Genomic DNA, 72,089 nt, shown 5'->3' with positions numbered 1-72,089 from the left:
GGACAAAGCAAATCTGGCTGCAAGGCTGGGGACGGTGTTTGGGAGAGGGGAGTTCCTGCTGGGACTTAGCCAACCCTCAAAGGCTGAGTGGGATTTTATTTTATTTTATTTTTTTTTTTGAGTGGGATTTTAATAAGTGGAAAAGATTGGGATTGTTAGGGGGAAGTCATCTTGGAAAGAATATTTCTAGCTAAAGGAACAAAATGGGCCAAAAAGTTTGTGGAAAAATGGTTAAGTACCATTTTAGTGAAGCTGTAAATTAAAAAAAGCCTCCCGTCTTGATTCCAGATTTGGATACAATTGATTTTGTCTTTCCAAAATTATTATTATTTTTTTTAGAAGAGGAGGACAATTGATTACATGTCTGTTTTAAAAGGGGAGGGGAAGCCTTTAGAAAACAGGGGAAATTATGAAACCTTCTATAATCCCTCTACCTACTCCAATATAATCCCAGCTAATGTATTTGTTATATGTTTATCACCTCTTTTAAAATCACCTACACATTTCTATATGTATTGTAACAGCAGACTTTATTCGTAAAGTTTGTCATCTTAGTTTTTTTCACTTCCAATATTTTCTGGAAAGGCTATTCATTTAGTATATACTACATCACAATTTTCCATCTCTGTCCTCTAAATGGCTGCATTGCCTTCTCCGAATGCTTTAAGCAATTCCCTACTAGCAGACTTTTAGGACGCTTCCAACTAGGTGTGAGTGTGTTTGTGTCGATTTGTTTTTATATCAAAACTGTGATAAACAGATCTTTGTGCATTTGTTTGCTAGTTTCTTTAAGGTAAATTCGAAGAAGTGGAATTGTTATGTTAAAGAATACACATTTGCAAGTCTTATAACACCTCTTGTCAAACTCCCTTGACAAATGTGCCGATTTACACACCTATAGACACTGTATGGGATGATCAATTTTCTCTCACTCTTTCCAGACTTTTCAGACTTAATTTTATTCCTTTCTATCTGCCCAGTAGGTAAAAACTAGATATTTATCACTACACAAATTTGTATATGACTATTGATCATCAATATATTTTATTTAAGATTTATCCATTCACGTTCTTTTCACATTTTTATTTGGATGCTATTCATCTTTTCCTTGTTGATCTATAAGGATTTTTGAATATCTAGAATATTAATTATCCTTATTCATGTAAGTTGAAAATCTTTTTAATACTTCTTTTGTGTTTTAACTTGATAATGTAGGAAATTTTGTTATATGCTTCACATTTTTATTTATATTTGTACTTGTTTATGTCATGATTTCTGATGTTGATTGTTAAAAAGAATTTCACTAACCCTAAAGAACTAAAAATATGTACCTAGACTTTCTTCTAATATTTCTATGATTTAGATATTTTACATTTAAATCTCTAATTTATCTGGAGTATATAATTCATGTAAAGTGAGAAGTAAGGCTCTAACTATTTTTTTCAAATTTTTAAAATTTTCACCATTTGTGAAAAACGGAAATGTCATCTTTTTACATACTAATTTTCATGCATTGTTGAATCTAGTTTTAGATGATCTGTTCTATTCTGGGGATCTGCCTGCCTAACCTCTGCCAGTCACATGGTCAAGCATTTTAATCTGGTAGGGCAATTCCCTGCACATAACCTTCCTTTCTCCAAATTTTCTTGGCTATTCTTAAGCATGTATTCTTCCAAAAGCACTTTGGAATCATTTGTTAACTTCCCTCCAAATCTCATTGATATCTTTTTTATGTAATTGTCTTCAATTAATAGATTAAACTGTGGGGCATTGACATCATTACAATACTTCCAGAAGTGTAACATATCTTTCTATTTATTCAGGTCCGCTTTAGTGCTGCTCACTGAAGTTTTGTCATTTTCTCCGTAGAGGTCCCATACATTTCTTGTTAAAGAATAACTTCTGTTTCTCGCCCTGCTGCCATGCTCCCCTCTGACCAAACCCAGCTGGAAGCAAGGGAGGTGGCAAGGGAGCCTGGAGGATGGGTGGGGTCAGCCCTCAGCCTTATAAAACAGCACAGGGGAAGTCATGGATGGATCTGAGACAGACCAGAGCTAGGTACCTAGGACTATCAATTCTAAAAATCACATCTGCTCTCAGATAATGGATATTTGACTCCACCATGATGGATGCAAGAATGTGCATTGGTTTGAGAACAATATTGGAAGAGGAGGAAAACATAGTTTTAATTGAATTATTGAAACAAGCTTATTGCCTGCTGAGGTTACTATTCTGAAAGAGAAAATCTACATTTGGGTGTATTTTTTTTAAGATTTTATTTATTTATTCATGAGAGACACAGAGAGAAGGCAGAGACATAGGCAGAGGGAGAAGCAGGCTCCTCAGAGGGAGCCTGATGTGGGACTTGATCCCAGGACTCTGGGATCACATCCTAAGCCAAAGGCAGGCGCTCAACCACTAAGCCACCCAGGCGTCCCCTACATTTGGATGCATTGAAATTACTTTTAAGTAAGTACATTAATGTAGACTTATTTACTATGTAAACTATGTGTGCTATTCCAACAAGCTCCTAAGGAGTGGAGACCAAAGATGGTTCACTCTCTACAGCAACCCAGTCAAATCTTCTTTTTCTCCCTCTGTCTTAGAGCAGCATGTTCACCTTCCTCAGAGGGAAAAGTGAGGAGACTTCTCAGCAGGTGCATCCCCTCCTGCCTCCAGCACCAGCCAAATAGGCCAAATAGAATCCCAATAGGAACAATACTTTAAAAATAAATAAAGACGTGCTAACTACCAGCATGAACAACGAACCTGCTGTAAAATGTAATTTCAGTTCTGTAACATCCAACTATCTTAAAATCATCCAGATGTTACCTTGTAAAAAAAAAAAAATCCCAAAACCTTTCTAGAAGCTTCTTGAGGGATTTCATGTTCATCTCAGCTTTCCTTAGGACCTAGTAGATATCAAAATAATGAAATGAAATTGAACCTATTTTTTGTTACTGACAAAATGATTTTTGTATTGACACTTGGTTCTTATAATAACATCCAATATGCATTCTGTTCTTCCAGTGCTGCAGCTGGGACTGCATCGGATCAAGAATGTATGTTGCCGGAGTCTCCCTTGAGAAGTATGGGGGAAGCTGGTGGTAAGAGAGACACGTTGAATTCTCTTTGGGACCTATATGCAGCCAGGTGGAGAGTTGCAGCAGGTGCCTTGGCTCTGATAGGGGGTGGAGAGGCAATCTCAGCCCGCCTGCAAAGAATTCCTTGCCCCCCAGCCCAAAAACGTGAACCTATTTAAATAAAAATGATTGGCATGCTAACTCTTGAGGCCTTTCCACACTTTTCACATCCCACCCTGGTGACAATTCCCTGTTGCACAGCGTTATTCCCTTTGCTTAGTCAATAGCATCGTTGATGGCAGTCTGTGCTTTTTCCGTATTTGTGATTCCCAGGCCATCTAACATAGCCTGGCACCAAGTTCAACCAATGTTTGCGAAATAAAGGAGCAGATGGAATAGGGCCTCAATGTCCCCATCTATAAAATGGGAGCCTTGAGCATCTGACTTTTAAACAGTCTGCATGATGGATCCGTTCCTCTCGGTATCTCCTCTCGGTGTCTCTGTCTGTGGGAGGTGAAAGTGGGGGTTTTCCTTCCTTTTGTGCCACCCACATGTGTCTGTTCCCTGCCCAATGAGTCATCTGGGAGCCAGACACCATTGCTTTCGGACAGAACATGTCAGGTACTTGCTCAGGAACGGCAGGGCCATAAATCTGTGCCGCGTCCCCCGTGGTTACCTAGGGAACACTGGGGCACAGCCAGGAAGAAGGATGCTGCAGACAGAGAGGGCTCTGGCCAGTGTCCCAGCCCTCTCAGCGACAGCCCAGCGGGCACTTCCCAGTCTCTAGTCTGGAACCAATGTCCTGTCCCCTGCAGAGGGCAGAGGTGGCTCCCAGCCAAGAGGCCCAGAAAAGCACCAAGATCCCCCTACCTAATGTTCAAAGAAGCAGGAGGGATCAGTTAGCAAAATGACTGACAGGAATCAGGGCAGCTGGAATCTGGTCCCGCATCTCAGTCCTTCACTGTTACGCAAGCAATCACACACAACAGATCCCCCTTCCACTCTCTGTGGGTGTGAAGATTAAGTGAAACAATATATTAAACTGCTTGGCATAAGTCCTGACCACAGCAAACAATTAATAGAGGCAGCTATAAATTTAATCATTATTATTGCTATTGGTAGTACTAGCAGTAGTATATTATCTTCACCGTAGTCTCCCAAGTATTATCCCATTTTACAGAGGCAGAAACTGGGCTCAGAGAGATTAAGTCACTCATTCAAAAGTTCTACTAAGAATTGGATGCACTTGTAACAGTCAACTAGCCACTTTAACGCACAGGAATTATTCTGGTGACTCCTGTGGGAGTGTGTGAGGACAGACGACATCACTCAGTTCCATTCATGTCCACAGCCCACACTGTGGTCACATGATGAATGGAATACCCGGCCATACCTTACTCCAAACCTTCATCCCCACATCTTCTAATCCCTTACCAAAAGGGTCCTTGAGCTCTCTCTGGCTCTGATGGGGTCAGTGTCTCCCCCTCTAGAGCCATAGGGGACCATCAGCCTGGGTCTGGCTGTGGGGAACTCGGGAGACAGTTGTGGGTACAAGGGGAACAGGGGCTAGGCACCCAAACAAGATGCGCTTATATGTGTGTGCATGCATATGTGGGCATACCTGCACATGCATGTGCATATATGAGTGGAAAGTCTAGAAACCATTTGCCAAAATATTTACAGTGATGTTCTCTCTGGTCAGTGGAATAAAGGGCAATTTCTCTTTGGTTCTCTGTACCTTTCCATAGCTTTTACCATAGGAACAATTTACTTCAATAATTTTTTTAAATCTATTTCCTTCGGTTTAGTGATTAAATAATGCAAATAAAAGTTATATTAAGTATATTTATTTTTAAGAGTCTTGGGCTAGACCTTAGAGGACTCAGTCCTGGTTCTGGCTCGGAGTGACCCTAGTCACATCATTTGTCTTGCCTTGGTTTCCCCATCTGTGACATGAGGGAAGGGCCACACAACCTCTCCAAGCCCTTCCAGCTTTGGTTCTGAATGCCTCTCTTCTTCCAGTTACATCGAGCAAGTGGATCAGTTGGGTTCAAGGGGACCAGATTGAACACAAAGAGAATAATTGTTTCTAGATAGATATTCATTCTGAATGAAAATGGGTGCATTTATGGAGTTGAAAAAAATTACTTTGAGAGTAGAATATACTCCCCCAGAGCCCCAAAGAGAGCACCCCTCCTCTGCAGAGACCAGCTAACCTAGTCAGCCGTGGGAAATCTCTTCCTCCCTTAGAAGGGAGAAGAATTGACATTATTGAGTGGACCTACTATGTGTCAGATCCAACACAAAGCACATTACACACACAGTCTAATTCAAACTCATAGCATTTGCGATTGCCATCATTTGTGTGACAAATGATGAGATACTGAAGATTTTAGAAGTGTTATTTAATGCCACACTGTTATTAAATGCTAGTTTATGACCCACCTTCCCATAAAGATCCTTGTGGGGAAGAAATATTCTTTATTCATCCTGGACCTCACTTCAGACCTACTGGATCAAAATCTCTGGGGCTGCATCTTAAGGCTCACTCTAGGTAACTCAGGCCCAGTAAAGCTTGAGCATCACTGGCTCTCTAAGCAAACCTTTGCCGGCTCAGTGGCTCCATATTTCTTCCTTTCTAAATTTCTAGGCTTCCAACAGAGCAGCACCCAGAAGGACTAAAGTGGGCAATACCCCAGACTGAGCAAAAGAACATTCTAATGTTTTAAGGTGACAATGAACGACTGAACTTTTATACCTGGAGCTGGTCCAGCTGTTTTAGGGACAAGTTCTCCAGCTTAACTTGAGAGAAAATAGCTCTAGACTGAATACCTCATTTTCTTTTCACTGCTCTACTCAAACCTCAGAATTTAATTTAAAATGTGTATTCACTGGAGTTTGTTCCCTGCCTTTTCCCACCTTCTCTTCTTCCCCTTCTCAGGGATCTAGTCCTTTCTGCAGTGTCCAGGGCAGGTGGAGGTTCATGAGTCCCCCTTTCTTCCCTATCTAGGGCACAAATGGTTGGCCTCTGATATGATGGTTTATGGTTTGTGACCCTCTTCAGTCTGATACGCGATGAAAATTCCTGTTGACACTAATTATACCAGTGGCCAAGAATTATAGGCCAAGAGCCTGTCGCCCTGCCTGCCAGACCAAGCTGGTTCCCTTTACCTCTGCACACAGCAAGCTTCTGGGGCTAATGGCCTACTACTCCCCACTTCCCGAGCCCAACGGTACCTACCCTGGCTCAGTCTCCATTATCACTAGGAGTTCTCTGCATGAAGAAATATTTCCATCAAGCCCTGGGCTCTGAGCGTAATAGAGTTATTTTCATAAGTTGCATCTCAAAGGTCAGATAGATATTTCCTCCTACCTGATAGGATTCTAGTGTTAAGATGAGATGGGGCGTGCAAAGCCCATAACACAAGCCTAGCATGAAGTAATTTCTCAAAAAAATGATAGCTATTGTTGTTTATATTATTGCTATTTTTCTAGCCACTGTTTTTCAGAGCTATTTGTATCAGAAAAAAAAAAAAAAAAACCAAAGGAATCAGTTGCATGAACTAGCAAGTGAAGGGTTGAAAGTATCACTGAGAAATTAGCTAGGAAAATTTGTGCCTAAATACTCCAGATACTGAGAAACTTAGTCTGTATTTTTAGGATGATAGAAAATATCGATGATAACTAATATTTACTGGGAGCTTTCTAGGTGCCAAAGCCTCATTTAATCCTTATAACAACTTGATACGGGGTAAATATTATTAAAATCCCCATTTTACAGATAAACAACTGGGAGCTTAAATAAATGAAGTAACTTTGCCCAAAGTCACAAAACTAGGAAGTGGCAGGAACTAGAATTTGATCTGATATTTGATAAGCTACTTCCTGAGGTCCAGCTGGCATCTCTCATGCTCTTTGGAGTTTATATATGTGCTTATACTCTCCCTCTCTCTCTCTCTCTCTCTCTCTCTCTCAATCTTTCCCTTCAATAGTTGGTTACCATGATGGGACCAGTAACATAAACTTTGCAGTCCTTAAAGACAATTATTGGATCAGGTCTCCCACCCTTCCACTTGGAAGAATTCAGATTCAAGCCTGAGCTCACAAGGATGAGTTAGCAAGAGAGATGTAGTCCTTAGATCCAACTCCAGAAAAAGATTCATGTTTGTATTGTGTGGTAGCACATGGCCCAAAGTGACTTCTGCCTCTCTAGATCTCTGTGCCCAGCCCACTGAGGTTTGCCCAGAAATTCCTGTAGTTTTGTTTAGCAGTGAGGTCAGCCTGCAGCCAAATTTGGATTATCTGGGAGGTGAAAAGCATCAACTTTGAGTCAAACTGCCTCTGCACTAATCTCATCTCTGAGTAACCTTAAGCAAGTTTATTGATGTCTCTTATCCTCAGTTTTCTCATCAGTAAATTGGAGCCAACAATATCTTCCTCCAAAGTGCTGTTTGGAGAATCAAATAAGATGAAGCCTGTGAATTAGCTTTGCATATGCTTGGTGCAGAACTGTACTTATAGTTAATTAAAATAGGGCCATGGGAAGAAGGCAATACTTACCTTTAAATGGAGAGCACTCCAAAGGGCTGGGAGACATTTGGAAGTCCCTCCAGAAACTTGCAATTCATACCATGTGGCTAATAGCCATTATACTAGGTGCTCTGTCTAGAAGTTTCCACAACATCTTCCCCATACCACCTACCTAAAAGCACTTACCAGGGAAGTCCCACAAAAGGCAAGAAAAATAAATAAATAAACAAACAAGGCTCCTCCTCCTTCTTCCTTCATCTTTTCAGGACTCCTGAGGCAACCTTCCAAATTTGTCGGGTTGGCGTCCAGTAAATAGCTGAGAAACGCTGGACATTTCCTGTCCCAGCATTCTTCAGTCTATGGCAGAGATAGGCAAAGAAAACTGCCTCTTTCTCACACTCCTCCCTCCTTTGCCATGCCCACAGGACCCACAGGGATGGCACACTCTTTTCCCAAACATGCCCATCCTCACCCCAGGGCCCTACGCTGTCATCTCTGTCAGAGAATGGAATAAGAAGACAGAAATCATCCTCTGACATCACTTCCTCGCTTTGCTCCCCAGAGGCCGGGTCTGCCCTCTCCAAAGCTGGTCTCTAATAGCCGATACAATTTTTAGATGCCCCAAGGAAAAAGCTTCCCACCACTTCCTTTAGACCTTTCTGAACTTGGTGGCCAACGCAAGTGAAAATCCCCCAAAAAAGGTTGGATGATTTGGTTCAGACAGTACAAAAGAGGAAGAAGAAGGATGGAGAAATTCAAGACCTATGCCATGTATTTGTTTCTTTATTTAACTCACATACATGTTCAATGTCAGACACAATTCTCTATGCACCCTCAGATGCACATTCCCGTTATTCATCTTAGACCATGAGGTCTGGAAAGACAGAGTAAGTCAGCATCCACTCACTTTATTCAGTTCAAGTGTTGCTCCACGATGAAAGGTAAAACACTGGATTCATTCTGTTGCCCAAGAGTGAAAGATGTCACACCAAGATAGAATTAGAGGGAGAGAAGCCTAGCAAACAAAAATAAGAAGTAACAGAGTGGAGATCAATTGATCAAGGGGACCTGACAGGAACCTGGCACTGAGAAAGCTCCTATAAAAAATTCAGGCAAAGTGTGGAATAAAGCAATGTGTCCACAGCTCTCAGTAGACCCCCAACAAAGTCTAGGACCGAAAAAGTTAAAGAACCAGTGGTAAGGGGTAGCCCTTTCCTTCATGAAATGTGGCAGGGGTAGGGGATAAGATTAATACATATAAAATCACAGAGGACACCAATAATAGTAGCACACTTTTTTTATTGTGCTTTCTTATGAGCCAGTTCCCATCCTAAAGTGTTATATACTATAGCTCCTTTAATTCTCACAACCACCTAGTATGTGCCTTATCTCAAGGATGCATTATCCCCAGGTCTCGGGTGAAAAAAATGGAAGCTGCAAGAGATTACATAGCTTCCCAAGGTCTCACATCTCATCAACTATCACTGGGATTCAAACTCAGAACCCGCACCAGGCTGCAGAAACAGAGGTAAAAAACAAAACAAAAAACCAGTGGCAAAAAACAGTCATGGGGATGGGGTCAAACATCTAGGCTACTAACACTGGCTCTGTTTTAGGCAAATCCCTTCCCCTTTCTGTGCCTTTGTGTTCCCACATGTAAAATAACAGTGTTAAACTAGATCAAGGGTCAACAAACATTTTCTATAAAGGATCAGAGAGTAAATAAATAGTTTAGGTTCTGCAGGACAGATCATTCTACTATAGCTACTCAACTCTGTCTTGGTAGCATGAAAGTACCCACAGACAAAACATATGTGAATGAGTATGGCTGTTTTCCAATAAAACTTTATTTACAAAAACAGGCATGGGCTGGGTCTGTTTCACCATCTATAGTTTGCTGAGCCCTGAACTAGATGATCTCTAGGGTCCTTCTGATTCTGACATCTCAGAAGTTGGTGATCCTGACTATACCAGAAGAGCTCAGAGGGGCCAGTGACTTGAAAGTCAGCTGTAAGGAGCCTATTGCCATAAATTTTGCTTTGTGATGTTTTCCATTAACTTTGATGGTTTTAACAAATCTGGTTGGAAAGTAAATCCTGGCAGTGGCAATACACAGGCATCTTGGGAGGGCTTTGGCCGCAGTAAAACTCCCAACAGCTCCCCGCCCTCGGTCTTTGTTATGGACAAGGGCATCGGGCTTGTGGAGAGCACAGTGCAAACACAGCCGCCACCAGCCTTCCAACCAGATCACAACTTAAAGGCTCTTTCTGGAGAAATTTTGGAACCACCATAGATTCCTGGGCAAAATGATGGGCAAAGCCCACATCCATAAAAGCACAGCCAGAGTCATTTGAGAAAACTGCACACACTCCGCTTTGCCCTCCAGGCTGCAGCACGCGGGTTGGCGTTGGCAACCTGTTTACCTTGTCCTACCAGAGGAGCTGCTGGGGCATAAGGAAGAAGGGACCGGTTCCCTGGTTCCAGAGTACGCAGGTTTTCACACTCTGTGTTCTGGCACCCTGTGCCCTCACACTCCAGCCCCCAGTTCAGGGTTTCCAGACTTTCCCTGAGCACGTGATATGAATTCAGCCCCTGGATGACTTGGCAATTAATCTTCACCAGCCTACTGCACAAAGGACTGCTACAGAGCTCTACCTTAGCGGGCAATGCTGTGCTACCGGAAGTTCAGGGCTGGGGAACCCACACCAAAACTGACAAATTGTAATTACCAGAGAGGACAGGTTTGCCCAGAGGGAGCTGGAATCTCTCAGTTCTGGGATCCTCTGACCTGCTGCCTTTGGAGGCAAAGGAAATGCCTCTGCTGTAGCCAGTGTCCCCTGTCCAGGAGAAGGGGTGCTTCTCATCTCTCCCATCTGTGCTACATCAAAGGCAAAAATTCTCCTTCAAGTCCCTAAGACCTCAATCTACCTCATGAAGCAGATGCCTCACACACCTCCAATTCTTTTTTCATTTTTACCCTCATTCGCTGGGTGCATTGTATTCCAGCTCTGCCACCTGCTAGCCCTGCAGCCTTGGGCAACCACTCTGAGACTCATCTATAAAATGTCATTCATAATAGCAAAAGCACCCACCTCATAATATTATTATCAGGACTAAATCAGGTAATGTATATATGGCATTTGGGGCACAATGCCTAGCACCTAGTAAGCCCTTCATAACTCTTGACTGATACTGTTACTATTACTCTGTCCTAAGCACTTTACACACATTGTCACATTCAATCTTCACCTCAGCCCAATCTGAGTTAGGGACTATCCTGATCTTCATTTCACAGATGAGGAAACTGGGGCTCAGAGTGATTAAGCAACTTGCCCAAGGACACACAGCTAATAAATTAGCAGGACTGGGCTATAACCGAGGTTTGTTTGATGCTAGAGTTCACTTTATTATCTTGCCCAAGGTCACATTGATAGCTATTAAATGAGGGAAGCAGGATTAGAATCCAAGTCGGCAGACCGAGTGCTGTCCTAGGCAAGGAAGACTGACCTCAAGAGTCCCTCTGCAGAGCCCTCTCTTCTGGACAGCTCTGCCTTGCCGTCCCCTCCCTGACCTCTGCTTTGCTCAGGACCCTGATCACATTCTGTTTTCTGCTGTAATTTCCTTCAGGGCTAACAATGAACCTTCCGCCACTTTTTTTTTTTTTTTTTTTTTTTTTTTTTAATCTCAGTCTGGTGCAGAGAGAAGGATGCAAGCTTTGGAGCCAGACAACAATGCTTCGAATACCAATGCTGCTTACTCAGTGAATGAACCTCTCTGGACTTAAGTTTCATCATTTGTAAAATGGGAACAATTCTTACCTTGCACCATTGTGAAGATTTGAGTAAACACACATGGGGTACATAGTACAGTGCCTGGCACATAGCAGGTACTTTCTGAGGGGCGCTTTACCATCATCATCCTCTCCCACAGCACCTAGCTCAGGGATAGGTCATCGCTTGCTTGATTTAACTTATCTTTGATTTGCCCACAGTACCTAACATGATACCTTACACAGAGCAGATGTCGCTGTTTGCAGCTGGTTGAGAGAGTTAGAGAGGAAATGCCATGAAAAACTGCTTGGTCACAGGTGAGAGATCTCCTCCCATCAAGCGTATAAGGTGATCTCGGGACCTCCCATAGCTTTGGTCTTCCCACAGGTCAAACTCAGTGACAGCTTCTCCTAGAGGGCTCACAGAAATGGGAGTCTGCAACATCAGAGGTTTCTAATGTAATCAGATGGATAATGAAAAGGTTCTTCTTCCCCAAGCCTCGAGTGAGTCAGAGCTCTATGCTTGGCTCTGCCCCAGGGAGTACCGAGAAAATGAAATATCGTCTGTATCCTCATGACACCTAAACAAATGGTCAATTCCATGGGTCAGATATCAGCCAGAGGGGTTAAGAGGCATCTCCAGCAAAGGGAGGGGAGGAGCAGCAAAGGTTGCTTAGTGGGGTCCTGGTACCTGACCACTATTAAAGCTAATACCTGTTTGCCTTATGGTAGGATGTTTGTTTTGCTTTCATAAAAGACACGGGTAAATGCTAATATGTCTAAAATCTACACGGATTTTGAACTTTTTGATCTGGCTCAATAATCTCTTCCACATTCTGATACCTGAACCAAGTCGTGAGTGGCTATCATGTGTGACTTCCCTCTGGGGCAGAGGAAGGAGCACTACTCTGTGGTCTAGGGGAAATGGAGTTTGATAACCAATTCTATACTTGACTATCTATGAGAGTTTACCAATTCCCTCTGCCTCCTAGACCACCTCCAAAATGGGAAGATGGGCAAGTGAAAGCTCTGTTAGCTCTTGAAGAGCTAAATCACTATAAACCTGTGAATCTCTTATTTTAGAATCTTCAGATACAATTTAAGCAACTTTAATTGAAATAGGAAAAAAATCTGTTTTCAGGGTTACCACATATTTCTTAATCTTAGGGAACCCCTTGAAACTGTATATTTTGTGCATTTGGGAATCTCTGCATTTTGGTGGAGAAGATTAAAGCCTTAGATTAAAACCTTCTATAGATGTGCAATAACTACCTACTCCCCAAATACATATATAAAGGTGTTTCTATTTTTATTATATGTTTATATAATTTTTAAAAGAGGTTAAGAACCTACCTCTAGGTTGAGGAGTTTAAATGTAAATCACCCTGAGTGACTTTCCTCATTCCTCACCCCTGCATATCAGGTTATAGTGATTATCAAGGGCAGACAGTGGGAAGCCCTAGATGTGGGCTTCTGGACAACAGGAAAAGAAGGCATCAAGCTTTACCTTTCAGTCTGCATCTGTCACTCTGTTGCTCTGCCACATGACCTCAAAAATGTACTAATTCTCTTAGAACCACAGTTTTCTCATCTGTCAATGGGCAATGGTTATGCCCCTCTCAAAGCATTGTCATGAAGAATAAAAGAAAATGAGTAAATGCTTGGCTCTCAGTAGGAGCTCAATAAATGTGAATTCCCTTATAGCACTAGTCACTCAGGTCCCAAAGTTTACTACTTGGAGGACAACTCCCTCTACTCCCCCTCTTCAAATGTAAATTGGTAGAGTCACTTCCGAAAATAGTATAGAGGTCCCCCCAAAATTAAAAATAGAACTATGACCTAGCAATTCCACTTTGGATATATAGCCACAGCTAATGAAAACATGATCTCAGAGAGGTATCCGTACTTCCATGTTCATTGCAGCATTATTCACAAGAGCCAAGATAGGGAAACAACCTAAGTGTCCATCAACTGGTGGGCAGATTGAAAAGATATGGTACACATATGTAACGGAATATTATTCAGCCGAGAAAAAGAAGGCAGTCCTGCCACTTGCGACACCATGGATGAGACTTGAAGGCATTATGCTAAGTGAAGTAAGACAGAGATAAACACTAGATGATATCACTTATATGTGGAATCTAAAAGCCAAACTCATAGCAACAGAATTGAGTGGTGGTTGCCAAGAGCTGGAGACCGTGAAATGGGAAGATGTTGATCAAAGGGTACAAACTTCCAGTTACAAGATAAATAAGTTCTGAGGATCTAATGTCCAGCATAGTAATTATAGTTAATAATACTTATTATATACTTGAAACTTGCTAAAAGAGTAGATCTTAAATATTTTCACCACCGAAGAAATAATATTTATGTGACATGACAAGGATGTTTGCTAACACTATGATGGTAAATATTTTGCAAATATATCAGATCAACACACTGTATACCTTAAACTCACACAACGTTATATGTCAGTTATATCTCAATAGATCTGGGGGTGGGGTGCGGAAATCCAGCCCCTCAGTGGCTTCTAGGGGGGAAATGTGACACCGCTGCTTGGTGCTCAACTCTAGATAGACCTGCAGTTGGGTTCAATTCCTTGTTTCTCTCCATGATGGTTGTGTGGACCTGGGCAAAGACAAACTTCACTATCTTGTCCCATCCACGAAATGGAAATAATGATGAGAAGAGCCCTTCTTTCTTAGGATTGTGAGAAAATGCAAAATGTACCTAGCGTGCTGTTTGGCACATAACAAGTGTTGAATAAATGTTAACTAACCTAAGGCTGTCCCTCAACCCGTATCTTCTCTCCTAAGTACCATACACCCACCTCTGGGAGTGTGTCCCTACAACTGCATGTCCAACATGAATATCAGACAGAAAAGGAAAAATAATCAATAAATAACCCAGATTTCACAAGTCCCTTCCCCACATGCCTGGAGATCTCTTATGCTGTCACCACCACCGCCCCCCTCACCCGCAGATAGTCCACTGGTTTGTTCCTCCCTACTTTCAGGTCTTGACTCAAGCATCACTTCAGTGACATGGGGAGAACCCATTTAAAACTTCCAATACCCTTCCCCGCAACATACATCACCACGCCACTTCTCCTTCCTGGCTTTATTTTCTGTCACACCTGTCAGTGGAGGACGCACCTCGTAATTGGACCACTTATGTGCTCATTGTCTGTCTCCTCCCAGTAGAGTGCAAGCTCCTGGAGGGCAGGGGTCTTTGCCGACTTGGCTCAATTGCTATGTCCCCCAGTGCGGGCAGCGGGTCCTGGGTTAAAAATTCGTTGAATGGATGAATGAGGGAGGGAGAGAGAGAGAGCAAGTAAACGAATGAACGAAGAGAAGCGTCTGGGCTTTATTATGAGACCAGAGAGGCTTCCCAGGGGAGGTAAAGGCGGGGGGTGGGGGGTCTCAGATGCCACTCAAGTCCCTCTCACCTGCCTTGCCTCGCGATCCTTTTCTTTCCAGGCGCCACTCAAGTTGCGCATCCCCCCTAAATCTGGGTGCTGCCTGCAGGCGCGCCCCCATTAGCAGCAAGCGCCCCATTCCACTCTTGGGACTGCAGCAGGGGGACTAGAAGGGGCAAGAATCCCGCCAGGCCACCTCGGGGTGGGGGGACACGGGTCCCCACTCTCGGGTCGCTCCTCCCCCCTCCTCTGCCCGGGGCTCGCGTCGGTTGGGGGTTGGGGCGGGGGCGGGGCGGGGGGCGCGGGGCCGGCGGCCGCCCGGGGTGGCGGCGGCGTCGGGGCTGCGGGCGCCTTGGCTGGGCCCGCATTGCCCCCTAGTGCCGCGCGGAGTCAGGGCGCCGGGCTCCCCCGCCTGATGTCACCGCCGAGCAGTCAGCCCAGAGGCGGCTGGGTGCGAGCAGACCCTCCTCGGCGCAGGCTGGGCCGGGCCGGGCGCCGCCGCCGCCGCCCCCGCCCCCGCCCCCGCCCCCGCCCGCGGGGCGCCCCCCGCCCGCGCCCCCGGCCGGCCCCCGCGCGCCTGACGCGCACCATTAAACTTGGAGCCGGCCGCGGCCCGTGCGTCGGCCGCCTCCCCTGACAGCCGGCGGGCGGCGGGCGGCGGGCGGCGGGCGGCGGGCGGCTCGGTGCGCGCAGGAGCCGCGCCGCCGGGGAGATGCGTCCTGGCCGCGAGGGCGCCGCGGGGAAGCCGAGCGCGGGCCACGCCGAGGCGCGGGGCAGCTGAGCCGCGCGGCCGCAGCCCTTCCAGCCCGCTCGCCCGCGCTATGGAGCGCCGACTCTAAGATGAATCCCGACCTGGACGCCGGCCACAACACATCCGCACCTGCCCACTGGGGAGAGTTGAAGAATGCCAACTTCACTGGCCCCAACCAGACCGCGAGCAACTCCACACTGCCCCAGCTGGACGTCACCAGGGCCATCTCCGTGGGCCTGGTGCTGGGCGCCTTCATCCTCTTCGCCATCGTGGGCAACATCGTCGTCATCCTGTCGGTGGCCTGCAACCGTCACCTGCGGACGCCCACCAACTACTTCATCGTCAACCTGGCCATCGCCGACCTGCTGCTGAGCTTCACGGTGCTGCCCTTCTCGGCGGCCCTGGAGGTGCTCGGCTACTGGGTGCTGGGACGGATCTTCTGTGACATCTGGGCCGCCGTGGACGTCCTGTGCTGCACGGCCTCCATCCTGAGCCTGTGCGCCATCTCCATCGACCGCTACATCGGGGTGCGCTACTCGCTGCAGTACCCCACGCTGGTCACCCGCAGGAAGGCCATCCTGGCGCTCCTCGGCGTCTGGGTCTTGTCTACGGTCATCTCCATCGGGCCTCTCCTTGGGTGGAAGGAGCCCGCGCCCAACGATGACAAGGAATGCGGGGTCACCGAGGAACCCTTCTACGCCCTCTTCTCTTCCCTGGGCTCCTTCTACATCCCGCTGGCGGTCATTCTGGTCATGTACTGTCGCGTGTACATCGTCGCCAAGAGGACCACCAAGAACCTGGAAGCCGGAGTCATGAAAGAGATGTCTAACTCCAAGGAGCTGACTCTGAGGATCCACTCCAAGAACTTCCACGAGGACACCCTCAGCAGTACCAAGGCCAAGGGCCACAACCCCAGGAGTTCCATAGCCGTCAAACTTTTTAAGTTCTCCAGGGAGAAGAAAGCAGCCAAGACCTTGGGCATTGTGGTCGGTATGTTCATCTTGTGCTGGCTACCCTTCTTCATCGCTCTACCGCTTGGTAAGTTGGGGACTGCTGGAGGGGAACCGGGTGTTTTCAGATCTTGGACTCACCGATGAGCTTACCGTAAAGTTTTGTGGGTGTGGGTGTGTGTGGGGGGTTGTTTTTTATGCAGTCTGTGTGTGTTTGGAGATTGAAGAATACTGTTTGTTCTGCAAAGGCTTTGCAGATTGGGCAGCTGGCTAAGAACCGACTCAGGTGTTAGGGGAACACAGTAAGTAAGGTGCTAGTCACTCGAAATAGAACCACAGGAGGAAAATCTGGTACGTAGCATGACTCATTCAACAGCGTCAGTTTAATAATTAAAAAGGACACTGGACTTGAACATCACACCAGCGTTATCTCAGTAGTAATGATGTGCCGGCTAAGGCAGCGTCACTAATGCAGCATACAAAATAGTTTGTAGTTACCGCAGACGCGGCATTTGGGAAGCAGGCAGGCAGCTCGTGTACGCAGAGAGGCAGTTTTCATTCAGCATTTCCAGGGCTCTTGCAGAGACCCACGCTCCCCGTGAGCTTTGCAGAGGCTGCGTTCTCCCCTCCTCCCTTCACTGCCTGCTCTCACCTCAATGCACTTCCCTTCACTATGAGTTAATAAGAACATTTTAACACCCGCACTGCCCCAATCAGCCTTTGAGTTATCCAAAGCTTGAGATTTGAAAGAGAAGGAGGACAGCCAGAGGGCCACATGTTTTCAGTTTTTACCCAAAAATGTTCCTAACTCTGGTGACTCATGGAATACCCGGGTTTAAAGTACGGCGGCCCCTCACCTTAGGCTGCCAGACACCAAACCCTGCTGGGATGAAACGGAGTTCTTCCTCTCCTATACAAATATGTCCATCTTCTTTTGTTTAGTGGTCTTACTAAGTTATTCAAAAAGCTTCCTGATTTTTCCTAAGAAGACAAGGTCTGGTTAGGAGGTAAACCTACAGGAGGGCACCGTGACATGCTGTCCACAAGGCTTGGGAAACACTCGTCCCTTCTCTAAGGCACGGATCTGCTTTCGTTTCCTCTCCCATCCCTGGGGGACACTCCAGAAAATGAATGGAGGGAGGTGATCATTGCAAAGTCATGTGCCATGATATCAGAAGAGGTAACGGCTGCTACATGCCATGCACCATATATGCCTGTGATCACACCCGGGGCTCCATTAGCACTGAACATAACCAAATCCCTCAAATAACTAAAATTCTGGAGACACACTGCTTTCACGAGAAAAAGGGCAAATGGAAAGAAAGCAAACTGACATCACGAGTTTCCATTTTAAAAAGATAAAGGGAAAAAAAGGTGTTTAACCTACTCTCCATGTTGTCATTTCTAAGGCAGGCTTGCAAGTTAAGTTAATGCCTTTGGGAAATATTTTTAGTGTGTTACGTGGAAAGCATTTGAAGCTGTACCCCACCCCCAGGAGTGGTCACATCTCACTGCAGAGAAGCTTTCTTTTTTTTTTTTTCCAAAGTCTTGGGGTCCTCTTGCAGGCTTGTTGGGTTAAAGTGGGTAACAGTTCACACTGGTTTGGGCTATGTAAAGATCATGGTTGTACATGGAAGTGATTTGGTCATATACTAGCTATAGACCTTGGGCAAATGACTGATGGTCTGTGAGCCTCAGTTTCTCCATCTGCAAAATAGGGCTAATTATTGTTTGCTCCATGGGGTTTGCACTAATGCATGGAGAGGACTTAATGCAGTGTCTGGTGCACAGCAAAAGCTTAATGAAAGTTAGCTTTGTACTACAAACCAAATCCCAATCGCCCCTCAGCTATAATTGTGTTTCTCCTTCTCTACTCAGTTGCCAATCCCACACCGCTATTAAAGGCTCAGAAGAGAATTGAGTCTTTCTCCTTTCTTCCTTCTGCCTCTGCCCTCCAGCCTGCAGAGGCTATGACCAGAGCATCCTCAGGAAGGAGAAGGCCACAGCAGGATGCAGGGAATGGATCAAAGGTGCAAGCTTTCACTTTAGGGGGCAATGGAAACAGGTCCAAATAGGCGCAGAGGCTGCCTGCATGCTGAAAGGGAAAGAGCACTGCCCTGGGGGCCAAGCGCAATGGAGTCTTCCTGTGAGGTTTGCCATCAGTCAGCTCTGTTACCCTAGGTTTGTTGCTTAACCTCTCTGGACTTCAGATCTCACTTCCAGGGAACAAGAGAGTTGGACTTAATCAAGGGCTCTCAGATTTTAATAAAGATCAGAGTCATCTGTGGAACTTGATAAACATTCACCGTCTTAGACATAATCCACAGACAATCTGATTCAGTAAATCGGATGGGTCCCAGGAATCCTCATGTTTAACCAGCACACCAGGTGATTCTGAAGAAGTGGTCCACAAATCAAGGCTTTGAGAATCACTAGCCAGAGGACCTCTCAGCAACCTTCAGGCTCCAGCCTCCTGGACACCAAGGTTTTAAATGCTGCAAAGCTTAACCCTTCCCCAGGCACGTGGTGGTACAGGATGATGTGGTTTCTCTGTGGGTCCTGCTCTTCAAACTCAGTTTCTCTCTCAGTTTCTTCTCACCAATGCTAGCTCCTCCACTTTTCCTCCCTTTCTGTTCATGACTTTCTGAGACTTTAAACCCCTGACGTCTCAGGTCCCTGGCCTCTGTGGCATGTTCTCAGAATTTGTTTCTCCTCTCCTTGCCATGAAACCTTTCTGAACACCCCTGACACTGCCTCCTGGAGATCTCTTGGTGTGCTATCCCTAAGCTACTCTACCCACCTCTTCTCCCTTGGCTTCCCAAGTCTTGACAGGTACAAAATATGGACTTCAGGCCTTGGATTTGAGATGGACTCTGAAAGGTACTCAAGAGCTTCAAACAGAGAAGGTGCTTAATTAACGTGTTCTTAATAACTTAGGGAGAGTATCCCAGCAAAAGGGAGATATGGGTTTCTACTTCCCCTGAGTTCAAATAACACCCAAACAAAAGGAGCATGATGTAGAACAATAACTCTTTGGAATCTGAACAAGGTTGCAAATTCAAAATTTTCCATGAAATGCTTCTCACTCACAAGGAGAGAAAGCAGATCTAGGGGGAGCTGGTCATTGGCAAGCAGAGAAGTGCAGGTAGGAGTACCTTCCAATTAGTGACAGACTTCCAGGTGCCTGGATGGCATGAGATTTCCATAGCTGTGTTTGTCTTCTCTGTGGGAGAGAAGGGTTGGGATCCCTCCTGGGAAGGAGAGAAAATATCCGTGCCCTCTATGGGGTACTGGTCAGGGGGCCCCAATTGTTTTCCTTCCTCCCTTATTTTTATTTTTGGGAGCAGGGTTGGGTTGCATGCAGGGCTGGGCTTCTCATCTCCTGTGGTGCTCTCCCCACCTGTAACACCCTCCCTACCTCCTCCCCACCCTTCCCCTGTGGCCTTAGACCAAGTTGGGCCAGGGACCAACTCTCACTCAGGAGCAGGGATGGACTCCACCAAACAAGGACCTCTTTATGCGGCCCCTGGAACTGGGCCATGGAGGGACAGGAAATAATTGGAATATAATACAGCAGCATTTCTACTCAATGGGCCATGTGCAAGATGTCCAAGGAATCTTCAGCTGCCAGGCCTAAGAATGAAGCCTAGCTCCCACCCACCTGGGGAAGACCTGGGCTGGTCAGGGTCTCAAGGAGCAGCTGGGCTACTGAGGGATGTACACTGCATTGTGGGGATAGATTGGCGGGTGGGGGGTGTGGGGGCAGGAAGTGCTGGGCAGCCAACTGGTAGCTGAGTTTAGTGCGTTGTTTAGAAAACACTGGAACCTTGCCTTGCTCCAAATCTTTCTTCCGTCTTTTAAAATGCTGAAAGGCACCAGGAAGCCATTATTGAACTAACTGCTTTCCCCTCCAAGTAAATGAAGGTCAATTTCAAAGAAACAGTTGTGTTCTCATAGTGCTGGGACCAAATAGGAATCCCTCTCTCCGTTGATTTCTCTGCTCCTCTCATTCAAATCGAGGCTGATGAGGCTGACGAATTCCTGCCTCCCACAAGAGCACAAGGGAGGGCAAGGGTCTCAGAGATGACTCAGGACAGGGCCACCGCCACAAATATACACACTAACCCTTTGGCTCTGAGGTTTCAAAACACAGGAATTTGAGTTGCTCACAAAGCAGTCGGTTTGAATGAGGGAGAAATTTTTAGACACAGGGAATCCTTCCTGGAAAAGGAAATCCTTCTGAAGGAAAATACATTCAAGCATTTATGAAATCATTAACAAAGACTTCCTAACACACCTACTAAGTGCTATGTGGCCTCCTCCTGCAGGATGTTTACAGACTCATGAGATCGTATTTTTATGAAGCATGTACTATGTGCCAGACATTCTTCTAGGCTCTCCACAGACATTATCTCATTAATCCTCACAGCTACCCTGACAGGAGAGAGTAATTGCTCCCTCTCTAACGATGAATATGCAGGAGCTCAGAGAGGTTAGTCTTCTTGTCCCAGGTCACACAGTAAGTAAGTGATAGAGCCAAGGGTTGAATCCCAGTCTGTCAGGACAGGCACAGACCTATTCCACTGCAGCTGGGAGATGTCTGGCCTTCTTGGTCCCTAGTCCCAATCTGCTCCCATGGCAAATATGCTCCAAAACTCCAGAGCCACCGTATCGAAAGCTGGGTATTGCGCTTCTCTTACAAGACCCTGCCTTTCTTCCACTCTCTGCTCATCCCTGCAAAAAGACTCACCCAGAATATGTCAGCAAAGTCATCTACATTTGCTCAGGGCTAGATTTGCTCCACACCTCCAGCACTGCATAGGATGTGGGTCTCCCAGTGCTTGGCCTTTCATCACCCCAGCCAGAGGAAACAGTGAGACCTTGCCCTTCATCTAAGAATCTAGATCTACATCTTTAATCATTCATTCATTCATTCATTCATTGAATAAGTATATATTTATTGGATGCCTACCTATTATTGGTCCAGGTGTTATGCTAGAGATACAATGGTGAGCAAAACATCTATGCTCCATGTCCTCATAGAATTTAGTTCTAGTGGGAAACAGATTATTGGAAAAACACATGCACACAATTAAACATGAACACAAATTGTAACAGGCAACCTGAAAGTAAAGGGGTGAGATGCTATTAGAAGTAAATAACAAGGGCAGCCTGGGTGGCTCAGCAGTTTAGTGCCACCTTCAGCCCAGGGCCTGATCCTGGAGACCCAGGATCGACTCCCACATCAGGCTCCCTGCATGGAGCCTGCTTCTCCCTCTGCCTGTGTCTCTGCCTCTCTCTGTGTCTCTCATGAATAAATAAATAAAATCTTAAAAAAAAAAGTAAATAACAAGAGTCAGCATATCACAGGGGTCCCTGAGTGACATGGTGTGGAGGGGCTCAGTGAGTGAAGGCGGCAGGTAGAAGAAGAGGGTCCAAGCAGAAGGAAGGGCATGCCCAAGAGTCCTGAGGCAGAAGCTGGTGGGAAAGTAGCAAGCCTGGACAATATGGGGAGCCAGGGGCAAGTCAGGGCTGCAGGTGTGGGAAGAGGCCAGGCCAGGCAGGGATTTTAGGCCACTTCTAGGACTTAGGATTTTATCTTAAGCTACACTGGCCACGACTGAAGCATTTGAAACAGACAAGAGATACCATCTGAATTATATCTTGAGAAGATGAATCAGGCCTCACTATATGGAACACATGCCAAAGGCACGGCAATTAGATGTCCACCATCCCAGTGAGAGCTGATGGTAACTTAGACTCAGCTGGGGGCAATGAAGGTGGAGAGAAATGGACAGATACAAGGACTTGGAATTAGTTGGTTCTATGATTTAGGAGGGTTAGTGAGAACAAGAAATGTGTCTGGAATAACTCTGAAGTTTCTGAGCAATGCAGGTATCATTCGTTGAAATGCCAGCAAGACACAGCCAAGAGGATTCCTCCCGGGACCTTCCTCAGACCCTATTCATCAGGGTTCATAGGACAGCATGCTAGGAGTGACCTGCCAGACATTCTTCCGAGTAGATAAAATGTCCCAACTCAAAAGCTTGGAGCCGTGACCAATTACTGACCAGCTATTCATCAGAAACATCTAGCTCTTCCCAAAAGCATAGATTCTTGGGCTCCATCACAGACCAACTGTTTCAGAATTTCTCATGAGGGGGTGGAGAACTGCCATTTTTAACAAGTTCCCAGGTGATTCCAATGCAGCCAGAATAGCGCCAGTCCTCCCCATGCCTGGGAAACCCTGGAATGAACACCCCATGGGGAGCCAAGAGAACTTGCTTATGCTTCCCCCAGTGAGGCCAGAAGTACTTCCAATCCTGCCTAGTCCCTTGGGTTAGTCCACATGGAGAAAGGCAGAAGGTTGGCAGGAAGGAAGGTGAATTCTTTAAACTAGAGCTTCCCTGGAGAAGAGAAGAGCAGAAGAATAGAAGCAGCTCTTCAATGTACTGGGTACACTGCTCAACACTGAATGTGATGTATTGCTCATAATTCTCACAACCCCCCTCTGGAGAGCAAGTATCATCATCCCTGTGTTTAAAGGTGAGGGAACAAGAGCTCAGAGAGGTTTGGTAACTTGCCCAAGGCCACACAGCTAGTAAGTGGTCAAGTCTATCAGACTCCACATTTGACACTCAATAAGCATTTGTTATATTATTCTTGTCGTTACTGCAGTACTTTCTGAACATTTGTCTGGGGTCTGGTGCCCATGGATGTAACATTTTCACTGGCTCATGACAAAATGAGAAAAAAATTAGAAAAATTCTGTGTTTTTCCAAATGTATTCAATATAAATGACTGTCCTTTTATTCTAAAGATTATGTCCTTTCTATTTTGGGACGCTGAAATAGCATTTCTTTGATGGAATGATGGTAATAAGTAGTGATGATAGTCATGTGTGTACGTGTGTGTTAAATGTCCTACTTGGCAAAATAACATGTTGGTAGCCCTATGCCTATCCACACCAAAAATGTTTTGAAATTTTACTGTGAGTCTCATAAAGTCCTGGAATCGTAGAAGATACCATGGTAGTTAGATGCAATACATGTTTGTGGAAGAAAGCAAGACAAAAAAGGAGGGAAGGAGGGCAGAAGGGAGGGAGGGGATGGATAATGAGTTAGCCTCCCTTTTGTAGTGACATTCAAAGGACTGGGGCAGAAGGGCAGGAGGGGGAGGGACAATATGTGAAGGATACGACAGGATGGGGGGCCATTTGCGGAGGTACCGAATCCTGCTGGGGCAAAACAGGCCACAGAAATGCCAACGGGTGTGTGTGTAGCTGCAGTGCCATCACAGATGGGCCCGTTCGGATCTCTAATGCAGGAAATGCCTTTACCTGAGTGTGTGCGTGGCTCATAAAAATAACTGATGGCCGCTGGGCCACACTGGGAAATTGCTTTCTCCGATATCTGCAAGATGTTTCCGCAGTCACTGTGCTCCCAGACCACATCTGATAATAATAATACTAATAGATCCCATTTATTAGGTCTTGCTATGTTCTGCACCCACTGTGCTACACAGGGCTGAGGGGTGCTTCTCTGCATTCTCTCATGAACTCCTCTCTCCAAAGGTTTACGAAGCAGGCACTGTTACTGTCCTCATTTTACAAATAAGGAAACTGAAGCTCAGAGAGGTTGAGTGATTTGCCTCAGGCCACTCAGCTGATTAGGGATAGAACCTAGATTCACATGTAGGCAATCAGATAATACTAAAGGGTCATCACTGGGGGTACCCAAAGTGTGGAGCTCTGAGCTTCAGTTTATGAAACCCCAAAAAAGGAGTTGGGGGAAACCAGAGTTTATTCAGAGAGGAGGAAAGGAAGGGCAAGTGACTGCCTATCATTTGGCAACTGAGAGGCATCATGTCCCGGTGAGAACATAAATATGAAAATGATTAGGTCTTTCCTCTAGCAAGATAACTCAAAATTTACCTTTTATTATGGATACTTAGACATTTTGCAACCTTATGATTGGTAATTTCACATACTTTTTAAAGGATTTTTATAAAATTTGAGGGCACCTAGGTGGCTCCCTGGTTAAGTGTCTGACTCTTGATTTTGGCTCAGGTCATGATCTTGGGGTCATGAGATCAAGCACTACATCAAGCTCCACGCTCAACATGGAATCTGCTTATCCCTCTCCCTATGCTCCTCCCACTGCTCTCTCTCTCTCTCTCTTGCTCGTTCTCACTCTCTCTCAAATAAATAAAATTTTTATTAAAAGATTTTTATCAAATTTGGGAAAATACAGAACTTGGAAGACTTTTGCACAATTTAGTTTAGTTTCTGTCTAGATATATTTCAGACCATGATTCACCTCTGCTACCCACATACATGTGGTTGTAGCACCATAGGACTTATCATATCATGACTCAGCCTCCGACCCCTCTTGATGCTACGACCTCTTGATGCTACGAGTCCAGGTGAGTCAGCGTCATGAACAAGAGAGTATTTCAAGAAGCTATCTTTCCACCTTACAAGTTAGTGACTAGTGATGACCAAGCTATATAGAATGAAAAGTCTGCAAATTATAAATATATATATATATATATATATGTATATAGTAGAACTCAAATGAAATACATCTCAACTCTTAATAGCTCCCAAAAAATGCTTGTGGCCCCTATCCTAACGCCGATGTCAGGGGAAATATGACAGAAGTCAAAGTGGAAACAGACAGTGGCCCTAATCAATTGCACCTAATAGATCTTACTTTCGAAAACTTTACAAAATCATACAACTATGAGGAAAATTCCTGAGGGTCCCTCCCAAGACCTTGGAGTTCTCATAAAGAGAGGAACCCTGGGGTGCCTGAGTGGCTTAGTTGGATAAGTGACCAACTCTTGATTTTGACTCAGGTCATCATCTCAGTGTCGGGGGATAGAGCCCCACATGGGGCTCTGTGCTCAGCAGAGAGTCTGCCTCTCTCTCTTTCTCTTTTTTTTCTCTCCTTTTCTCTCTGCCCCCCCAAATAAATAAATAAATCTTTAAAAGAGAGAGAGAAAAGAACACCAAGGCTAGGCAGATGCCCTTCATTCACACCCCAGCACTGCAGGGATGCTCTCCCTAGCAACCTGGTAACTAACTGATCACTTACCTCTCTCCTCTACAAACTGTGACTGTCTTGTCGTGTAAGCAGTGACTTCATCTTTCCTCTCTGCCTAACATGAGTGTTCACAAAAGCTAAGCAAATGAGTAAATGAGCAGCAGTGTGGGTTTAGCAGAAGAATTAGGAGTGTACTATAACTCAGAATTAGTTGTAGTTTCCCAAATACACCTTGCATCTTCTTTCCCAGTGCATTTGCTCAGATTGTTTCCTCTTTACTAGAAATGCTCTACCTGTACTCTCTGAATATCCCAATCCTGCCTATGTGTAAAACCCCGGTTCTGTGGACACCTCTCTCATGGAAGTTTCCTTGGTTCCCATGCCTTTCCTGGCAGTGACCCCCCCCCCCCCGGGTTTCTGATGCTGGCTACATCTGTCTATGGGGACCAGGACGATGTGCACATTGTTGGCAGTGCTATCAGCTCAGACCTCTGGAGGACAGGGTCCAGGTTTGACTCATCTCATCCTCCATGCCTAAAGACATGTACCTAGTAGATTCTTGGTAAAAATATCAATTGCAGCTATGACTCATATAGTGCATTCCAGACTTTATCTACCACTTTCCCATCAGATAGGTATTAGGGTCTTACCCGTTTTATAAATAAAAAAATGGGCTTAGAGGCATTAAATGACTTATCTCATTCCCAGAAATGATCACAAGCACATTGAAAGGAGACTATCATGAATGCTTCTAGTAAAACCAATGCCAATATGGGCCTGGTCATAGGGCCAATGAAGAAAGATGGGATATGTAAAGACCTGAGGGGACACAGGCATGAGCTTGCAAATTGGACAGCATCTTCATTCTTTATTAGAAGGTTATTATTCCACCCACCTTAGAGGGAGACTTTGTCCGGTACCAATTGACCCCATTTCCACTCACCTTACTGGCCCCTGTCAAGTGCCTCTCACCTCTTGGAAGGATATGGCCAAACGTGGTCCCCACAGAAGAAGGGGAGGAGACAATTCTGGTGACTTTATGGCAGGGCCAGATTAAGACCTTTAGTGAGGCCCAAGGTAATGAGAAGTGAATGCTGCTCCCACCTCCAACTATAATTTTAAATTAAAATACATACATGCACACACACGCATGCCCAAAATAAATGTTAGGTCCACAACATTCTGATTAATTCATGAAAACTATTTGATTTCTTTAATATCAAACTACTTCCCAAAAATGTGGACATGTCACAGGTTTGCTAATGCACTAAAGATCACTGGGTCTGATTGTTGGGTAATACAGTATTGCTTTATAATGAAGTGACCAGATGTCCCAGCCTCCATTATTATGTTACCAACACATGATCATGATCATGACGATGATAACCCCCTCTTATTCTCAGAGTGAATTTATCACTCAAAATTTGAGTGCTAAACATACCTCCCTACCTGAAACCCTAGAGTAAGAGCATTTACAGAGAAGCATATAACAGTGCCTCAGGTCACTGAGCACCTGAAGTGGGGAGAAAAGAGAATCTGGTACCCACAGCCTCAACCATCTGAAGAATGACGAATCATGAGAATGAAGTGAAGAGCAATTTCAAGGGGAAAGATGCAACTTCATTTGTCTATTTTTTGTGGGAAAGAGGAGTTACTAAAAATGTTGATTTGAAATTTTTAGATATTCATTTAGCTGACTTACCCTGGTTACACAAGTGATGTAGGTGGGGTCTGAAACCATGGCTGGCTGGCCTTAGATACTTAGTAAATGAAGGAATGGATCCATCTCACCCAAGAGAAGTGGTGTGATCTAAAGGACACATGTCTCCAGAATGCAGAATAAAGACAAGGGGTAGGGCGAAATGATACGATCTGGGGAGCAGAAGGGAGAATAAGCTGTGTCTAAAGGACTCCAAAGGCTGGAATATGTGTGGGCCATCTTCACTCCATCCATCACCCCCATGGATGGCATGACGGAGCATGGCATGACAGCATGAGTCAGCCCAGGATATAGTCCTCACTGGCAGGCCTGTGTTCCTAGGACTCTGTCAAGATTACATCTAACCACACCCACCACCAGCAGCATATCTGAGCCCCGTTTGAACACTCAAGCATCCCTCTGGTGTGAGCACACAAACTGTGTGCATCAAAGAGCAGTTCAGGCCAAAAAGTTCAGAACAGAATGTTCTAGCACACACAAGGGACCATTCCTCACAGAGCCCCATTTAACTTTTTCCAGGGGTATCTGCTCACAGCATCTTGCTCCCCTAAAGCTGGGATGCATTTGGGGCTCTGGCTTCACGATTTTTGAAGTTCTTCTTTAAGATAGAGCTTCTTGCCAGGCTGACGTGCACTGCTCAGAGGCTGAGCTCAGCACCCTGGCTGTGCCCCAGAAGAAGGTTAAAATGGGACCAAGGGCAAGCCGGGCTTACTGTCATTCGCCGGCACGGGCCCCAGGGCTCACACCACCAGCACAGCCGGGCAGAGATCCAGGGAGGCAGCTGGTGGGGGGAAGGAAGGTCCACCAACTGGAACAACAACAACCAAATTACATCTCCAATTTATATATTCAGGCCATAAATCGCCCCCTGGCATCAAAAGAATGTGGTAGGGCCCCTCTCCCTGCTTGCAGGTATACCCTCACAGCATCCCTTTGTGACTTCTTGTCTCCAACCCTTCAGAAGGTATCTTAACACAAGGGCTCCTGGGCCTTCTTGCTCCCTGGGCCCCTTCAGCAATCTGGTGAAGCCCCTTCTCACCAACAATACATAAAATAAGAGGATTGCAAAGAAAACCAATTATGTTGAAATAGTTATTCTGATGTTGAAAAAAAACCAAATTTATGATTGAGTAAAGAATGTTCTTCTTTATTAACATATTAAATAAACAAGATCTAGCAGCAAGTCAAATAAATAACTACTATAATTTTGAAGTAGTGACAAGTGCAAATATTTCAAGATATCTGCAACAAATGTAATGTGATATCATAAATCTGATTTCTATTGGTGACAAATCCTGCTAGTAATTCTACTATGGTTTGCTGCCCACATTCCTACTGAAGGAAATGCTAACTTTCAGCCAAAAGGTTAGTTTAAAAAAATTTTTAAGTGATTTTCCCATCCAAGTTCACAGACCCCACCCCGCAGCCCCAGAATAAGAGCCCTGCCACACAACATTGTAAAGATGTACTTCAGGATGTGAAGTTCTCTAATACATTTTTCTTTCAGATGGTGCAGTCTTAGGACACAGGGAACTTGGACTATGTCATCATGCTTTGTAACTATTTTTCATAATAGTTGTAGCAACTTTTTATCATCTAACTTTTTTATTTAAAAATAATGCATAAATTTTTAAATCGGAAAGAAGAAAAAAAAAAGCAATGAATAAAATTCTTCTGCCCTCAGGAGACCCAGGTCTGCCTATATTGTGCACCCTAAGTCTTTTTCCCAGAAGCAACACTATTATCCCAGATTGTGTATGCTTCCAGAAATATTCTATTTATTTGTAAGCATACATATACATAACTGTATGTCCATATACTTGAATGTATATGTGTATGGAATCTGTGTTTCTACCCTGTTTACCTTTACTAATGGTATCATTTTGCAAAAGCTATCAGATAATGAAGGTTATGTTTTACACTCAACAAGGTGTCTTGGACACAATTCTATGTCAATGTATAGTTACTGCTTTCTTTTTCATGACTATATAGAAATTCATTTTATGGAGCATCCTATTGTACTTACCAGTTTCCCCATTGATTGACATTTAGGTTGTTTTTGCCCTTTTACTGCTACAAACACTATTGCAATGAATATTTTTGCATACATGTCTGTGTGCACATATGCAGCATAAATTTCTAGGAATGAATCACTGGTGCAAGGAATGTTCAGTATTTTAGGTTTAGCCTGATTATGTTCGATTTTATGTAAATAAGAAATTTAAAATATAGTAAAATAAGGGTATCATTAAAATAAATAAGTTAGGGGCCACTGGGTGGCTCAGTCGGTTAAGTGTTTACTCTCTTCATTTCAGCTGAGGTCATGATCTCTGGGTGGTGAGATCAAGCCCCTCGTCGGCTCCACCCTCAGTGAGAAGTCGGCTTCTCTCCTTCTCTCTCTCCTTCTGTCCCTCACCCCACTCACGCTCTCTTTCTCTCTCTTTCTAAAATAAACAAATAAATTTTTTAAAAAAATAGCCGTAATAGGTTAGATCTATGTCTACCAATCTGTTATTTAGGAGGGTGGCTCAGGATACTTAGTTTAAAAAAGTAACTCATAGAGTAACATGTAATACCATTTTTCAAAGCCATTAATTCAATCACCGGCAGGGTTAGAATGAAGGGAAAAAGAGTTGATTATTAACTTTTTTTATATACTTCTGTATGATTTCACATGTTACCATGAGCACATATTCTGCTTGTGATTAAGAAATGTGATAGAATATAAATTGAGTTTCGATAGAGTTATGATGGGGCTCTTCATTTTTTATGATTTTAAAAGAATAATACCAATGGCCAAAAAGAAAAAATTGCACTTTGTGATTTTTAATATAATTTCACTTTGCTTACATTTTATATATTTTTCTTGATAAACATATACATATATGTGTGTATATATGTATATATGCTGTTATGTGATCACCAGCTCTAGAACACTTAAAAATTACTTTGTCCCCTCTCTGTTGGATACAGCCCTGCCCACTGCCCCAGTTGTCAAGTTGTTTGTTGATTTTTGGTTTTGTATATGTTTTCCAAAATGGGAAGAATATTGTCACTTTTGGTAGCAAAAAATAATTTGCTACAGTGAGAAATAAAAAAGAAAGGAAAAGTCACCTATAATCCTCTATATAATCATGTTTTAATATTTTTTCCTATGGAACTTTCCAGAATTTTCTATATGAGTGTGTGTGTGTGTAAACAAATTCCATCACCTAGTGCTTTTATCACTAAGCATCAAGCATCTGACTTCTTTCCATTTTAATAAATCTGAATCTTTTCATTTTCTTATTTATTTTTCACATTTTTAATGCTGCATCGCTTTCCATAATGGAAGGTGCCCTAATGTATTTAACCAATCCACTTATGACAACCCATTTAGGTAAGGAGGTGAGATACACGAGGTATCACATTCACGAAGTGTAGAATGAGAAGTATGTCCCTCTCACTTCACTGGCCCCCAGCCATCTGCTTCCTCTCCCTGGAGGCAGTTGTTGTCAATTTTCTGCATAGACACTCAGGGATATTCTATGCATATAAAAATATAATTATATGTTCTTTTTAATGGAAATCACATACTAAAAAACACTTTTTGGCACTTCAGTTTTTTTTTCACTACATGATTACCTTGGAGATCTTCCCACTTCAGTATAAATACAGCAACGTCCTTTTTTAATAGATACATAGTATTCCATGGTGCTTTTTTTTTCTAGTAGGCCTCTATGGAAGGATATTTAAGTTGTTTCAAAATTTTTGTTATCACAAGCAACACTATAGTAAGTATTCTTGTACTCAATTCATTATTTTCTACATCATCTATAAGACAAAAATCCTGGAAGTGGACTATTCTGAGTAAATTTTTACATTTTTATAAATATTGCCAAATCATCCTCCATAGGGATTGTACCAATTTGCATTTCCATAACTGATATTTGAGAGTGTCCACACATTCGCCAAGCATTCTGATCTTTGCCACCTTGACAGGGGAAATGAGTCTAAGCATCTTTTTGTATGTTTAGAATAATCCATCCTCTCTTGATGTACCTTTATTTTGAGTTTTCAGCTGTGACAAATATTCTTCTATACCCATTTTTCCTTTAGGATCTTTTTGTACCTGCCTTTTAGGTTTTCCTTGGGATAAAGTCCACTTTGAATGGCTAGATCAAAAGGTAGATTGAGGTGAAAGGCATCAGACATACATCATCACCATACACCTTCCTGTAGGAAGGGATAGCAATTTCCACTCCCACTAAGTGTGTTTCAGCATAGCTGAGGAAACTACTTTTTATACTGATATTGCCACTGGAGAAATTTCAGGCATCTGCATGACAAGTCAGCTTCTCCTCAGAGGGGATAAGATGGCTTGAAAGGTTCAAATCCTTCCAACTAATTTGGTGTCAGCTTCCCAAATTCAGGGCTAGCAAGCTGCCCTCTTGGAATGCAACACCCCATCCATCAGGGGAGCCAGAGCAGGCAGCGGCTTTGGAATGTGTGTTATTTTACCCAGGATGTAAGAACAAAAAGCAGTCACCCACGGTGTGTAAACGGATTTGATCTTTTGCAAGGCTGCCAGGCCCACCATTGTCCGCATCAGTGGTTCAAGGCTCCAGGGCTCCTGATGTAAATCTATAACAATATAAAACAAAATGCTGCCCCCCCCCCCCACCCTCCAGGAAAACACTTGAGTTTGAGGCATTTGGAGGATGAGTTAACAAGAAAGGATTCCTCTGGGCATCCAAACTTGCCCCACCCCACCATGGGGGCCTGTTGCAGATCCAGGGAATGCAGTGGACGGTCTATATTTAGATGAGAGCATAGTAAATGCACCACATTTTACTTGCAAAATTCAAATTGGCTCTGGAAGATGCCAGCCTCATGAACTAAAAATTGAATTGAGCACTGCTCAAGAAGCAAGGAGATGGCCTGTTGAGCACATTCTGCTGTGAAAGGAGGCTTTTCTAGAGGCAGTCAATGGGTCCTGGTCAGCCAGGGGTGAAATTTAATACTGACCTTGAACTGCTGATCTGGAAGGAGAAGCAGGGTTATTTTCAGACTGTACTAAATCTAGAGGTGTTGGAACCAGCATCTAGGACAGGGCAGGGACAAGACGAACTTTGACCCACTGCCACAGGACCAGAGATGAAGAAGAAGCTAAGCCAGGTGCCTGCGACCAGCCAGTGATTCTCAGAACCTGACCAGGAAAACCTCTCCTGCCACCTGTCTTCTGCCACTGCCATCTCAGCCAGTGGAAGGAGCTGGCACCTTCCCTTCTCTGGGACAGCCTCACAGCCCTTGGTGACTCCTGTTTGAGTGGCCACTTACAGTACTAGAAAGAACAGGGACATCGGAATCAGACAAATCCAGGTCTGGAGTGCTGGTTCTGCAGCTCGTCTAAGTCTCAATTAATTTATCTGTAAAATGTGACCCAAATCATCTGCTCATAGGATTGTAAGTGAGGAATAAATAAGGAAGGATGAAAATGACTCAGCTGGGCACCAAACACTAGTAAATATTTCATAAATATCAGCTACTAATATATGTGAAGGCTCTAACACACTATCCACTTTGGAGGAGATATTAAGTTCCTGTCGATATTGTCATGATTATGACTTCTGCAAAGGAGCTATGCCTTTTGGGGAAACAAAAATATGATTGATTCCTTCACACAAGAAGGCTGGGGGATCCCTCTGTTAAGAAAAAGGAAAAGAATAAAAAAAAAAAGAAAACTAGGTAAACAGCGTGCCAAGTGTGATGATCACATGCTCAGAAAACATCAGAAGATATTTACATTTCTACTTGTGTTTCACTCTTTTTAAAATTATTTTGATATTTAATTATGAGATATCTCAGTCATTCCAAAAAAGTACAAAAAATAATTTGAGAGAGACACCCATGACTCCTCCACCCAGATTTAACAAATGTTAACATGTTGCTGAATTAGCTGTTTTTTCTTTTAAGAAATAAAATGTTACAAATACATCTAAAAGCCCCTACTGGGCTTCCAGTTCACCTCTCTCCTTCTCGGAAGCGACCACCAGGATATATGTATGCGATTAAATAGACTCTCCTCCCTACAATTTCTTAAATGTATACTCTTAGAAGCAAGAAGAATAACCAAGACTGAGGCTGTGGATTTCAGTCCCGAGTTCAGATTCTGTTCCTGCTCCTTTACTAGCTGTGTGGCCGTTGGCAAATTGCTTGACCTCTCTGTTCCTCCTTTCCACTCTAAACTGAGACAAATAACACATCCTCCATTGGGTCCTTGTGAGGATGAAATAAGATTACTCATGTAAAGCAACTGTTCTTTACCAAGGATGACCGCCCCTAACCCCTAATAGGACATTTGGCAAGGTCAAGAGGCATTTTTGCTTGTCACAACTAGAGTGTGCTACTGGCATCTAGTGGGAGAGGCCAGGGATACAGCTAAACATCGGACACTGCAAAGGACAGAAAACTATCTGGCCCAGGATGTCAATAGTGCCAAAGTAGACAAATCTTAATGTAAAGCATGCTGTCATATTTTATAAAGGCTCAAAAAACATTTGTCTAATAAACATAGCAAATCATTTTTTTATTTCACTATCATTCTCACATCTACTTTTATTTCATTTCACTGGTATCTAGTAAGATGTCCCTTCTTGATAAAAAGAATGATAGAAGGCAAGCACTGTTGTTTCTCCATATCTGAGAGTATCTTCTCCTGTTAAGCCAGTGATAATGTAAATTTTCAGGCTAATAGATCAATTACAAATTGTTACTTAGAGCCTAGACCCTCCCTGCTCTCTGTGAAGAACAAATTGTATCAGCACATTCTGCTACAAAATTGGTTCATTTAAACCACAAATACCCCTTCCACCTTAGCAGGCCCAAAGACTGGTATGGCAAAAAATAAATAAGGCTGTCATAACTAAGTGAACATTTTTGGCCCCTGTTTGCAAGAACGGGCTCCCAGTGGCTCAAAAAAGCACAGAAGCAGAGTAAAAACATGGGGAAGAGCTCTGCTTCTCTCCTTCATCCCAGGCTCTGAAGGACTCAGAATATTATGCCCATGGCCATCTCCAGGGTTGGAGCGACCATCTATGTTGGTTAGAGACCATGCCCTATGAGTGACCTTATCCAATGAGTTTCCAAGTGTGCTGCAGGGTCAAGCAGCACCAGCACTGCCCAGGAACTTGAAAGAGATGACACTCTTGGCTCCTGCCCCAGACCTACTGAATCAGAGACTGAGGTTGCACCCCGGGGTTGGTGAGGTGTCTCCTGAGCCCTGCAGGTGAGTCAGGTGTGCACTCAAGTTTAAGAACCACCAGCCTAATAAGACATGATCCTCCTCTTTCCTGCGGTACATTTCCTGTTGCCCATGGCCCTCCCACTGTAGCCACACTGCTCATCAGTTTAGAAGTGGAGGAGGTGCTACTTGCTGGCACTTTCTTTGGACTGGATGCTTGATATACAGCCTGTAACTTTCACAACAGGAATATGAGGAAGACACCTGTATCTCTTTTTCCAGATGAGAAAATCACAGCTGAGAGACTTAAACAGCTTGCCCAGGTTCATATCTACAGAAAAGAGCTGGAACTGGCCTCTGAGTGTGTGTCAGCCTGAGGCCAATCCCATGCTCTTAATGATGCCAGCATACTGCCGGTTGATGACAAAGAGAGACAACACAAACACATCAGCTCCACCAGGGCAAAGCTGGAGCCCAGTCAGGTTTGTTTTTAGTGCCCCTCAATCACTTGTCCTGGGTTTTACCTCCCATAGGTAATTCCCTCCCCTCCCAGTCCCAAGTACTTAATTCAACCCCCAGTGTCCTGATACTGACCCCTAGAGGCCAAGTATCTTCCACCCTCTCTGAGCTTTTCCCTGATGTCCTAGGACTTCAAATCCCCATTTTCCTTCTTGCTAGCTGTGCACCTTTGACACTGACTCAGCCTCTTTGTGCTCTGTTTCTCATCTATAGATCAGTTATAATAATGCACGCATATCAAGGTTTTAAGAGGATTAAATGGGGGATAATAAATGCGGAAGTATCTAGCCCAGTGCCTGATACATAGTAGAAACTAACTCTTGGTTTTTCCCCATCCTGCTCTACACACCAACAACTATCAAAACTACTCACTCCCAGGATTTATTTTCTTGAGTCTCATTTATTGGCCAATTAGCTAATATTATGAGCTAATCTTCAGTAAGATGTTAATTCATAATAATGGTGTTTATTTCCACAACACCATTGGCATTTCAACCAGGGGCCCTTAGTCCTCAAAATTATGCCATTTGGGAGTGATTTAAGGTAAAAATATTAGGGAATATGGGAGGCCAATGGGATAGCCTTTCTCTATCCTTCATATCATTCCAATACAACTCCAGTGTACAAGGAATCCCAGAGAAATAGGAAATTAGATTAAAAAGGGAAATATGCCTTCAAGGTTGCACCTGGCTTTGAAGAAAAAAACAAATCAACCACAGGCATCTGCATATCAGGAGGGGGAGGGGAACCATGCAAAAAAGTAGTGAAATCAAAGACTAATGGGTCATTTGCCAACATTTAATACAATTGCTTGGGATCTGCGTAGTTGAATGTAATAAAGCTTCATTAAAAAGTAGTTATAACAGCTAATAAGACCTTAATTAAATTAGCTTTAACTGGGCAAGCTGCTTGTGAGGTCCTAATTAGGTTATTTGCTTCTATTGGCCTAGTCTGCAAACAAAAGAAGATTCTGTTAAATTTTCAATGATGCCTAGAAAGCCAGATCTCTGGCCTCGTGCAGGAAAGGCCAAGAGGCTCTAAAATCTGGGAGCAGCCAGTCTCCAACTATCTCAGTTCCTCCAAAAATCATGGTGTGCAGCCACAGCGGAATCCCTTAATAGGTCCCACTGCTTTTAGGAGAATTTTAAAGATGGAAAGGGTGTTTGAACACAGAAATTCCAACAATTTCATTTTGCAGAAGAGGAAACTGGGAAGTGATTTGTTCAAGGTCTCCCGGCAAGGAGCTATGTCTTGTGCCCCTCAGCCTTCTTCCACTGTGGTCTGGAATAGACACAGAACTCAGGCTGCTGGTACAGAGCTTCACTGCAGAAGGGAGAAGGCAACAAAAAGTGCTGGATTCTCAGAGGCTCCTATCATTGAAGCTGTGGTGTGTGTGTGTGTGTGTGTGTGTGTGTGTGTGTGTGTTTCAATCCCAGGTAAATTGCTGACCTGCTTACAGTATGGGTAGAGCTGTCTGTGCATTGCAGCCACAAAGAATCTCTCTAAAACGCAGACCCAATCACGCCAGGATCCTGCTGACCTAGCCGCGAGGTAACTTCTCAATTCCTTGCACACGGCAGAAAAGTCTCTTCACAACTGGGCTTCAGCCTACCTCCTTTCTCAAGACTGAGCTTTGTGCTCAACAAATCAGAATTCCAGCTCTGCCCCTCACAAGCTGTGCAACCTTGGGCAAATTACTTAGTCTCCCTTAGTTCCCACTCTCTGCCTATAAAAAAATGAGAATGACAACATTTTATTTATCTCATCAGGAGAATAGGAGAACTCAATGACACTAACGCAGATAAACCACACGTGACCCATACTATTAACCCCTCCGACTAACAGGAGCAGTCTCTTCCCTGAACATGTCCAGCTTATCGTTATCTTATGCCTTTTCACATGCTATTCCCTCTGCCTGCAACAGCCTTCTCCTTCTTCTCTTTGTCATAAATTCTTCCAATTCAAATGTCTGGCTCAAATGTCACTTCCCCTTTGCAGACTTCCACAACTCCCCAGGCAGAAGCTACTCCTCTCCTGGGCTTTCTCTGCTCTCACTCCTCCCTACCCCCTATGAGCACCTAATCATGCTGGGATGGAATGGATTTTTGATATCTAGCTCCCCTCAAGAGACTTCAACTCACCAAGCACGGGCCTGGCACACAGTGAGAACGCAGTAAGTGAATGAAATCTTCTCACAGGAACTGTGAGGAGGAAGACTGGTTCCAGTGGCACTTCTATTCCTGTCCCCAAAGCTGAAATAAAAACAGATTCTGTGTAGAAACACACACACACACACACACACACACACACCAAGATATTAACAGTAGTTGCCTCGGTCATTTTTATGTTCTTCTCATGCTTCTCTACAGTGAATATGTATTCCTCTTGTAATAAGAAACAAAACAATAAAACCAGTTCTTTAAACCAAGTGAGCTTAAGGAGATATACAAAGTGCCAATTTCCCAAATAGTCCCTGAAAAAGTTGAGAGTTACCTGAATGTCAATGTGGTGCAGTTCTAATTTAAGGCATCATAGTCTCCAAATCTATTCTCTGTAATGTCTGTGACAGGAGCTAGTTTGGAGCTGTGAGATACAGACCAAGAGGCATATCACTCTCCCAGTAAATTAAGGCAACTATTTTGGGAACTATACAGACAGGAAAGATTAAGGACTCTGCAGACCAACACAGTAGCCACTAGCCACATGGGGCGAATCAAATTTAAATTTGTTAAAATTAAATAAAATTAAAAATTCAGTTCCCCAGTCAGACTAGTCACATTTCAAAAATTCAGTAGTTGCATGTGCCTGGTGGCTGCCACATGAGACAGCGAAGATTTGGAACATCTTCATCGTTACAGAAAGTTCTACCAACAGCACTAAGTTAGTATGTTTCTCAGCTTATTCCACACATGGTTGATGTCTCAAGTTAATCAACACATCCATTTGTCCCATGAATATATTCTTTCTTGTTTAAATATATATATATATATATATTATATTCATGGCAATGTAAAATGATGCAGCAACGTTGGGAAACAGTTTGGCAGTTCCTCAACAAGTTAAACACAGAGCTGCCTTAAGGATCCAGCAATCCTACTCCTGATATATACCCAAGAGAACCAAAAACATATACTCACCCAAAAACTTGTACACAACTGTTTACAGAAGGTTTGTTCGTAATTGCCCCAAAGTGGAAATAAACCAAATGTCCATCAGATGAAAAATGGATAAACAAATTCCATATATACACACAATGGAATGTTACTTAGTGCAAAAAAGAAAAGCACTGACTCATGCCACCACATGGATGTAGCTTGAAAAGGATACCTGAAGGAAAGAAGCCAAGCAAAAATGTCCTCTGTTGTATGATTCCACTATATGAAATGTCCAGAACAGGCAAATCCACAGAGGGGAAAAAAGTAAATTAGTGGTTGCCAGAGGCGGAGGAGAAGAGGGATGGTAGGATTTGCTAATGGGCACTGGGTTTCTTTTGAGAGTGATGAAAATGTTCTGGATAGATAGTGGTGATGCTTGTACAACTCCTAAGCACACTAAAAACCACTAATTGTACACTTTAAGATGGTGAATTCTTTGATATGTGATATGTCTCAATAAAACTGTTATTTGAAAACAGGGCACTTGAGTGGTGCAGTTGGTTAAGCACCTGACTCCTGATTTTGGCTCCTGTCATTATCTCAGAGTCATGAGATCGAGCCCTGTGTGTAAAGCCTACTTAAGAATCTCTCTCCCTTTCTCTCTGCCCCTTCCCTGCTCATGCTCTCCCTCTCTCTCTAAAAAAAATAAAAAATAGAAAAGAAAAAAGTTATTTAAAATAAAATAAAAAAAATAAAAATAAAAAAATAAAATAAAATAAAATAAAATATTCTTCATATTGGAAAACAAGCTAAATGGCCATGTATAGCAAGTGAGGAAATTAATCCCGACATAGCTGAACAGTGGACTTTGTGCAATAGTTAGAAAGAATGAATTAAATGTGTATACTAATTAATAAATATCTTCCAAACAAATTGCTTGGGGGAAGAGGGAAGAAAATTTCAGTGTTGCATATAGTATGAAATGTTACCAAAAAAAAAAAAAAAAAAAAACACAAAAATTCCAAATATTCTATTTTCTATGAGTATATATGTATGAAAATGCATAGAAAAAAAACCTGGAAGATTATGCACAAAAAGATAACAAGCATTTCCTCTGAAGGAAGAGTTCAGAATTATAGGTAGTGGTCAAAAGATATGTTGTCAATTTTTAGAAAGAAAAACATTATGTGTGCAACTAACAGTTTTAAAGCCCTCTCTATTTAAATAAAAGCATAAATTAGATCTTCTCTGTGGGGAAGAAAGAGAAATATAATAAAGAGCAAGTTTCAAAGAAATTCTACCTAAGTATAATCAAATATTTTGTTAATCGAACTCTTCTATTCCCCCAGGGAGAACAAACCGCTTTTAAACATTGCCTTGCTCTGAAAATACCCACACAGGGCCACTTCCTCTGGTTTCCCTGACGAAAGAGCCCCAGACCTAAAGGTCCCTGACTCCCTAGCTCCAAACTGATTAAAAGCTGTTAGTTGGATGACTTCCTCTCTGTGTCACCTGTCATCATCTCTCAAGAACCAGATCTATCTAGGTAATGCCTTGAAATTCTTTCATGCTTCCTGTAGCCTGGGCCCCCACAGAGATGATTGAGGATGCTGCATGTGACCTAGTTAGGGGATTTTTTTTTCCTAGGGGTTGGGGAAAAGAAGAGATTTGCTTTTCATTTGACTTTTTCCCTTTTTTTTTTTTTTTTCAATCTTTTCTTCACTAGATCATAAGGGGGAGAAAAGATAAAATGAAAAAGAACACAATGAACACTTTCTCGTTTTGCAGCTAAAATTTCGTGATGATTTTCTTCCAATCAGTATATTATTACCTGGGTGGCTGACTTCCTATCCTACCACAATTGACTCATTTTCATTCTCTCTCTCTCTCTCTCTCTCTCTCTCTCTCTCTGACTCTTGCTTCACGGATTTTATTTTTCTGGGTTCTCTCTTGCTTGCAAATCAGTAGCTTTTATCATTCAATGATATTCTTCACCCAAGATCTGCCCATTAATTTACATCAGCATCTCACAGTGACCACTCTTACCTCTGTGAACTTCTTAAAGCACACAGGTCCTGTCCCCTCTGAACTTTTGAACATATTTTTGGTGGTTTTTTGTTTGTTTGTTTTTACAAAACACTTCTAAAGATACCAGTTTACTCCAGTCAAGAGCCCTGGCAATATGCTTTCTCACCAGCCAGCCGTCTCCTGGCCCGAGTGTCCTGCTCCTGTGTTTTCATTTCTTATGTATCTGGTCATAGCCAGGGTCCTGAATGCTGCTCATTCTTCTAGATACAAATCCCATCTACCCTGTCTTATAAAGGATGAGCAAAGTAGCACAAGGTCTCTATTAATCAGTCAATAATTGCTCAGCACACAGAGAATCACTAACAGCCAAAGAAACATCAGAATAATGTTGGGAAAGCTGGCCTATCAACATGCCATATTACAATTTCATCAAAGTACCCCTAAAAAACATGGGTTTCTTTTCTCATGATAAATAAATCAGAGGCCTCTGGTGGTTATAAGGCTAACAAAGCCCTGCAATTAGCACCCAGGGAACACAGCCACCATTTATACAATGTGCCAAGTATGGTGCTAAGTGCTTCACATACTTTATCTCCTATCACCTTTACAACAACCCTAGGAGTAGGAGGAGAGGCTTATTAGTAGCCTAATGTTACAGATGTGAAAATTGAAGGTCAGAGACTGAGAAGCTTATAATGATCATACAGATTCTATTAAGTACCTACTCTGTGTCAGGCACTTGTAAGCAGTGTAGATACAAAGTGAACAAGACAACAAAGTCCCCACCTTCATGAGGCTCCCAGCTTTGGCGGGGGGTGGAATACATGGACAAATAGTACATATACAAATGAACCATATGATATCAAATCATTGCAAGTACCATGGAGGGAATAAAATGAGGTGGTATGCTAAAGAGGGACAGGAGGGTGAAGATCATGAGAATGCCCAAGAACATGAGAAGGGAGGGAGGGAGGGAGGGCTGGTGAAGGCCATGGATGGGAAGCTGAGTGAGACTGGAAGGAACCAGCCCTGCAGGGATCTGGGGGGAAGCCCTGTAGGCAGCAAGGATAAGAAACAGAGGCCCTGATGTAAAGATGTGTTTGGCATGGTTGAGCGGGAACAATGGCAACCAGAATGCTGGGGTGAAGAGAGAAAGGAAAGAGGTGACAGGTGATGCCTGATAGAAGGATAGCATGGACATTTTGTAAGGTCTTGTAGGTCATGATAAAGAGCATAGGGTTTTCACTACATGCAATAGTAAGTCACTAAAGGGCTTTCAAAAGGGAAGTAATATAACCAGGTTTATGTTTTTTAAAGACTACTGTGGATAAACAGAGAAGGATTATAGAGGGTCAAGAGTGGAAGCAGGGAGGCCACTCAAGAGGGCATAGCAGTGGTCCCAGAGAGAGTCGAAGGCAGCTTGGGATTGTCCTCTGTTTTTTTATGTATACCCAGATCAGGAGTGCTGAGGTGGCACGGTCTGTTAAGTGGCCGACTCTTGATTTTGGCTTAGGTCAAAATTTCAGGGTCCTGGGATCAAGCCCTGCATCAGGCTCCACGCTCAGCAAGGAGTCTGCTTCAGGATTCTCTCTCTCCCTCTCTTTCTTCTCCCTTTTTAATTTTAAAAAATTAAAGAAAAACCTAAACCACCGAGGAACAAGTATCATCTAGGATTTACAGAGAATCTCCCACCTTTCTCAATACACTGACTTGAGACATTTTTAGGCCCTCCCCATCTAGTACTGAATGTGTGCCAATGGCTTGCCACTTACTTTTCTTTAGACTTTTTAGCAAAGTTTACGTACACACAGAAAAACCCACCAGTCATAAGGATAACACCCTATCTGCTTTCACAAAGTGACCACATCTTCTGCAGCCAGAACAAGAAAAGGTTATACCCCCCTGCAGGGGGGGCTCCCCACATGCTCCCTTCCAGTCACTCACTAGCATTCCAAGTGCATTTTGCCAGGATGATATTCTGTGAATCAATTTTCTCAGTCTTGTTTAACCCATGACCCCTTTACCTAAACCAAAAGTCGCATGCCCTCTGCAATTAGAGATTCATATACCACCAGACAAGATTCATGCTTTGTATTTTGTGTTGTGTATTATGAAAAACAACAGGTTTTCACGTTAAAAAATTAGAGTATGATATGGAATATGCTCTTTTAAAACTTGACACAAATTCCCAATGCACATTCTGTCAAGCCCCCTCTTAAGAATCACCTGGTTCGAATTCCAAAAAGATTGCCAATAGCCTTGTCAAAAAAGAACAGTTTGAAGTCCAGTAGCACAGACAGCAGACCTCAGATGCACGAGTTTGTCTTATAGAATGAAGAAGTGATTTCAGGGCTTGGTTCAGGGGACAGAACACTGACAGAGAACCAGCAGTTACTGAGCACTCATTACGTCTCTAGCACCAGGCAAGGGGTTTCCATATGTTATCTTATTTAACCTGCCCAACCCTTTGAAGATGGCATCATTGTCTTTATTGTATAACTAAGGAAATCAAGGCTTGGAAATGTAAAATAACTGGCCCAGGTTCTCAGGGCTAAAAAGTGACAAGAGCTGAGCTTGGAGCCTCCTCTGTCTGTTCCTGTATTCCACACTCATTTCACTCCACCCCAGCAGCGTATCTCTCGCTTTTCTTCCTTGATCTGTACTAAATAAATTGAAAATGCTGGTCTCAACATTAGGTTGCTGCAATAAGCCTCATTTCTTCTAATGGTTTCCTTTTTACATTCCTTTTTAATACATTGACTTTCAAATTAACAGTGAAGCTATTCGTAAATGAAATGGGAACCCTGGCTATTACTTTGCTTCTTTCCAGAAAGCAAGGGCTCTTTAAGCCTGATCAACTTTAATGCTTGCTGTAAATCCAGGAAAGAAATGAATGAGCACAATTCAAATCGCCCAACCCAGAGCCTGGCCACGACATGGGAGCCACATTGCGTCACCATATCATCCATTATTGAAAAGGGAGCCGACAATTAACAAAGCAATCTCGATTAACCATGTTAACATCTCGGGAGAGCGATTCACGTTCTCTGCCTTTCTGGAAGCTCTTCCAAGCTCAAGCTGTCCCTGGGTTCTTAGGCTTTGCGTCACGAAGGGAATTGATTTGATCAATTTACATTGCTGCTACCTAATTAGTAAGCATGGCCACACTTGCCCATCGGTTTCACAGAGATTAAACTTGCGATCCTGACTGCAGACTAATTTTTGCAGCTGAGAGTCACTGTACCTTTCATCCTCGATCCATACCAAGTTCCCCAGAGTTGATCATAACAGGACTGTAGCCCAGAGCCAGAAACAGGTTTTCCAAGCCCAGACAGCTGGGCCTACGGGGTCCTGCATGACAAGGCAGATTGTTTGGTGAGAGCTGCGCTGGTTAGGAGCGCCCGCTTTCCCGCACGCCACGCCAGGTGTCACCCTTCCAAAGCACACTCTCCCTCGCTCTGTCCTTTGAGTCGTCTCTCTCTCAAGAAGGAAAGAAGGTGCAACTTTCATTTCAGACCTGCAGAAAGGAACCCTCACAGGAATGACTACTCAAGGTCACAGGGTTTCTCAACTCCGATTCGGCATCTTTTTTTTCAAAAAGTAACTTTTACCGAGGTTAGTTTTGTCTTTATTGCAAGAAGTTATAAATGCTCATTGTAGAAAATTTCGAAGACATAGAAAACCGGAAAGAAGAAAATAAAAAGCCACCCTTTCAACGTAATCATAGAAATATTTACTGCTTTTTATTCAGCTACTTTTCTGTGGGATGGTATAATACATACTATTTTGTAAACTGCTTTGTCTTCTGGTATATTATGAACATTTTTTCCATGATGCTAATTGAATCTTTACTAGTCGAGTTGTATGGATCATGAAACCAGTCACTTATGTTGGATATTTGGAGTTGTTTCTAATTTCCAGTTATGATAAATAATGTAACAATAAAATCCTTGTGTCTGCATAATAATCACTGATATTTATTGTGTCTTGGGCATCATACTATATGTTTTATGTGTATTAGTATCTAGATGGACAAGTAACATTACCTCCATTTTATAGGTGAGGAAACTGAGGCCCAGAAAGTTTCAGTACCTTGCCTACAGTGACATAGATGATGATTCCAGAGCCACCACCCTTAATCATTAAGATCAATTTCTAGAATTGTAATCTCAGGGTAATTGAATACATAAAATTATAAAGTCTCTGCATCATATCACCCAGTTGCCCTCCAGCAGGCATATACCAATTAATGCTCCCACCATCAGAGTCTGAATGCCCATCCACTTGCATCGTCACCAACACAGGGCGCCATTAACTTTTACTGTTCATTAGAGACATGAAGCCCAGACTCCCCATAGTTTAATCTGTGCCCTTTAGAGCATGCACACAACCCAGTTCCAGACTGAAACATCGATTTTCTTTAAATCAATGATTCTTATCCTTTTTTTTTTTTTTTTTTTTTTTTTTTGGTACATGGAACCCTTTAAGATTCTGACAGAATCTATAAAGCAGCCACACAGAAAACACACATGTGCCCATCAAATAACCACTTATTTTACAGGAATTCATGGACACCACTAAGAACTGCTGTGCTTGCTAAAGGATTGATACATCAACAACATTGGAACTAAAACTAACAACAGGACCAAGTCAAATGCAGGTTGACCAGATTGTTCTTTTTAACAATCCTGCAGCATACAGAACCAGATCGGAAGAGGCTGCAGTAAGATGCCCAGGCACGACAATTTGCCACGTTGGGGTGGAGGCAGGTATCCAGGTCAAGACTCTCTCCTGAGGTCATGCTGTCCTCCAGCAAAGCAGCAAGAGCTCAGAGCAGATGGGCAGGCCAGCCCCGGCCTGCCTCCACCATGCACTTCCACCAGCCTCCAGAGAACAAGTGCGGGATCCTACTGCCAAATGCTGCTTCTTCACACGCTGGTGTTTTTCATGATCTCTCCCCACATCCTGCTCCTTTATGGTTTGGAAAGCCTCGTCCCAAACCAGTCAAACCTACACCAACCCTACCCACCCGTTCCTGTCACAAGCAGTAGATTAGGACAAGACGGGAGGGAACATGCCAGCCAGAGCCTAGCCAGTCCATCCACCGTGAATGCTGCTTTGCCAGGCAGGTTTTTCTGGGAGCCCTCCTTGGCCTGAGCACAGGTTTCTGGAAGTAATGGGACCATTTTTCATAACGATCCATTGAGGTTCAGTGACATCTTGAGAATTGGGAGGGAACGTCTGGTCCCAGCCTGGAGGGAAGGAGGTGGACAGAGGAATTAGCACCCTTAAGTGAATTGCCCTTTTGGGTGACCTAGTGGAAAATTTAGCTCCATCTGGATATACAGGTTGGGGCTGCCAGACCACCATGAGACACACACAGAGAGTGCAGGCAGCTCCTCAGGCTAGAACCTGAGCTGCCTTGGACTTGCCGCCCAGCCACGGCCAGTTTTGGGGTCTCATTTTGCACAAGACAGCCCCATTCTTGTCAGAAATATGGTCAGAGTCATGATGGGAAAAGCGGCTGTTCTGCCCGTATGGTTTCATTCCATCTTTTGAACTCTATTTATTTTTTTCCAGCCTACAAAAACTTTGCCCTAGTCTCTCGCTTTTGCTCTTGGCATTGCCCCTCTGCAGATGATGGAAGAATCTGTGTTTAAACATCTCTTCTCCCCCCATCTTCTTGGGCCCCTAGGACTTTTTATAAGGCTCAGAGGTGGCAAAAGGACAACTTTTCAATTCTGAATAATTATAGTGCCTCCTGGACTTGGCTGGGAAGATGAGTCATCTGAAAACTAGTATATTCACACCCAAACATGGCTCTTCTGTTTCCCTCTGCACCCCAAACTACCCTGTGGAATCTGTTCCACTTTTTAAAATGTTCTTTTAGCCCTCGGTTTCTTGGTGGCTTGCCTCGTAGGCAAAACAGTGGAATGAGGGGAGAGCAAGAACCCGTGGATTGCAATAAAACTCTACTATCTCATAGCTCTGTGATTGAGCAACTTACTTCTCTTTCAAGCCTCAATTTCATTGCCTGTAAAATGGGGACAGTAGCTGTACCTCCCACATGGAATTGTTTGGGGTACTAAATGAAATTCTGCACATCAGAATTAGATACAGCCTTTGCCACCTATAAGTTCTCAGCAGGTGGTACCTGCTAGCAGGTTGTCACCATTGTGCTTAAATTTGGATCACCACCATCTTCTGTCTTTTCTTTGGAACCATCATAAAGATTGAGTCCATTTCTAACTATTTTGAGAGTCAGCATGCATTCTCCACCTTCCTTGTAATCAGGACAGTGTGTAGGAAGTCGAACCTACCCTCAAGGACTAAATAACCTTAAGTTACAAGCTCTCTAAAACACACCTGCTTCATCGCCTTTGCAACCTCACCAAACCCCTACCAAAAAGGGGATGCAACTCCCTGCCCTTCCTGTTTCTGGCTGCTTAAAACGTGTGAGGAGGGAATTGTTTTTTGCAGGAAAGTTCCCTGAAAGTGCCAAAATCAAGTAACACCTCCTTCCCAAACCATCACCCACATACATCTCTCCAGGCCCACACATTACCAGCCCCTCCCAGTGTTCTCCCAGGAATTCTCGCACCCAATGTTTCAGGGAAAGAATGAATCTCTAGTCTGTGAGAATCAGCACTGAAGTAGCAGAAAGATGAGTTGTTCTGGGGTCAGGCCTATAATTGAATCCTGTCTCCACCACTCTGTAATCTTGAGCAATTTCCTAAATTCTCAAGTTTTTCATCCATAGAATGGGCACCTCGTGGCTTGGGGGGACTGAATAAAATAATCGTTGAAATCTCTTTGCTTCCTCAGTCAATGTTAATCTTCTGGGTTAAATTCTCAGCTGGTTCCAGGCACCTAGGAAGAGCTCAGTAAAGACTTTGCTATGAAGTGGAGCAAAGCAGGAGAAATAATCTACAAACCTACACCGAATGGAATGGAGCATTTATTTACAGGGGAAGAGATGGAGAAAATTGTATTTTCTGGAAATTCAGATTTTTCTGTGAGGAAAGGAGCTGTCTTAGGGAAATAATTAGAGCTGAGGGTGGAAAGTGAAACCCATCTCCCTCAATCACTGTCCCCAAGTGTCCCCTCTCCGCTGCCTCCATAAAGCTGATGACGAAGCAACTGGAAGAGCGAAGAGAACTGTTCACCTTAAGAAAGAAAGAAAAGAAAACAAAAAGAAAAGAATTTGGACCTCTTGGAGCAATCTGGGGAGGAGCTGAGATGGGAAGGGCAAGGAGGGGCACAGGGAGCCCAGTATTAAGTAGTACTTCAAATGTTTGGTGTGGGTGATTTTTCTCTGTGGGATCATTGCCTCCAGGTAGTATAAGCAAAGCAGGCTGTCAAGGTAAATGGAGCCTAAGAAGCAGGAGAGGCAGGAATGAAGTTAGTTCCCCTATGCCACTCTTGGAATCTAGAGACTTTGAGGGAAGATTTTGGACTTGCCAAGGTTAAGGAAATGTGACACTCAAGATAATCCTCCCTAGCTTTCAAGGGGCAGAAAGGCTCCCAGCGGACATCTGGGCTACACATATATAAACAGCACAGGCCATAAATATTGAGCCCATTCAGTCCTGTTTTCATGGAAATGCTCAGAAAACATTCTCATATGGCCTCAGCAAACCCAGCCAGTTCTCTGTCCTTCAGGCACTTCTAACTGGAAAGTTTCCTAACAGTGAGGAGACTGTGAACTCTGAGAAAGGGCTGGAATTTCAGGGTCATTTTGTGGCATGTTTGTGAACCTAGATTGAGAAGCAAGATAAAGTCCCATTTTGCTAAAATCTGGAGAGTGGCATGCATTCAGCAGCAAAGACTAATCATTTTATTATACAATATTCAGGAGGCCAGCAATGTGCCAAGCTCTCATGATGCACAAAGGCTAGAGAGGGCTCTGGTGAGAAGACAGGACAGCCTAGACACAGCGGAGTAGCATCGCCACTCGCTCTGTAGTTGAGAAGTTCTGAAGGCTGCAGGCCCCCCAGCTGGGAAAAGGTGTCCCAGACCAGACCATGCAAGTGGAAAAGAGACACAGTGCTGTCTGTGGGTCCCAGGTCTGAGCCTGCAGACCAGTTTGGAAATAGGGAAAAACTTTGATTACCACCAGCCACAGGACAGAACAGAGGGATGAGTCAGAGACAGGAAGGCAGGGAAGTAGGTAAACAGCTACTGAAGGAAGGGATGAAAGGCCTTGCACAGAGCCTAATGGCCTAAGTGGCCCAATCTCGCCATTTTACCATCTGATTCCTTAAGGCCAGTAATTGTCCCTGTTCTCTCGTGGAGCCTTTCATCCAAACACACCAAGCCTCTCTGCCAAGTGGCAGGTTCACATGCATCTTGGAAGGAAGGAGCAAGTGCACACAGCCTGTTTGTTCTGGGCTCAGAGGCATTCTGGCTGCAGGTATATGTTTGTACATTTTCCCCTAATTTTCATTCTGCCTCTAAAACCAGATGAACACAAAGCTTAGACTCTGAGAAGGAGAGGGCCTGGTAGCTAATGCAACCCCCTCATTGCATACGTGAAGGAATGGGACCCCAGAAAGATGATGATCTGTCCTAAAGGTCTGCCAGCTATTCCCCCTACTGTATGCTCAACCATTCTCTCTCTCTCCCCCTCCCTTTCCCTACTCCTCTCTCAATTTCTCTCTTGCTCTCTCTTTCAAGACAAAATCAATGTGTTTTCATTGCAAAAATAATTCTAAATACAAAGTGAAAGTCTTCCTGTAAATTCATCCTTCAGAAATAACCACCCAGAACAATTTGGTATATACTCACCCAGATTGTTTTTTCTGTGAACATGCTAATACACACTCACAGCACACAGACACACAGATACACACAGTGTTTCTTTATAAAAATCAGATCACAGAAGGCATTGTTTCCTGAAACTTTCTTCTTTCTAGTTAATTCTGTCATGGGTATCATTCCTTGTAGACTTAGCTCACAATTTTAATAATGTGTGATTTTTTTATTGTGTGATAATACAAGGCTCATTTCACAATCTTCTATTGTTAGAAATTTAGGTAATTTCCTATGTGGGGTAACATAACTGCAGTTCCTTGTACTTTTATCTTTCTCTCTCTTTTAAGAGTTCTTCTATAAGATAAATTCCTGGACATGGAGTACGTAGATCAAAAGCTATGCTTATTCTAGTTTTATTAGATAATGGCAATTTTCCACTCAAAATCTACACTTCCAACCAGAATATACAAAAATGTCCCTTTTTCTCAGACCCTTGCCAAATTGAGCATAAGCAATATTTCAATAGATTCCAAACTAATAGACCTGAAATATTTTGCTATTTATTTATAACATTTAATTAATTTATAGCATATTTATTTTGTAAAGGAATTTTTTTTAAAGATTTTATTTTATTTATTCATGAGAGACAGAGAGAGAGAGAGAGAGAGAGAAGCAGAGACACAGACCTCTGTGAAGCCTGGCTCCACGCAGGGAGCCGGACGTGGGACCCAATCCCGGGACTCCAGGATCACACCCTGGGCTGAAGGCAGGCGCTAAACCACTGAGCCACCCAGGGATCCCCAATTTTGTAAAGGAATTTAACTATGTTTTCACTTATTCACTGGCTGTCTAATTCTTGTTATTTGCTTATCCATAATGATTTGCTTTGTTTTCTATTGAATTGTTTTTTCTGTGATTGATTTGAAAGATAGCTTTGTGTTTGGGAAATATTATTACTTTTACTACTGCTTTGAATTATATTTCTCTCAAGTTAGAGGAAGCCTCTGTGTTTTTTCAAAATTTGCAACCTTATCAGAATGTCTAGGCAAACTCATCAGTGCTTTTCTCTACAGATCCTGAACTTCTATCATGCTTTAAAAGTTCTTTCCTATTTCAAAATTATAAAAATATTCACTTATATCTTCTAATGCTTTAATAATTTTTATACTTAAAATCTTGGATGCATGTGGGTTTATTCTGATTAGGAAATAAAGTAAAGATCTGGTTCTATTTGTTTCCAACTAGTGAGCCTAGTGTCCTAACACTGCCTAGAGAATCATCTCTTCTTTCCCATAAACATTGAAATGGCATATAAAATTCTCATGGATATTTGGCTCTCTTTCTAAACTATATAATTTCATTGATCTATCTGCCTTGTCCTGCACTTCCTGCTCTGGTATTTTTCTAAAAGCTTTTATTTATTTATTTGAGAGAGAGAGAGAGACCGTAAGCAGGAGAGAGAAAGAGAGAAGCAGATTCCCCACCAAACCTGTGTCAGACTCTATCTCAGGGCTCGATCCCAGGACCCCAGGATCATGACCTGAGCCATAGGCAGACACTTAACCAAATGAGCCACCCCGGTATTTTTTTAATTACTGTGATTTTTATGATAGATTTTAATATCTGTAGGAATGGGTTTACCCATCTTCCCCACACCACCATTCTTTATTTCAATTGACCTGGCTATTTCTTTCATAGTTATTCTTCCACATTCCATATTCTTCTATATATTTGGATCATTTAGTGTCCACCCCCCCCCAAAAAAAAAAACAAACAAAAAACCTCTTGTGTTGGCATTTTAATGAGGTTGTCTTGAATGTACAGATTCACTTGGGGAGAACTGAAGTTCTCTTGAATAGAGATTTCCTATACTAAAGCAAGCTATGTCTCTCCATTTAAATATGTCTCCCTTTTATGCCCCTTTATAAAGTTTTATAGCTTCCTTCACATAGGTCCCACTAATACTCAGTTTCTAAAAGTGTTCTTTGGAGAAATTGCTGTTTGCAGTAAGGTCGAAGCATGGAACACATTCAGTTCAGCACCAAAAGTGGAGCCTTCAGTACTGTGGAAATCTCTCTATCCCACCTGCTCTCTACTCTGGGCCTAAACCAGGAGGTAACTTCCTTCCTGAAAGATGAAATGCACCAGTTAATCGGTAAATGGTGGCACTAACCGTATGCCCAGTGCTAGAGTACAGGACACAGATCTCATCTTCAAGGAGTGCTGATGCTGCCCAAGAAGACAAGTGGCACAACCTTTAAGAATGGCATCCCATATTAACCTATGAGTTGCAGCTCTATTCTGATGGGAAATAAAGAAAAGAAGAGGCCTGGAGCAATTGGGGAAGGCTCCAGGAAGGAGGGGGAAACTGAACTGGCTGTTGTCATGTGGTTACCACTTAAAGAAAGAAAAGGAAGGAAGCGAGGTATAAGCAAGGGAATCGCTCACAACCATTTATTCAGCACCTCCTATGAATCTGAAACTGGCCTAGGCACATGAAGAGGACATTATATGCCCAACAGTTGTTTTTATACATTCACTATAAAGCAGGCTCAGTGTTAAATGCTAGAGAAACCAAGACAAGTAAGATAGACCCTGGCCTGGAGAATCTTATAAGTAAGGGATGCAGACTTTCGCCTAAGTCCAACAAGTGTTATGATAGAAATCTGTGGAGTGAATAGCAAAGACTCTTAATCTGGTGACTGTGCACCTCCTGAGTACCCATGGATTGGATTCAGTGGGTCTGTGGGCCCCTCAAATTTGTGGTGCCAAGTTACCTGCATAACCAGCATTGGCAGGTTAAGAATCACTGGAGTAGAGTGACGTAAAACTCTTGGTTTCTAGATCTTGGCATCTTCATGTCCAGAGAAAATATATGTAAACCATTATACCATTACAAATAACAAGTAAAAAACTCTAGACGCCTCCCATCACAGAAGTGTTCTAAGAGCTCAGAGCCAATACTGTCTTAGAGAAACTGCCCAGCTTTAGGACCAGGCAGATTTGGGTTGGAATCCCAGCTCTGCCATTTAATGACAGTGTGACCTTGAGTGAGTTCCATGCCCTTAGATACTCGATTTCCACATCTGTAATTAAGAATTGAGAATTAGAGACACCCCCTCCTCCTCCTGCCTATTGCAACGGTGAAATTAGGTAAGATGTACGAGTCACCTGGATCTTAGCAGGTCTTTATGGACTGCTCATTCCCTCCTCTTGCTTTTACACTTCCAAGGAAACCATGCAGCATGGGCTGTAGTTGTGTGTACGAGGACTCTGAGTCAGGCCTGGAAAGGATGGAGAGGAGGAGGGGAAAGTAAATGCATCTCAGACCAGTGGACAGTGTGAATAAAGGGAAAGGAGCCAGAAAAGTCAACTCATGTTGTGAAGATTCAGTCCATTGCAGCCAAGTTGAGAAGGTCTTAAATTCCAGGCTCAGCAGTTTGAACTTTATCCTATAAACTATGGGAGCCACTGGAGGGTTTGGGGCAAGGGTGTCAACCCCTTGGTGAGGTGGCTTTCAGCCCAGCCTCTGCTCATCCATGAATCTCGAGATACTCAGGAAAACAATTTTAAAAATAAAATTGTAACATGAGCTAAAGCAGTGCCTTTCACCTCAGGATCTTGTTAAAAAGCATATTCTGATTCACTGGATCACTGAGGTTCTGCATTTCTAATACTCACCCAGGTGATATGGATGCTGTTTATCTATGAACCTTACTTTGAGTAGCCAGGGGCTAACATATTTCAGTTTTATTATTTATATTACTATTATCATTCCTGCAACACATGTTGGCTGAGTGCCCGTCACGTGTCAGGCACTGTGCTAGGCCCTGGGGAAAGGGAAAAGTCAGACATGAACCCTCCTTTGTAGAAGCTCACAGTCTAACCAGAAGAGATGAGCCCTCAGCAACTGTGATTCAAGGTAGAAAGTGAGGAATGCTATATTTTGGCATTCTGATAAAGTGCTTTGACAATTCAGCAAAGAGAGAGATTGTTCCCAGTTGAGGGAGAAATTTGCCTGGCGCTTAAGGAAGTGAATAGCAGCTTCTTTTTCTTATTATTAAACAATGAGTAAGAACCCAGACTTCAAAGTTGGATTTTCAGCCTTTTTAGACATGTGACTTTGTTAATCTCTTAAACCTCAGTTGCTTCATCTGTAAAATGAGATACAGTAATAGCAGAGGTGCTGGAAGGATTGTATGAGCAAATGAATGTAAACGTAGTACCTACTAACTGGTTCCTCATTCACTGCAAATGGTGGCTCTGGTGAGTATTATTGTTCTTGTTTACTTTAAAGCTTAGCGCGGTCTGTTGGACCCAAAGATATTGTATTTGTTGGACAACTTTATGATCTCATTTTAGGGTTAAGTGGCAAATGAAAATGGAAAACCTCAAAGGGAATTTCCAGATCCAAGGAAACTCCTTCATAAAACTGGTGCTGAAAGAATTAGCAACCATTTCAAATTTTTTGAGTTTTTATTGAGCCAAACTGTTTCAGCTAGGGAGACTTGGCTTGGCTGTAGGTGTAGTTAAAGGCTCCTACTAAGAGCCATGTTGAAAAGGAGTTTGATTTGATTTACAAGCTGATCAAAATAGTTTTACCACCCACTGGTTCCCCTGAGGTCATCAGCTTGTCTGATGCTGTGAAATAAGTCAAATCAAATCTATAATCCTAAAGTCCCAGAAGTAGGGATCATCCCACTTTGCTCATAGGCTATATGGGAATTAAATAAAATACAGTATAGGAAGTTGGCTGGCACATAACAAGGACCCAATAAACACAGTATCTTTGGTTTACCTCTTATTTTTTAAATAATATTCATTGGACTTTTTCCCAATTACAAAAATAATTCATGTTTCCAATTTTGGAAAACACCGAAAAGCACGTAGATGATAAATTCTGTTGATGTCTCCTCAATGTGTATCCTTCAGTCCTTTGTCCACATCCGCATGCATATTTTGTTTCCCTGCGTACTATACTAGTAGTGATTGCCAGCTTCTGTCAAAGGCGGCCTGGATTCAAATTCTAACTGGATCACCCACTAACTCTGTGACATCCAACCACTTACCTTCCATTCCCCTGCGTGTAATGGTCATGGCCTTCAGGGGGCTCATGCAGGTTGGCCACAGTCATCTAGAAGTGCTGTAGAGAACTGTGTGGAATGACACTGCCTAGCGCTGCACCTGGCACAGCCGTGCTGGGCTGCCTTAGAAACGCTGGCAGTTGAAAGCAAACTAAGGTTAAGTATTTACCCAGTGATTGGCACAGAGTCAGAGCTTGTCAAATGGTAGCTGCTATTCCACAAACACTCCCTCTGGTTTTGAAGACTGGAGGTTCACAGGGGTTTGAGACCTTGTATTCACTGTTCTGATTTGTTGAGTGGCACTTTAAGGATGACCCACTGGGACCACATCCAGCCAAGAAATGCTTCTCCCTGAGCTGATCCTGCTCAGCCTTGGCTTTTGATTCTTACACTTCCCAATCCCTCTAAATCACCCTTGCCCTCAGGCAGGCAAAACCCAAGTGGCGTGGGTGGGCTCAATGCACCATCTGCTAGCCTGTCTACCCCTAGGGGGAGCTTGTGCTCCCCCTCCTACACTGCTTACCCAGATAGAAGTGTTCCTAAGTGTTGTCCCATTGGATCTGCTTAAAAGGCCTCAGTAGGGGCAGCTCAGGTGTCTCAGCAGTTTAGCGCCACCTTCTGCCAGGGGCATGATCCTGGAGACCCGGGATCCCACGTCAGGCTCCCTGCATGGAGCCTGCTTCTCCCTCTGCCTGTGTCTCTACCTGCCTCTCTTTCTCTCTCTCTCTCTCTCTCTCTCTCTCTCTCTCTCTCTCTGTCTCTTATGAATAAATAAATAAAATCTATCTTAAAAAAAAAAAAAGGCCTCAGTAGGAGACCACCAGGAAGCATCACAGTAGAGCCACAGAATTTCCCAGCGCTACTCCTAGATGGCTGCTCAAATTCACTACGGATTTGAATTGGTGTGCAAGATAGCTGGAAATGACAGCTAGAGATGGCACAAGAAACTCTGAGTCTCAAATTCAATCAGTTGGTCATTGAGCAAATATCTATTCAGCATGTACCCCAAGGCTGGGTTCTATGAGAATATTTTTCCCTGTTCATTTTTCTTTCAATCCCTTAGGTTCCTCAAAGTGGAATTCCTCTTAGTTTAGCAAGTAGTTAATATCCCCACAATCCCAGCTAATCTCCTTTAAAGAAAAAAAAAAAGAAGCAGGTTGGGATGCCTGAGTGGCTGAGCAGTTGAATGTCTGCCTTCAGCTCAGGGCATGATCCTGGAGTCCCAGGATCCAGTCCCACATCAGGTTCCCTGCACGGAGCCTGCTTCTTCTGCCTGTCTCTGCCTCTCTCTGCATGTCTCTTATGAATAAATAAATAAAATCTTTAAAAGAGAGAGAGAGAGAGAGAGAGAGAGAGCAGGCTTCAGGTCTTCCACTGTCTGGAGCAATCCAGGGATACTAATACCATTTTTTTCATCTAATTTTTCTCTGCTGTGATATTCTATTTATAACAAGTGGAGCCAATTTAAAAATAGTGCCAAAAAGCTTCCTAAAGAATGTTTAGTTTAGATACCAAAAGCAAGTTGATCTAAAGAAAAGCATTAAGAAACTGGTGGTCCAGGCAATCGAGTAACTAATGCTTAGGGAGCCCTAGACTTGAGATGGATTCTTCCCCAGAAAGACACATGAACACTGCATACAATTTCAGCATATTTGAGAATCATATGGTGCCCATCCTTGGGCCTGTGTCAGAAAGAGCAATAGAGTGGAAGTGCCAGCACCAGGTCACCACAGTAGATCCTGTCCTTTTTGCCACATTCCTCATCTTTGCAGCAGCAATACTGGCGTTAACAGCAGTGTTGGTAGTACTAATAGCAGCTTGTTTGAAGCAGTCGGAATAGCTGTACTTACTGGGCGCTTTCAACATGCCCGGCACTCATCAAGCCTAGGTTCATCTCCTCCACACAGGAAAGAATTATCACTGTCCCCATTTGCCAGGAAACTGAGCCTCACTGAGCTCAAGTAGCTTCTCCAAGGTCACACAGTTGGGAAGCCAGAGTCAGCATCTGAACCCAGATCTACCTACCTTTGACATCTGAACAGGTCCTTAACCACTGACCAATAAATGTTTGTTGGATCCAATGAATGATGCCTGAATATGTTCTAGCAGTTTCTGCTAGTCACCAGCTGGGTGACCTTGAGCAAGTCACTCACTCTCACTGAACTTCCATTAAGGAAAGTTTCCCAGCTCTGTCAAGCCAGGATTCTAAGATACAGGGGCAAGGAGCATCACAGCATTTCATGAGCAAGAGAAGTAGGGCCAGGCTCAGGACATGCACCATGAGTTGGTGCCTGTGTCAAAAAGGCTGCCTCAGCCCTGACCTAAAAGCAGAGACAGCAGGCTTCCAGGAACCCACATTTTCTCTTGATATTTGCTTTCCTCTCCACACAGCCTTTTTCCCCCCTGCCAAAGGTCTGTTTGGATGCCCAGGAGAAAAGATTCTTTTCACTGATCCTCTTTCATGCTCAAGAGGCCCAGCACCTCCCCTAATTCATCAAGGCTTCCTGGCTGCATCAGGGCCAGCCGGTGTAGCACACAAGACACCTCAGCCCAGTAGCTTTGTGAGGCTGAGGGAGGGGAAAAGAGAAGCAAAACTATGCTGGCAATCGAGAAGCCGCTGGTCCAGCCCTTGACACACACTGCCCCACTGCGGTAGGTCTAGAGAAGAGGGCACTTCCCAGCAAGGATGGGCAGGGCTTGCATCTTCAGCTTCGTGGAGACTGTATTTAAATGCTGGAGAGAACCCAGATAAAACCAGTCAACTAAAGGAAGGAAAGTGAAGCCCAGAAAGGGAAAGCAACTTACTCTGAATGACACATCAAGTTATCAAACATAGGTCCTGCATATAGATTTCCTGTAATTAGATTTCTAGCCCAATGAGTGATTGACAAGAATAAAAATTATTTGGTTGGGGCACTTGGGTGGCACAGTCCGCTAAGCATTCTAACTCTTGGTTTTGGTTCAGGTCATGATTTCAGGCTCATGAGATCAAGCCCTCAGTCCAGGTCTGTCCTAAGTACAGAGTCCCCATCAGATTCTCTCTCCCTCTCCCTCTGCCACTCCTGCTTGTGCATGCTCTCTCTCTCTCTCTCTCTCTAATAAATAAATAATTTTTCTAAAAAAAATAATTATTTGGTTAATAGCATTAATGCAAAGTTGATTGGGTATCAGGCTCCAGATACTCTGAGTGCTAATAAGGACTTTACATGTTTTATCTTCTTAATTCTCTTTTCATTTTTTTGTATATTTTTTATTGGAGTTTGATTTGCCAACATAGTATAACACCCAGTGCTCATTCCGTCAAGTGCCCCCCTCAGTGCCCGTTATCTTCTTAATTCTCAAAATAACCGAGAGGCATGGTATCAGTAGAAGGCCCATTTTGCTGATGAGAAAACTGAGGTTTAGGCACAGTGTGAAACCTGTTCAAGGTCACTTGGCTGCTGGTGAGAGAGCTTGTATTCTATCTTAAGGAGTCTAGTTCTTTGTGTGTGTGTGTGTGTGTGTTTGTGTGTGTGTATTTTTTTTTATTGGAGTTTGATTTGCCAACATACAGTATAACACCCAGTGCTCATCCCGTCACATGCCCCCCTCAGTGCCTGTCACCCAGTCATCCCATCCCCCCACCCACCCCCCCTTCCATTAAGGAGTCCAATTCTAATAAGGAAAGAGACTTTTTATCAGAAGTCACTAAAAGTTTGCTCAGGGTGGGTATGCAATAGTAGGGTCTTCCGGAGGACAAAATAAAACAAAATGCAAGGGGAACAAGAGGGCAAAGTCATTACTTAGCTTTTAGACAAGTAAGGATTAAAAACTGACCAAACCCAGAGTTGTAGAGAAAATATCACAATCATACACACCCAACAGAAGGTAAATTGATATAACTAGTTCAGAAGGCAATCTGGCTAGCTGTCAGCACTTAAATGTGGCACTGACTCAGTGATTCTTCGAGTAGGAATTTATCCTACAGAAACACTCAAACATGCAAAAAGCAAAATGCATAAGGCTTTTTATTACTATAGTTTGTAACAGTCAAAATTGGAAATCACTACTTGACTATCATTAGAAAAGAGTTAAGTTTGGAGAAAGTTAAACTAGTGTATATCCAGACAGTAGGATGCAATGTCCTGATATGGGGAAAGGTTTTATAGATATAAATATATATTTTTTTAAGATTTATTTATTTACTTTAGAGAGAGTGTGTGCATAAGCATATGGGAAGGAAGGGCAGAGGGAGAGGGAGAGACAATCCCAAGCAGACTCTGAACTGAATGCACAGTCCAATGTGGGACTTGATCTCACAACCCTGAGATCATGACGTGAGCTGAAACCAATAGTCAGATGCTTAACTACTGGTACCGACACCTGTCTTAGATATATTCTAAGTGAAGAAAGAAATTTGGGGATCACTTTTTTTAAGTAAGTGAAGTGGTTGCTGTTTTTTATTTAAGATTTTATTTTTAAGTAATCTCTAATGCAATGTGGGGCTCAAACTTACAACCACATGCTGTACCAACTGAGCCAGCCGGGTGTCCCAAGTGAGGTTTTTTTAACAGACTATTTTTCAAAGCCGTTTTAGACTCACACCCAAATTGTCAGGGAGGTTCTGAGATTTCCCATACTCCTGCTGCCCCCACATATGCACAGCCTCTGCCATTATCAACATCCCCTACCAGAGTGGTACACCTGTTATAGTGGATGAACCTCACTGGCATGGCATTTTCACCCAAAGTCCACAGTTTACATTAGGGTTCACTCTTGGTGTTGTATATTCTGTGGATTTAGACAAATGTATAATGACATGTATCCACCATTATAACATCATACAAAGTAGTTCCAGTGCCCTAAAAATCCTCTGGTCTCCCTCTATTCATCCCTCCATCTGTTATTTTTGTAATAAAAATATACAAATCTGGAGAGGAAAAGAATAGAAATGAAGAGGTAGTTCTTGCCCAGAAGGAATTTAAAGTCTGGGTGGTGAGAAGGACTCAACCATCCCTGGGATGGCTTAACAACATAAACAGGCAAACAGTAAAATAATAGAATAAGATGTGACTGTATACCTTCTGCGGGGTACAGAATAAAGAAGTCAGTGTGAGTTGGGTGGGGTCCATCAGAGCAGAGTTCCTGGAGAAGGCTCCTGATTGGGCCAGGATATAAAGTATTTTTGGAAAAACAGCCTCTATTTATTATTTATTATACCTATGTCAAATATTTTACATGGATATTTTCATGTGTTCAAAATAACCCTATGGAACAGATACTGTCCCCGATTTATGGATGAGAAAATTGAGTCTGAGAGGGCCAATTAACTTTTCTAAAGCCAAACCATTAGTACACAAAAAAAGGGATTCAAAAGTAGGTCTGAGATCCCACACCCTGTGTTCAAGCCACAGGATCACACTGCCTAAATTGGCGGAAGGGTGACAAAGGCAGGCAAAGAATGGAAGGCAAAGAATGACCTTCTTCTCAGAGGAACAAGTAGCTCAGGGAGTCCAAACTCACAATGTGGCTATAAATAAATGCTATGAAAAAAAAGTCAGCATAATTCCCTTACTTTTAGCTGAATACTTCTCAGAGCCATAGTCCTTGAAAATACTTTGTAAGAAAATCAAGGCAAAGATCCAGCCCATCTTTGTCCTTACAAGGGGCTTCCAATATGATGGCAATGAAGAACCAGAAAGAAATGCCACCTGGGCATAGGGGGGGACACAGTAACATTTATGCCACTCTCATAATGCCATGTGTGCTCTGTTGCAATGACCTGTTACTATGTCTGTCTCCCCACTTGCCTGTGGGCCGCCATGGGGCAGAGACCACACCCCAAGTCATCTCTGTATCCCCGTAGCTTGGCTTCATGCCTGGCACTTAGCAGGAACTCAGTATTTGTGGAATGAATGAATGAGCGAATGAATAAATGTATAAAAATGTAAAGAGCTATTACTATCATATGTTGGTGCCCTGATCTGTAAAACGAGACCAACAATAATACCTTCATCAAAGGATTATTTCAACAATTAAATCGGCTAATGGTATAAAGGGTTTAGCACAGGACCTGTACAGAGCACACATACAATATAAACAGTGGTTCTGATGAATATTAGCAGTTAGCATTATGGTTGTGTATCCTTTAAAAGAGCCAATCCCTAAGGATGTATCCCCATCAAGCCATTCACATTTTACTCATCTTCAATGGGGTTGGCAAGCAAAGCTACGAGTTTGTTTTCAGCAAGCATGCTCTCCTAATCTTAATGTCCTTGCTTTTGCCACTACTGCCTATGCATCCCCACACCTGGGGCCTGAGGGTCCTCATTAAGACAGTGTGCCTACCTGTACACACGCTCATCAGCACTTACCCTCCAGGGTAATGTACAAGGCTTCCGACGTTTCTGCCCTCTCTCCACTTCTCCCAAAATGTATTCTCCAGCTTTGCATTTGTCAAGACCAGTGCCTATGCCCTTCAGACTCAGTGACAGAAACAAGGACATCCCCATGGTCAGAGACAACTCATCCAGTCATGGATATTAGGTGTTCACATGCCATGTGTGTATTTCAGTGGGGGCCTTCCATACAGCGAAGGATCTGGGATGGTGGGATGAAAACATAATGGTGCTGACCTTGTCACAAATCAGACCACAAAGTGGTGCCCTTATCTGTCTCCTCTAAAGCAAACCAAGAATGTATAGCCCACTCCCACATTTCCCCCTGAGTTGGGATAAGAATCAGTGTAGTGAGTTGCCTGGCTGGCTCAGTTGCTACAGCATGAGCTTCTTGATCTCAGAGTCGTGAGTTTGAGCCCCACGTTGGGTGTAGAGATTACTTAAATAAACTTTAAAAAAAAAGTACATTTATAATTGGCACTTATATCCAGGTATGGGTAGCCCTCTTTCTTTTTTTTAAGACTTTATTCATTTATTTAGAGGGGGGAGAGATAGAGGGAGAGAGAATTTGGAGCAGACTCCATGCTGAGCAATAAGCCCAACACGGCACTTGATCTCACGACCCTAAGATCATGACCTGAGCTGAAATCAAAAGCTGGATGCTTAACTGACTGAGCCACTCAGGTGCCCCTGGATAAACCCTCTTTCTAAGTTTAAACTCTTGCAGGGCTTAGCTCTTCACCAGGAGCCCAGAGACATGGTTTGAAATAACAAAAAAGAAAGAAAGGAAAGGAGGGACTGAGGGAGGAAGGAAGGTCCTATAACGTATGATCGCATTTATCAAATCATTTAAAAACGCGTAATACAACGGGGAAAAAATCTGAAGGTATGTACACCAAATGTGATTACTCTGCTTTGCAGGGTTATGTGTGCATTCAAAATAATTTTTGTTTGCTTTTTTGTATTTTCTGATTTTTCCACAAAGGGTCTTATAAATACCATTTGAAAACCATATTTTGTATTCAAACAGAACTTAGTTTAAATCCCAGCTATACTGCCAACAGGCTGTGTAACCTGGGGCAAGTCATTTACCCTCTCCAAGTCTTAGTTGCCTTGCATTTAAAATGAAAATTGTTTTTAATTTAATATTGCCATAAAATGTTTCTGGCTCTGAAATTAGAGGGATGAGTTAATCATGTTTTTCCATCATAGCATCTCACTGGAAGGCCTCTCTCTTACTTTATTGATTTATTTCCTTGTATTCCCATTTCCCTCTGCCTACCCCCTCAGGCAACCGTTTTGTGTTTGACATTATTTGAAAGTGTTTTTTGCAAAATGTGTGTGGTTGTTTGGTGTGTTACTTAAATAGTATTATGTTGTAAATCTCCATTCTGTTTCCTATTTGTTCATAAAGAATGATGTTTTTAGGATCTTTCCATATTGCTACATGGACATGCCATCCAGGGCTCTAAGTGTGGCACAATCGCTGCACTAGGCATCTAGCCCACTCACCCTTTCCATAATTCCCAGTGAGGGACACCTAGGTTCTCTCTAACTCTCCATCATCATAAGCAACACTGCTCTGAGCATACTCATGCATGTCCCCTTATGGACCTGTGTGAAAATTCTTTGAGATCTATGCCTTAGTGCAGAACTTTTGGGTCAAGAGGTCTGTAAATATACTTAATGAGACCAAGTGGGGCCAGAGTCTTCAGCACTGCTTCACAGCCTGTGCCTCCACTAGCCCTTAAGAAGGCTCCCCATGTCCCCACAACCCTGCCTACACTTAGCGCTCTCCAACTTCCTGATTTTTGCCAGCCCAACAGACACGTTGTATCTCTGTGTGGTTTTCGTTGTAATTTATTTGACTCCCTAATATTTCGAGCATCTTGGCCTATGTTTCATTGTAATTTATTTGACTCCCTAATATTTCGAGCATCTTGGCCCTAAGGTTTCCTGTTTTGTAAATTGCCTATTCATTTTCTTTGCCCACATCGGGAATGCTCCTTTTTCTTGTCGACTTGCAGGAGTTCCTTACATATTCTCAAGTACCCATCCCTCGACCAGCTTAAACATTGGAAATACCTTCTCTCATCCTTGCCTCATAGTTCATGTGTCTGAAGTGTTGAGTCGTTTTTCTTTCACCCCCTAGATCAAAAACATCGTCCTTTACCTTGCCTTCTCTAACTTTTCAAGGGTCCCGTTTCACATCTAGGTCCTTAAGACCTCTCCTATTTGCTGCGGGAATAAAGCGGGCGTCCGCTCCGAGGCCTTTCGTAGGACAAAACGACGCAGCTACAGCGCCTACCTGGCACAATGCCCGCGACCCACGGGCTGTGCAAATGCAGGTGGTGATAGCTACGGCTGAGCTCGGAGGCCGGTGAGCCAGACCAGGAACGGTCTTATAGGGGTGACGGGGGCGTTGCGGAGGCTGGCCCCGGAGACGAACGTGGGATTCGCTCCCGGGGAGACGGAGAGGCGGCCGCGCGGCGGAGAAGGCGCCCGGCGGGGCGCGGCGGGGCGGGGCGGGCCTCACTACTCACCACCTGCTGTCTCTTTCTGCCCGTGCCCCCCCCCCCCTGCAGGCTCCCTGTTCTCCACCCTGAAGCCCCCCGACGCCGTGTTCAAGGTGGTGTTCTGGCTGGGCTACTTCAACAGCTGCCTCAACCCCATCATCTACCCGTGCTCCAGCAAGGAGTTCAAGCGCGCCTTCGTGCGCATCCTCGGCTGCCAGTGTCGCGGCCGCCGCCGCCGCCGCCGCCGCCGTCGCCTGGGCGGCTGCGCCTACACCTACCGGCCGTGGACGCGCGGCGGCTCGCTGGAGCGCTCGCAGTCGCGCAAGGACTCGCTGGACGACAGCGGCAGCTGCCTGAGCGGCAGCCAGCGGACCCTCCCGTCGGCCTCGCCGAGCCCCGGCTACCTGGGCCGCGCCGCGCCGCCGCCCGTCGAGCTGTGCGCCGTCCCCGAGTGGAAGGCGCCGGGCGCGCTGCTGAGCCTGCCCGCGCCCCAGCCCCCCGGCCGCCGCGGCCGCCGGGACTCGGGCCCGCTCTTCACCTTCAGGCTCCTGGCGGAGCGCGGGAGCCCCGCGGCCGGAGACGGCGCCTGCCGGCCCGAGCCCGACGCGGCCAACGGGCAGCCCGGCTTCAAGACCAACATGCCCCTGGCGCCCGGGCAGTTTTAGGGGGGCCTGCGGGGGGGAGGGGGGCGAAACCACCGTGGGGGGAGGGCGGGCGAGGGGGGAGGGCGGCGGCGCCCGGGGGAGGCGGGGGGCGGGGGGCAGCTGCTTTGCTGGCAGGGGCATGGGTGCCAGGTACAGCGGAGGGCTGGGCGAGCATGCCGAGAGCCTGGGGCCCCGACGCCGGCCGGGATGTCCGTCTGTCTCTCTGTACATATCCAAACGAGTCCCTGTGTGCACGTATTTAACCGTGGGTACACGTGCGTGTGTCTGTGCGGTGTCCGTGTGGTCTGCGTGCGCGCGTGGGTGCGGCCACCGGGGGGGGGGGCAGCGGGGGCGCCGTCGGCCCGGGACCTCGCGCCCCTCCAGCCGCTCCCCGGCCCTCCCCGAGGGGCGGATGGCCCTGGGCCCGGGTCGGAAACAAATCGGACATTAAAGGTCGTTGCTCCCGTGCGCCTTCGAGCAGTTTGTGAACTGGGCGGTGGGCGGGATCTGGAGTCCCTCTTCCTCTTCAGCTCAGTCCCCGTCGGTGCCACGGGTCCTGGGTCCTGTGCGGGAGCCCCTCGGCGCCCGCCGCTTCTGCCCCTGCCAGTCCCGCCTCCCACAGCTAAACAAATCTGACCCGGTGGCTGCAAAGTGAGCCAGCCCGTGGGAGAGCTGCCTTGCTCTTGACCTGTAGCATATCTAATCCTCCTGCTGTGGGCAACACTGGGCAATGCCTGGCCTGGTCCTGGGGACCCCGGTCTCAGCTGCGGTTCTGTGCCCAGGACAGCAGGTGGGCCTGTCGCTTGAGAGGGGCCGGGACTCAGGCAGAGAGGGGGGTTTGTTCCTTTCACCTCCTCCGCGTCCCTAGGCCAGACACTCCATTGCTTCCCTATGTCCACCGAGCCCGATGCAGAAATCCAAACTGAAGAATTTTCTGGGTAAGATATGGATCCATGTGACCAAGCACTATGCCTGAGCACAAGGACCCTCTGAAGCTCAGCTAACTGAGGAGCTTGCCTGGGCAAGAAGTACTGAGGAAGTAGAGAGGTGGAGCACACCTGGGAGAAGGTAACCTCAGGTTTTCTAGGATTCACTGCATGACCTTGAGAAAGTCACATTCCCTTTCTGGATATTGGTTTCCCGTCTGTGTAATGATGGGATTGATTCTAAAGTCTTTTCTGCCTCTAAAAGCCTCCAGTTTGCTATAATAATAATTATTATTATTGTCATTGTTGTTGCCATTATCATTATAGGATGGGGAACAAAACAAGAAGCGTTTTTCTTCTCTGAATTTCAAAAAACAGGACAGAAACATACCCACCTCAATCTTTTTCTCTTCCCAATTTGCTTTTTCTATCCTGAGCTTCATACTTTTTCAAATGGCAGGAGACTTTTCCAGTAAGGTTAGTACATCAATCATTTATTCTGTAGGTGATTGAATAGAAAATGCTTAGTGAAAAGGAGCAATAGTTTATGTAACTGAAAAGTGTAGGGGTATCAGGCAGAGCTGCCTCCAGTGAAGAAGGAAAGGGACAACAGAGCCTCAACCCCTTGATTGCTCTCCTGCACAGCCCCTTGCTCTGGCCTGCCCCAAGCACCAGAGGAGGGCTCCACAGAATGAGGTTTGAAAATCACTGGTCTTGGGCAGCCCAGGTGGCTCAGTGGTTTAGCACCGCCTTCAGCCCGGGGTGTGATCCTGGGGATCCAGGATCAAGTCCCACATCGGGCTCCCTGTATGGAGCCTGCTTCTTCCTCTGCCTGTGTCTCTGTCTGTATGTGTGTGTCTCTCATGAATAAATAAATAAAATCTTTTTTAAAAAAGAAAGAAAGAAAAGAAATTACTGGTCTAGTGCAAGCAAGTGAGACTTAGAGTCAGTAGGACCTGGGTTCAACTCTTGACCCTGTGTGACCTTGAGCAGTTCACTCCCCCCCCCCCCCCCACCACCTCTTCTGGTGTTTTCCCATCTATCAAATGGACATGATCATCACAGCCTACCAGGAAGCCCAAAGGATTCAATGAGATAATTGTGGTATCAACACCAAACTGTGACTCCCTGGGTAGGTGCAAGTTGTAATTTGGACCACAGACACCAAAGGCATTTCCTGAGCTGCTCGGTTCTGATAACTTCACACATCACCGGTATTTGGAGTCCACACAGGCAACACAGGACGACAGCAGCAGCCTCCTGCCTTTTTCCAGAAGGAAGGTTGGCCAAGCAGTGGCACACATCCCCATAGGGCCTGGATTCCAGAGTCTGCATTACACTACTTCTTCAGGTTACCTCAGTATGGTCAGGCCCAGAGAGGGCCCAGAATTCAAGAGCCCTCGGGGGAAACAAGTCCCTTCTACTCTGACTTCCCAATCCACCCTGCTTAATCCTCTGCAGCCACCCAAACGCCACTGGGTCCTTGTCACCACTGAGACCTACACAGGAATACATCTGCCAACCAAAGTAAAGAGACAAGTGGCTTGGTAATATGGGGTAATGGTTAATCCTCCAGATCTGGGTTCAAAGCCCACCTCTGCCATTTAGTAGCTCTGTGACCTTGAGCAGCTCCCATCACCCATCTAAACCTCAGTTTCCTTAAAATGGAAATAATAATAGTACTTCAGAGGGGCATTAGGCAGATCAAATGAAACCATGAGTATAAATCAACACCACGTCAGTCACTTGGAAACATCCCATGAGTGATAGCTATTAGCAGAGGTATTAACTATTCAGTCTTGACTTCGATATATGAAGTTTAGAAAATCTGAATAAACGGGACAAAGAAAATGAATTCGGTATTATTCATCAAAGTCCAGGGTTTTAGGACTCAGGCTCCACCTTAAAGAAAAAAGACAAGTTTATAACAGAGTACAAGAATTTTGGGTCCTACAGCATGAAGAAACATGTTACTCAAAGAGGAGATCAGCCCAGATTTGAAAGGAAAAATGAAATTTAATAAAAGTTCTAGAACATTCCAGGGTGACAAAGCCAGAATGGGTGTGTGATGGAAGGCTGGATGTCTTAGGGATTGTGCATCCTATGATGTGGAACAAGGGCGGGGGCAGGGAGGCACTGCAGGGCACACACAGCTGCTCTAAACAACTGGGTTCAAAGCTCACTCCACTACCTGAACCAGGTGCCTTGGCCTTCCTGTGGCCAACTGCCTTGTGTGTAAATTGAGGATATGGTTAGCACACACACCCCAAGTTTGGGATGAAAAAAACATAAAGAGCTTGGCCCAGATTAGGCACTATTTTTAGTACCTGTGGGTGACATTATATATCCCCCATTCCAGAAGTTCTCACCTTTTCCTGCATCAGCAGCTCCTTTAAGAATCTGATGAAAACTAGAAAGAAGTGAATGTAACCACCCAAATTTCCCCTACAATTCATGCCCCTCGAATTTCCCAATGGACACATGAAACCCAAGTTATAAGCTGCTCCACATATTCAACTCCCTCAAAATATGGAAGTAATCAAATCCAGAGAGAGGTATACACAGAGAGGAGAACGTATTTGACCCGGGTCTCCTGGGGCTCAGCCTGGGTGAGAGGTGGGCAGGCACCAGGCAATCCCATTGGGGTGTATAACCAGAGTCGGGGATCCAGAACCTTCCTCACTTGGTGAGACCCTGAGTGTCAGGCTCCATCATCCATCAGGAGCTTGGTGGTGAGGGTTAAGTGCCCTGGATTCTTGGAAGAGGGTTGGATGGCACTTGGGCAAAGCATTGAGCATCACTCCTCCAGATGAAGAAGAGGCCTTGGCCTGGCTACTGTCAGCCTCTTGGTGACAAGAATAGAACAGCAACCACTCCTCACTGCAGATACTCGGGGTGTGAACTTCTCATTGGTCCTGGAAGCAGACATGGTGGCCTCTAGCTGCACCACCTCCTCTCAGCAGGTCTCTTCAGAACCGTCTCCACCCCACCCTGCCAGTCCATGGAATCTTCATGTAGTCCAGCTGAGAGTGGGGGAAGAATCTGGAGGGAGGCCTGGGTCAGTCTGGAAGAACTTGCACCCTCCTACAGGTTTCCCATCTTATACCTGGCCCTGCCTTCTGAAACTTAAAAGCCAAGAATTTGACACTGTTTTCTGGCTTAGCTAGAGTCAGAGCCTCTGTTTCATGTTAATATGCTAAAGCATGGGTCTTGAGAGGTGGGACAGGGCACAAAGGTGTAATCTGCCCCCATTCCTTCCCCTTCTCCTCTGTACCTCTACCCCACCCTCCCACCCCTGCAGCCAGGCCACCTCTGCTGTTCTTCAAGTCGGGGGAGCCCAACTCCCCACTCTGGGCCTTTGTACTTCTGGTCCCTCTGCCTAGAGCCCCTTCCTTCCTCACCTCCTTCACCATCTGTGCTCCAGTGTCACTTCTATGGTCATCCAATTTCTCTGACCGTCCTCTTTCAAACTGGCCTTCCCACTGCCAATGCCGCCCAGCATGCCCTGTGGCCCTTCCCTACTTTATTTTTCTCCATAGCACTTATCACTACCTAGCGTGTTATATATTCCACTGTTCACATGTTTGTCTCCTCAAGCACACGCTAGAAACGTACACTACATGGGGGGGTGGTTTGTCTGTTTTGTTCACTATCTCGGCCTCTAAAGTGGTACCTGGCACATGGTAGTTGCTCAAATATATTTTTTTCAAATATGTTTGGATGAATGAGTATATAGGTCCCTGGCATGAGTATGGATGTGCTGTAATAGCAGTAGAACAGGGGGCTAGGGGGCTCCTGACAGAGGCTCCTGCCTCTTCCCTGATGATGGAGGAAGGGACAGTTCTAATCAGGGAAGGCCTCCTGGAGGAAGTGACACCTGAAGAATGTTAGCAAAGCCCCCACTGCCTGACACCCCCTGTGTTTGCATTGTTAGGGCTTTCACATGCACCCCTCAGTGGAGATGGGAGTCTGAAGGCCAGGCCCTAGGTCCCCCCGCTTTCTAGACCTCTGTCTACTGACTGACCATCAGGAACAATGAAGCAGAGACAACCACTAAGCCCTGCCAATCTGTGATTCCAGCCTATAAGGCACAATCCTCAGGGACAAGCTGGTTGGGGAGACAACTCTATTGGGATTATTAAGACAAACAGCTTTGGTTCTTGCTAACGGCCTCATTCAGAGATGTCGCATCTTTATAAAAGGCTTGCTTTGGAGAAGAGGAAAGCACTAAAATCTGGTGACTGACCTCACGTGTAGTGTCAGCCTGTGTGGGAGGCATATTCCATCTCCACCAAATGCTATCTGAGCCAGCAACCACTTACACCTGTACATTCCATGTTCTTTCATTTATTCCACAAATGATCATACAGCATCTACACAAAGCTGGGAGCCAAGGATACAAAGAAGATCCAGCTTTGCTCTCATGAGAATTTCAGTCTGGAAGAGGAAATTGGACTCAAAAAACAAAAACAAAACAAAAAAAAAAAAACCTTATATGAGATAGAAAGACGTTCCTGTAACACAAAGGTTAAGCATGAGAACCAGAGTCAGGCAGAACCAGGTGAGAATTCTGATTCAGCCATTTATTAGTTTTGTCTACTTGGGCAAGTCACCTAGTGTCCCTGAGGGGCAGTTGTCATGATCTGTAAAAAAGGAACAATCATACATGTCTTCGAAGTGTTAGAAGATTTCTTCTTCAGCGCCCTCAGTTCTTAGTCACACTGCTTCGAAGAATGAAGAGGTAGGGGGATCCCTGGGTGGCTCAGCGGTTTGGCGCCTGCCTTTAGCCCAGGACGTGATCCTGGAGTCCCGGGATCGAGTCCCGCATCAGGCTCCTGGCACGGAGCCTGCTTCTCCCTCTGCCTGTCTCTCTCTCTCTCTCTCTCTCCCTCTCTCTCATGAATAAATAAATAAAATCTTAAAAAAAAAAAAAAAAAGAATGAAGAGTTAGACCAGACAGACCAGTGGGCAGCAAAGCAAGATCTATTGAATGATAGAAAAGCGATAATATGAAGTTCTGGAGGAGGGAGAGGACCCAAAAGGGTTGCCACTGGCGTTTCTAAGTCTAGCCGTTTTTATGGGCTTGTTGGTCAGCTGTTTTAATCTGATTCACTCTCCAGGCACCTGTCATCCGATCAGGTTTTTGTCATCTATCCATCAGGCAGGAAAGGGTGGAGGGCTCCTTCCGGGGTAGTGTAAAATCCTTTTAAGGGTGGTTTCTTTTGAGAGTGGGAGGAGGGCCCTTGTCCCTGCCTGCCTTTCTTCCAACTATCTTTCATCAGAGGGTTGTTGTGAAGATCAGTTTCAATAGGGTATTATGGTGTGTGTAGTACAGTGCCTGGCACATGATATTGCTCAATAAAAGACCATTGTGATTACTCAATGCCATTGAAGCTATGTAAATAAAGGGCTTTGGGAATTGGAAGGAGAAAGTTCACATCCATCTGCAAAGAATCAGAAAGGCTTCATGGAGGAAGTGGCATCTGAGCTAGGTCTGAAAGATGTGGCCAAGTAGAGATGAGCAAGAAGCAGGAGCAGAGGAACCTATATGCTATTCTATGAGGAAGCTGAGGCCACATGTAGATGTTTCTGCAACTGAGGGCCCAGCCAGCCTCAACTATCAGAACTGTAAGCGTTTTTTGGGTGAGAACTGCTCAACTGAGCCCCATCTACCCCCAGAATCATGACAGGTAACAATAAATCACTGCTGTTCTTTTCCACAAAAGTTTCTTACACAGCAACAGATGACTAGAAAGGAAAGATTTCTACTTAGATAGTCTGACCCTGGAACCCCTGCACATAACCATTACCCCTAATGCCTAACTGGTGCCCAAAATGTGTTCACTCTCTTGACGAAGCTAATGAAATACTGGGCAAGATATGAGGTCTGGCCCCTTCTGGTCTTGACTTGCCAAGGAGACAGAGGATGATAGGAAAGAATAGGAGATTGGGCCAGGAAGGGATGTACTTTGTGGTTTGATTATTTGTCCCCAGCTTTATTGAGATATAATTAACAAATAAAAATTGTATGTATTTAAGGTATACAACTTGATGTTTTGATACATGTATACACTGGGAAATGGGACTACCACACTTTAATTAATTAATATACTCATAGCCTCACATAGTGACTTTTTGTGTATATCTGTCAAGAGCACTTAAGATCTACTCTCAACAAGTAGATACAAATGCAGTATTTTTAAGTATAGTTACCATGCTGTAGATTAGATTCCCCAGGACTTACTCATCTGGAATCCAAATAGCTAGAATTTTAATACCCTTTAACCAGCTTCTCTCTTTCCTGCCCCCCTCTGGCAACCACCTTTCTATTCTTCATTTTTATGACTTCAACTTTTTAGATTGCACATATAAGTGAGATCATACAGTATTTGTCTTTCTGTATCTGGCTTATTTCACTTAGCACGATGTCCTCTGGGTTCATCCATGCGGTCTCAAATGGCAGGATTTCTCTCTCTCTTTTAAAAAAGACTTTATCTATGTATTCATGAGAGACACAGAGAGAAGGCAGAGACATAGAGGAAGAAGCAGGCCCCTCGCAGGGAGCCTAATGTGGGACTCGATCCCAGGACCCCGGGATCACACCCTGAGCCAAAGGCAGATGCTCAACCGCTGAGCCACCCAGGCGTCCCGGATATCGCTCTTTTTTAAGGCTGAATAATAGTTTTTTTTGTATACATCCAAATGGCTTTAATTTTTTCCCCATCCAAATTAGGGGAGGCAGATTTGTGCTCTCCAACCTCCAGGACCTCCAAAGTTTATTTAGTATTGTGTTAGTTTGCTAAGGCTGCCTTAACAAAGTACCAGAAGGAGAGGACATCAATCTACAAGCCAAGGAGAGAGGCCTCAGAGAAAATCAACCCTGCTGACTCCTTGATCTTTGACTTCCAGCCTGCAGAACTGTGAGAAATAAATTATTGTTGTTTAAGTCACCTGTGTCCTCACACAATCCTTTCTCCATGCACGCCCTATATCCAAAGTCCTCTTCTTATGTGAACACCGGTCATAATGGGTTAGGACTCACTTTAATAACCTCATTTTACATTATTTAACTAACCTCTGTAAAGACCCTATGTCCAAACACAGTCACATTCTGAAGTCCTGGAGGTTATGGCTTCAACATATGAGCTGGGGATGGGGGGTTGGGGGAACAAGTCACCCCATAACAAGCACAAACAATCCAGAACTTTGGGACTAAAGCTATAATGTTATGAACACTTGTAACATGTTCACTGAAGTAGGCACCATAATTGTCTCATTTGTAGACTTAGAGAAGTTTAAGTGGTTCACAAGGATGTGGCTTCCAGGAGGCAGAGCCAGGCTTTGAATCAAGCAGTCTACCAGTCTTGCTTTGCACATACCCAGCCTCCTTTGTGTGCGGGAAGAAGAGATTCTCACCCTCCCGCTTCTCAAACTCCCTTCTCCTCTGCACACTCCCAACTCTGCCCTCTCTCTGGCTTTTAGAAAATAAAGCGAGGACACCTTGTATGCTTCTCCTGCTTCCCCCATCCAGGCCTCACAAAACCTGCTGCCTGCCTGAATGTAAGGAAAGGGATGTATGGGGCAGAAATGTGGATGAACATCACAAATTGTCATCCAGTCATTCACTATCCGAATGTCCAGTCAATCCCCATCCAA

The 72,089-nt window shown here is 44.3% G+C and overlaps 1 protein-coding gene across 1 annotated transcript; it reads left to right on the top strand.

Annotated features, from left to right (window-relative positions):
• The first annotated feature begins 15,515 nt into the window (after positions 1 to 15,515).
• Positions 15,516 to 63,543, top strand: ADRA1B (adrenoceptor alpha 1B). Its single transcript, XM_077895678.1, has 2 exons — positions 15,516 to 16,589; positions 62,933 to 63,543. Exons 1-2 carry the CDS (start codon positions 15,641 to 15,643, stop codon positions 63,526 to 63,528), a joined length of 1,545 nt encoding a protein of 514 aa, XP_077751804.1. The 5' UTR covers positions 15,516 to 15,640; the 3' UTR covers positions 63,529 to 63,543.
• The last annotated feature ends 8,546 nt before the right edge of the window (positions 63,544 to 72,089 follow it).

The sequence above is a fragment of the Canis aureus genome, chromosome 4 (assembly GCF_053574225.1).
Source record: "Canis aureus isolate CA01 chromosome 4, VMU_Caureus_v.1.0, whole genome shotgun sequence".
NCBI lineage: Eukaryota > Metazoa > Chordata > Mammalia > Carnivora > Canidae > Canis > Canis aureus.
This window is presented reverse-complemented; position numbering and strand designations above follow the sequence as displayed.

Coding starts and splice junctions, on each gene's coding strand:
- ADRA1B (XM_077895678.1), top strand. CDS start 15,641: ATGAATCCCGACCTGGACGCCGGCCACAACACATCCGCACCTGCCCAC. Junction 16,590..62,932: donor CTTCATCGCTCTACCGCTTG/GTAAGTTGGGGA, acceptor CCCCCCCTGCAG/GCTCCCTGTTCTCCACCCTG.